Genomic DNA, 72089 nt, shown 5'->3' on the forward strand with positions numbered 1-72089 from the left:
CCTGGGCTGGTGCTGCACATCACACATGAAATGAGTTGATAGAGCTGTACTTGGCTGTACCACATGTAACTAAGCTGTATGACTTACATTCATGTGATGTATGACTAAACAAGCGAGTGATTCCTGCCCTTTTTCTTGCACACAGTGCAGTGCATCACAGGAATGTAGCTTGTTGCGCTAAACACCATGAGATTTTAATGCAAATCGTCCCTTGTTGCCGTTCACCCTGTTGGTGTTACTGGCCCTCAACTGTGGCATTGTCTTGTCCTTCCACTCCTTCCACCGACTGTGCTGGGATGACTGATGCTACCTGCTCCTGCAATGGGTCCAGCTCTTCCTAGTCCTCTGGTCCTCCTCTGGTCCGCATAGCGGTCCTCTGGTTATTAGTCAGTTTCTCTTTAGTCCTACCCTTATAATCATGCCAGTGCTTCTTACACTTTGGGACCGTCCTTTTAGTTTGCCCCATACTGTTTATTGTCTCCACTATGGACTGCCAAATGGCATCTTTCTTTCCTAATGGCAATTTTGAGGTGACAAAGAGATGATGTTCATGCTTTGTCACCTCTGTTACTAGTATTTCATTATCCTTCTCACTGAAATTATTATTCCTCTTCCCCTGGAGTTCTCTATGGACATCCTTGCTGGAGTTGGGGTTGTTTGGAATGTTGCCCAGACTGCTGATGCCCCCGATGCTTGCTCCATCTCTGCCTTTTAAGGTGTAAGAAATATTTACTTTTCCAATGCATCACTTTTTAAGAGATTGTTGATGCATGATGCACTCCATTGTGACGCAAAGGTGATCTGTGGCACGTAAACATTGCTTTATGAACCGTAAAGCAGCTTACCATCACTTTAACTACACATTCATCACTTTTCTCTACGGTATCTGTTCCATAGATTGATGCATCATTTTTTTCTTACGCACCTTGGGAACTTACAACATGGTGCGCTGTACCATAAATATAGAGCATCAATGGCATTTGAAAATGTTGTATCGAAGCTCAACTTTTTCTGATGCAATGCTATCTTGACTCAGCAATGCATCAGTTCTCATTATTAAGCACCACCGTTTACATAATTATTGTTTCATTAAACATTTTAGTTATCATAAAAAAGTTAATTTACAATATTTTAAATTAATTATAATGGCTTTCACTTCCCACCCTATTCCCCTAAAAAGCCAACAACCAACTACTACATATTAAATTCCTAGTTCAATTTTAAAAAACTATGGGGCATAGTAAAGAATCCCTAGCACCATTTCAACACCACATTAGCATCATTGTTTTACACTAATGTGGCGTTAGAAGGCCAAAAACGCCCTTTGTAACCATTTGCGCTACATTATTTCTGCGCCAAGCATATGTATGTAAAGGGGGCTATCCTCCATTAGGGGGGTTCAAAAACATGTCCTTGCACCATTTTTTCTGCACTTTTAACTCCTGCTCAGAGCAGGTGACTAAAGGAGGCTTCCATTGCTTACAATCGGCCTCTGGGTGCTATGCAAGATTAGCGTCAGTATTTTTTATGCTAATCATGCAAAGCGCAGGACTAACCTAAAAAATTCTGCCTCTAGTCCCCTGACTACCGCCATGGTGCGCAGTACTTTAAATATGGCGCACACATGGTGGCGCTGGGGGGGGCGCTAAGTGGCGGAAGAAAAGTGCAGCACCCCTTTTCTTAAATATACCCTTATATTTTAAACAATTAACAATTACACTACAAATACTAGCACTTAAAATAATGTATTAAATAAAATGCATGAAATTAATCCAAATTGATACTTGTTTCATGGATATCAAATTAAACAATAATAAAAAAAAATATTCTTAACAATATTACATAAGAAAATGTTCTTTCTTTCGATATTCTGTTTTACAATATTTTTATAGCATTAACAATTGTGGAGTTACAACCATTGAAAAGCTTTATTTACTTAAAGGATTTTGATTTGATTAATTCAATGCCCCGAGCCTGGAAATGAGTGGAGAGTGAACATTCCTGGGAAGAAAAATTGAGCCTGATATTGCATACATATCTACAAACGTACACTTAATCTTTGATACATATCCATTGTGGAGTAGGTTGGGGATTTACTCCTGCAAAGGGGATTAGTACATTTCTTTGTAGGGGGAATTGATATTAGAACATGACCAAAATAGTTGGGCGGATAGGAAAATGCATTTCTTCATGAAGAAAAATATTTTTCGTACAGAAGAAAATACAATTAGTATCTACATATCAAAAGACATTTTGTCATGTGTACATTTGCATATACATAAATGAATCCACACGTGAGTAAATGGGAATGTACGAAGTTAGGCAGGAGTACACCTGGAACACTGTAAGTGTTGGTGGTATTACATGCTTAGCCGTAGAAACCTTTGTGAATAGCAATAAATCAGAATTATGCACGTATGCCAGGTCAGATACTTGTGGGTTCAGGTTTTTGGCTTTTTTGTCAATCTGGCCCAGTGTATTGAATGGAAATAATGTATAAAGTATCTGGGTCTTCCTGAAAATCTGACATAGATCTCCCTGGACGATAAATATGCAGCCGTGTTGGAAGGTGTACAGCCCAATAACGACGTTTTCAACCTGAAAAGAATACTTAGGCCCATATTTTACTTTTTTTAGAGCCGCATTTGCCTAATTTTTTGACGCAAAATCGGGGCAAACGTACCAAATACAATTGCATTTTGGAAGTTTGCACTGCTTTTGCGTAAAAAATGACGCAAATGCGGCGCTAAAAAAGTATAAATAAGGGCCTTACTCATTTAGAACATTCAAGACAAAATCACTCCTACGTCACCGTTGATAACGCGTCCAGCCCTTATAAATTATCTGTACCTGGACACGTTGGAGGTCGGTGAATCTTTTAACCGAGTCGGGCTCTCCTCATCCTCAATAGTCGAGTCACTCAGATCAATAATCAATAACTGTTGTAATCGGTAATCAGTACTCAATTAATAGATCAATATAACACATCAGAAATCAATAACAGTTGGTATTTCGGCGCACCATGACTTTTCAGTCATGAATAACCACACCAGTTTAATTAAAAGTTAGTGAATTTATTTCCCTATATTAACAAAGCTAGCACAATGTATATATGTCTCAAAACCAATTGATATATGTAAATGAACATTACTAGCTGTCCATAACGGCGGAAGAAACGCAATCTACGCAAAATCTGAATAATGATACACTCTGTTATAGCAATGCAAATCAGAAATGTGACTAACTGTATTTGACTAATTGCATACATTCGGTCAGCATAACAAGATTTTAATTCTTCATGATACATTGAATGAATACCTCGACTAACCTCTAATTAGCATTGGCATGTGGGACTTCATGCAAAACTAATTAAGTCAACACAAATTTGGAAAACTTCTAGTTAGGATCCTATCAAAATAGCAGTTGGTACCTAAAAGGAAAAACACAATGCATAATACATTTATCCTTTCATATTTACCAAATACAATCAGCATTCAAGAAAAGTCTTCGTCCTTCAGGCACCGGTTGATCAGCATGGGGTAAGTTTCAAAGGGGCAAAGTTAAGGGCAAGCTTCCTTGCAACGGCAAGGAGAATAGGGCAAAGCTACTGCATGGGCAAGACGGGGGCAAATCAAAGTTAAAGTCTCTAGGGTGAGAATTCTTAAAGTCTCTTTCTCTCAGATAGAGAAAAGGGCATCAGGGTGTCGTCCAAAATGGAGTCTGGCATCAGGCTTCAAACTGGCATCGAGGAAAATGGCGGACTTCTCTTTGTCCGGTGGGTTTAAGTAAGAAACATTCCAAATTCTGCAGGGTCTTCCATTGGAGGGTTCATAGGTTGGCTTCAAATTGTCCAATCAAAAATTGTCTTTTACTAGCGCCCATTTATGCATACACTGTCCTTGGAGCCTTGGAACACAAATTGTATCATGGTTTGCCAATTATTTTACTATCTGTACCTTCATTGTCCGCACCTGCAGAGACTGACCTTGTATCAAAGGGGATGTAACCGGCCTAGCACGAAACCTTGGAGATAAGTGTACCAGCCAGTTTCTACTGGAAAAATATAACTTCAAGCAAGAATATATGTTTCATTAGTTCAAGGAAAAAAAAATCACGCAGTTAGAATTTGAAACCAAGCAACTAGGCCAAAGCCTGTACTAAATTTAAGCTAAGCAAAACAGTTTTCAAACAAGAAATCATGGCGTACATTTGCGATTATAACGGATTACTACAATTTTAATACTTCGTGATTAATAAAGCTCGTTTATAATGATGGCGAACTACCCCGAGGGCACAATTTCCCTCGTTCATTATTTCTTTAATTAAAATCACACTTCATTATGTATTGATCACACGGTATACATGAATATATGTCGGACCTTCTTTTCTGCGTCATCACCGTCCAACATTTTTGCAGACAACTCATTTGTGAAACGAGCATCTGATTCTATTGGCATCAGTAAGTCTAGCACGACTCACTCACTTACAGAACAAACGTGTGGAACGATCGCTTGCTTTTCTTGGCATCAGTCTACCAAGAGTGAAAGGTTGGCAGCGTAGACACTTTTAGAAGGTCTACTGTTCCAGAACAGGTAGAGCTTTCTCTCACTCGCTCTTTTAACATCAACAGTTATTGATTATTGACTGGTTGGGGTGGGATTCTGTTTCCATTTCACGCACTCTATATCAAGTGTGTTCCGGATGTGGATTAAAGCAAATAACATACGCTACGCAAATAGGTGTTTTCTTCCTGGTCTTCAGAAAAAAACAAGGCAATATTTGGGCATGTTCTTTGGGAGGATTTTTCAGTGCAGTTCTATTCTCTTGTATTAATAAAACTCACAGTCATATTCTCAAAAATGTCGGACATAATTGCCTCATACAGATGTCTGATTTGGGTCTATGTTAACATATTCATATTCTAAGCTGTGTACCCCATTTCTGAGATTCATAATCAAGTGGTGCCTGCAGTCTGCTGACAGCATGGGCTGGATTGCAAAACATATGGCTGTTTTTGTGGCCAGGAACCATCGCAAAAATGCTTTTACAAATGTTCAAAACACAAATTGCGATTCAGTAACACATTACCTAATCACAATTTGTGTTTGCGATTCGGTTTCTGGAAGGGTTGTGTTTAGAGTGCCCCTTCAAACACTGAACCTGAATGGGATGTATGATTGTTTTGTGAACAAATTATGGTTGCAAAACATTCATATTTAATTGACTCCTTGAAGGAGGCTGTATACATTTGCAAGTGGAAAGGAGCCCCCAAGAGACCGAGGGAAACTCTGGGTGGTAGGAAATTTGTGCCAGCCTAGTGATCCCAGACAGAAATGTGAGTAAAATGTGATTTTTTTAGCTAAATTTGAGGTGTGCAGGGGATTCTGGCTAAGAAAACGTTGAAGTATCCAAGCAAATCACACCTCCCTGGACTCCCCCGGTTGTCTAGATTTCTGAAATGTCTGGGTTTGGTATGTTTCCCTAGATGGTCACCAAGCCCGGGGGCAAAACCACAGATTACCCCCTTGCAAAACCAAGTCATTTTGCAATAGATGATTTTGAGGTGTCCATAATATGTTTTGGGCCCTTCCCTGCTGTGGGCACTCTGCCTACCCATAAAAGTGAGGTAGCATTTTTTAAAGGAGACATAGGGGAACGCTGGGTAGTAGGAAGTTTGTGCCCCGCCCAGTGATCCCACAACTTTCCCACACAGAAATGTGCAGGATCAATGTGTTATTTTCAATAAATCAACCATTTACAAGTACTTTTGAGTAAGTAAACCTTGTGGGATCCACACAAAACACACCACATATTATTACCTTAGTGACCAGTTTAAAAAAAGATGTGATGGCAAGAAGGTGCTCACTACAGAGAGAGTATGCATGGACTGTAAAAAGCAAAAAAAAACACTAACATTTTATTGACCACCCACCCACTAGTCAATCACAGGCATACTGGTTTTATTTGGCATGAGGGTAAGTAAATGGTTAATAAAACAAAAACTTTATTCATCAATGACCTTAGAAAAGAAAACCTGCAAATGTAATTGATAATAATTTCAACAAAAGATCAAAGAACCACTGAATTACAGCTTGTGAGTTGTAAAGCCACATCAAGGCACCAACTGCTTTACAGTCCGTTCACACTCCTTTTATGCGTCAGACACAGAAAAACATTCACACTTCCGGCTGTGGGCCCAACACAATACACCACCAGCCAAGCGCCAGTCCATGTGCACTGCCAGCCAAGCGCCAGTCCACACGTACCACCAGCCAAGCTCCAGCCACATGCTTGCCAGCCAAGTGCCAGCCGAAATGCACTACCAGCCAAGCACAAGTGGTGTTTTCCTGACTCTGATGGTGCCCTGGGTACTGCTAACCAGTCCCAAGGCCTGTGCTCTGTGTAAAATCAACATGCAAATTAGGCTAATTATAATTGGCTAAGTTAACCTACCTATAAGTCCCTAGTATATGGTAGGGCATGTAGGTTTAGGGACCACAGCATAGGTAGTGCACCCATAGGTTCACTGCTGAGGTGCCCAGTGTCATTTTAAAGGCAGGCCTGCCTTGTTGGCTGCTTTTAAATTAAAGTTATGTGCAAATTCGACTTTGGAATTAAAAGTACTTCCAAAGTCTTAAACTACCTTATTTGTACATATAAGTCACCCCTAAGGTGTGCCCTATGTGCCCCTAGGGTTGGGTGCCATGTAACTATAAGCAGGGACCTTATAAAAATAGTTTTATAAGCTCTGGTGAGGTAAAAACAGCCAAATTCGTTTTTCGCTCATTGTAGTAAATGGCCTTCATAGGCTAGAATGGGGAGACTTTATTTTAATTTTTAAAGTCCCCTTAAATGATGGATACCAAGAGTTTGGTATCAAATTCATTGTTATAATGAATCCCACAACTTCAAGTTGTTGGATTTAATATAACTTGTTCTGGTAAAGAGTTTTAAACTTTACCTGAAAAGTTGCCAATTTGAGCCCTGCATTGTTTTTGCTGCTGTGCTCTGATTGGCCAGCCTCTATCAGCCTGGCCAGGCTGCCTTGATGAGGTGTGAAGTGGCAGGCTTCACACAAAGGAATGTGCTTGTGGGAGTGAATCTCCCCTCAGAAGATGGTGAGGGAGGAAGGAGGAGGGCTGCCAAACTGGTCTTCAAAGGCAGAGAAGGACATTTGAAACAACCCAGCAATACCCCCACATCCTGCAACCCCAGACAACTAGGTGCCCCCTTGATTAGATTAGGAAAGGGCAGGAGAGCGGTATGTTTATGATTTTTAGCCACACCAGTGGGTGGGCTCAGCCAGATGTAACCTCCAAAAATCAGATTCAGCCATGATGGATTTTTGAAGAATGTTGACTCCTGGGCTTGATTTTTGCCACACTTCCCAGGAAGTGGTCATCACAGGGGGAAAGACCCTGCACCTGATTGTAGAACCAGGACACCTCTGCTTTTCACCCAGCAGCAAGGATAAAACTGGCAGACCTGCACCCACACCTCAGTCCCCTACCACATCCAACAAGGAAGAACTACAGAAGAAGAAGGACTGCCCTGCTGGACCCCTGGCCTGCACCTGGAACCTGCACTCAGAAGGACTGCACCAGCTGCACACCTGGGCTTCACCACAAGAAGGACTTTGCCTGGCTTCAACTGGTTCAAGGAGGTACTCTCTGTTTGCTACAGGTGAAAAATTGCTAACCAGAGTCCCCTGCACCAACTCCTGAAGAAAGCGACCAGCTGACCACTGTCCAGTGGCCAAAAAGGAGTTTGCACCAGGTGCATTCTGGGAGTTGTAGTCCGCACCATCTCAGAACTTCTGGACCCTTGGGGTGAGCTGTGGACCTCAAAAGAACCTTAAAAGGACATCTGGGAGAAGCCCCAGAAGTTTGGAGAACTTTGGAGAACTTTTGAAAAAAAGCTCCATAGCGGGACCGACCCGCTGCGGCAACTCTAGCCGGCTTGCCTCAACCGCGACCCGGCCTGATTTGCTGATTCGTCCCGGTAAAGAAAATCTCAGAAAAAGAGACTAAGGGCCATATTTATACTCTGTTTGCGCCGGATTTGCGTAGTTTTTTTTTACGCAAATTCAACGCAAAATGAACTCCATATTTATACTTTGGCGTTAGACGCATCTAGCGCCAAAGTTCATGGAGTTTGCGTCATTTTTTTGCGTGGACACCTTCCTTGCGTTAATGATATGCAAGGTAGACGTTCCCGTCTAAAAAATTACTCCGAGGCATGTGCGCCGTATTTATACTCCCGGGCAAAACTGACGCCCGGGAGTGGGCGGGTCAAAAAAAATGACATCCAGCCGCTTTTGCGTCATTTTTTAGCACCTGGTCAGGGCAGGCGTTAAGGGACCTGTGGGCTCGGAAGGAGCCCAGAGGTGCCCTCCCATGCCCCCAGGGACACCCCCTGCCACCCTTGCCCACCCCAGGAGGACGCCCAAGGATGGACGGACCCACCCCTGGGACATTAAGGTAAGTGCTGGTAAGTATTTCTCTTTTTTTTGTGTGGCATAGGGGGGCCTGATTTGTGCCCCCCTAAATGCCACTATGCCCAATGACCATGCCCAGGCATGGCCATTGGGCAAGGGGGCATGACTCCTGTCTTTGCTAAGACAGGAGTCATTTCAATGGGGGTTGGGAGTAAAAAAAAATGGCGCAAATCGGGTTGAGGCGAAAATTTTGCCTCAGCTTGACTTGCCCCATTCTTTGACGCCCAAACTCCATTTTCCCCTACGCTGGCGCTGCCTGGTGTAAGTCATTTTTTTTCACGCACACCAGGCAGCTCCGCTGGCTAACACCGGCTAACGTCATTGAATAAATACGGCGCCCGCATGGCGCTTCAGAATGGCGTTAGCCGGCGTAAACTTTTTTGACGCACAACTGCGTTGGCGCAGTTGTGCGTCTAAAAGTATAAATATGGCCCTAAGTCCGAAGGTAAAAAGTTGGCCGGGACCTCCCAGCCAGCGTATCCGAGGAGGGCTCCAGGGACATAGGATCAAGATCCAGGTTTACCCCGGTCGAAGGATTTTCACCTCGAAAAAGCGACTAAGTCCGAAGGTAAAAATCTCCACTGAGGATTTCCGCGACTCGTATCCGGAGAAGGGCTCCAGGAGGTCGGATTGGACTGGCAGGTTCGCCCCGCTGAAGAAAATCTTCGAAAAAGAGACTAAGGCGGTCAGGAGACCGCGGATGCCATTCTGGCTTTCCTGCTGGGCCGGCGGGCGACCGCCAAAAGGGCGCCCGCCGGCCCAGCGGGAAAGCCCCTGCAACATAGAAGCAGGCTCCGAATGGAGCCGGCGGTGTTGCAGGGGTGCGACGGGTGCAGTAGCAAAGCAGACAGTGAAAATCTTCATGGGGCCCTGTTATGGGGCCCCTGCACTGCCCATGCCAGTGGCCAGTGGCATGGGCAGTGCAGGGGCCCCCAGGGGCCCCACGACACCCGTTCCCGCCATCCTGTTCCTGGCGGTAAGAACCGCCAGAAACAGGGTGGCGGGAAGGGGGTCGGAATCCCCATGGCGGCGCTGTAAGCAGCGCCGCCATGGAGGATTCCCTGGGCCAGGGGAAAACCGCAGGGAAACCGCTGGTTCCCCTTTTCTGACCGCGGCTGTACCGCCGCGGTCAGAATGGCCCTGGAAGCACCGCCAGCCTGTTGACGGTGCTTCCGTGGTCCCCGGCCCTGGCGGTCATGGACCGCCAGGGTCGGAATGACCCCCTAAGTGTGAAGGTAAACTTTTAACCAAGGCGTCCTGCGGCCCGTAGCCGAGCAGGGCTCCATCGCGGTCGGCCTTAAACTTTGACTTTGCCCCGGTCGAGGTGCAACCAGATGACCCGATTGGCGCTTTTTGTTTCTAGGCGCTAAAAAAACAATAATTCTTTAAAAATTCAGATCTCCGGTTCCCCTTATCCGAATTTATTCATTTTTGTGTCATTTTAAAGTTAAAAATATATTCTATTTTAATAAATTGATTCTGGATTTTTAAACTGTTTCCTGTGTTTTATTTAATTACTGTTTTGTGATATTTGACTGCTTTACACTCTGTCTCCTAAGTTAAGCCTTGACACTCGTTGCCAAGCTACCAAGGGTTGAGCTGGGTTTAATTTACTGAGACCTAACTGGACCTAAGTGGAGGTTAGTGGCCTATTGCTAAGTGTAGGTACCTACCTGCCCTTACCAATAACCCACTTTCCAACACACCGCCACCAGCCAAGCATAGGTCCACACGCACCCCCAGCCAAATGCCAGTCCACACGCACCTCCAGCCAAGATCCAGTACGCACCCGCAGCTAATCACATGCACTGCCAGCCAATGCCAGTACGCACACACCGTCAGCCGAAATCCTATTCACACACACACACAGAAATTTTCCCTGGTCCCTATTAGTTTTCTACCTCCCTTTGGAACAGATGGGTGTAAAAATATGTGCCCACTGCCGGGGGGCAGAAAACAGCCAAGTTATTGCTACAATAAAGAGGAGCAAACCTTGCCTCTCCCTGACATGTAAATAGAAATCTCCCTGGTATCTAGTGGCTATCTGCTCCTCTTGGGGCAGGTGGGACTAAAAATATGGCCGATCTGTGCCCAAGGGGGGCAGAAACTGTGTGGCCAAATAATAGGCAAGCGACCCTTGTCAAAGGGGCGCTCCCCTTATTGCACAAACAATTATCCCAGGTGTCTCCGTTGGGGACAGATTTGGAGGCAGATCAGCACCTCTTCGCTCCACTCAACAAGCACTAGCCACCATACCTTGCATAGTAAATACCTAAGCCGGTGGAAGATCCTTTGCCTTCCTCGAAGCAAAGAGCTGGAACCCCCTGCCCTGCACCTCAGGCAATCACCATTGCTGCATCAGTTCAGGATTGACCTTAAAACCTTGCTCTTCAACTGAAGCCCAGGGGACAAACACCCTCAGCGCCTTGAGACCCTTATGGATGAGTATCAGCGCTTTATAAATATTAATTTGATTTGATTTGATTTGGAAAACGTGGCTAATATTCTCCCAAAATATTGTACAAAAAGGGGGGGGACCATTGCCTAAGGGGCTGCTTGCCCAAATGCCAAATTACAATATCCTTGGGTCTAGTGCATTTCTGCCCCCCTTGGGATCAGATCAGCATTAAAACATGGCCGATCTGAATGCCCCCCCAAAAAGTGGGAGCGCCATTTCATAAGGGGCCGCTCCCCCACATGCCAAATTAGAATATATACCTGGTGTCTAGTGGGTTTCTGCCCCCTTTGGGTGCAGATCAGCCTGAAAATATGGCTGATCTGCCCTCAAGTGGGGCAGAAATGGCCTAAACATGTTGCCCCCAAATGGAGTAACCCTTGCCCAAGGGCCTGCCCCCAAACTCCAAAATCACCTTTATAAAATAAATTCCCGGTGTGTAGTGGTTTCTGCCTCCCCTTGGGGGCAGATCGGCATACACAAATAGACGTTCTGCCCCTAAAGGGGGCAAAACAGGCAAGATAATGCACCCAAAACGTGGAGTAACCCTTCTCCAAGGGGTTGCTCCCCAAAAAATCAACTCTGTGGTGTCCAGTGGGCATTTATGCTGCAGGACCACAGTGCGATTGTGCAGCAGGATTGCTCAAAGAGACATCGGAAGAAAGGAAAAACCTGTTTCTTTTCCCCCAATGCCTCTTTGTCTAAAATAAAATCCCTTCTAGAGAGAAACTCACCTAGTTTCTCTTTGCCACGGTGAAAGCTATTTGCTACCAGCGCAGGGGGGGGTAACCTCTAATGACTGCAGCGTGCATGTGCGCTGATGTCATTAGATACCATGGGGGTGGTCGCGGTGGCAGGAGAAGCTCTTCTGGGGAGGTGTGGATGGATGGCCCAAGGGGGAATGCTAGTGCTCCCCACGTGGGTCAGTCCCTTGACATAATGGTTCCATCTTTGCACAGCATCGCTGCAGACGAGGACAGAATCATTACGTCCAGAGCATAGAGGGGGTTAAGGTACATATGGAAACACCCTCAATCACAATCCAACTTTAAATCCTATCTATCAGGTGGGATTTAATGAAGGACAGTGTAAGGTTGTAAAGTAGGCTGACTCACACCTTTGTGTACTGTCTAAACATTTTCAAGCTTTGTGAAATGTAAAGTTTGTCAAGTTCTTTAAAATAATAATAGGCTGGCTTCAATTCAGATCCCTCCCTTCCACACTTCTTACCTCAGGTGGCCGATGTTCAGCCTCCTCACTCAAAAATGTTTGGCTAGATGATGTCCTACCTGTGACATACTGCATCAGATAATCATCACACCTGGAAGGCCCAAAAGGATAAACCTTAATCATGATAATTTAGGAAAATTCATCTACTTCATAATGTGCAAAGTTTATTAATTCTGACTAAATTTATAAGTGAAGTTTTAACTTAACTCCCCATTGTTTTAAAATAATTTTACAGAGAGCTTGGAGCACATCTATCAAGAACGTTTTGGGAAATTATTGGTGAACAGTGGGTTTTAAACATGTTAGGGATGCAACACTTGAGAAAACTAAATAGAATTTAAATATCATTTTATAGGAGAAGTTGGGAAGGTTCCACACTGAATTTTACTATGAGGTTGTGAACGAAGATGGATATTTCAATTACATTTCATCAAAAGCTTCAGTCAAAACTGCTAGGAATTGTCATACTGCCTTCATAGTTACAGCCAGGTTGTAGGGAGAACTCGTACACAAGGAGGCCTTCACTAGACATCGATCAGCAAGACAGGTAGGAATGGTAAAGGATAGGCGATTGTGTGGGCCCTGGATGAGACCATTAAAAACCTGTGGCCTGACTGAGGGCACTTGATCCATCTCCAGTTAGAGGAGCTGTTGACAGGCAGGCAGGAGGGCTTCCTCTAAGGCTCTGATTGGTGTTTTCATGGTTTGCATCTAGGATCCTGCTCTGCAATAACATCTCCTTTTGATGCTGTTTGCATGGTACCTCCCATTTGGATTCTACAGTCAACCAATTGGAGAATTATGGACACTCAATATGGCACCCTATAAGTGGCAAGCATTGCCTAGACGAGCATACACTTTTCTGAGTGGTGAATGTAAAAAACATAGAAACCTACCATGTGTACTAGAAATGAAAAATACTTGCAGAGGGATTGTTCAGCATTGCTACTGGTGCAGACAAAAGTCAAGTTTTATGTTAGGAAACAGTTAAGAGACTGCCATATTTAAATGTACATACACTACAATGCCAAATCACTTTCGTAATAGAACTTGGACTTCTCAGTAAGTAGTTTGTACTTTCCAGTGGTTATACAAGACAATGTAGACCATTGCTGATATGCGTTAAAAGAGAAGACATCAACACTTCTCACCAAGAGTACATAGTAGCAAGTCGGTGCCATTGTTAAGCAATTTGTAAAAAGCAATATGAATCACATAACAATATTTAGACTGTATCTGGATTTAAAGACAGCTATGCAAGGTGATTTTTTAATCTTACACTAAGATCTCTTTTAGAAAATAACATACAAAATTGAGCTTTGAAATCACATTGGGCCAGGTGCATTGGGCAAAATATGATAAGCTATAAATTCATCTTAAAATCTCCACTTACCATTTCACTATGTGTGCCTAGCTCTAGTTTCACTCCTTTAGGCTCTGTCTTACATTTTCTTTTCTCTCCCAGTCTCCTAATATCTGCCTTGCTTCTTCTTTCTCACAATTGTCACCACTAGCCCTTTCTGTTTTCTGCTGCATCTATCTTCACATTCCTGTCTCTCATGCTCTCTTGATTTTTATATGTACTCTCTTTATCTTAATCTCCACTTTCCTAGAACCTTTTCTCTCTGTCTCCCCTTTTGCCTTTTTGCACTTTTCAATATGTTTTGTTCTCTCTCAAGCCCTCCTCTCTAAAGAGCATGCATGGCAACTGAACCTTTTTCTTAACTGTGCATCGCCATTAGCAGCACAAGCCACCTATCTTTGACCACTGTGCTTTTTCTTGTTCCCCAGTCCAGAAGACTACTATCCTGGGGGACTCCTGGAACTGGGGAAGGACCCTACAATCATGGCAAAAAGATGTTAGTGCAACATGGCCATAAGATCCCCACAGCTTGTTGCCAATTCTTGTTTGACAAGACACCAGGCTGCATGGATTTGGTGGATTTTAACAGTTTTAGGGCAGACAACAACCCGTTGACATCTACTACACTAGTTTCACATTGTGGTGGACTTCAACTGGTCACCCTCAGTACTGGAAAAGAAAATGTTTCTGGTAAAACCACCAGAAATATTTTCTAATCCAAAATCAAAGTCGGCATGTGAGGAAATGCTTCCCATCAGTTTGATTTTTTGTTTTACTGTATTGCGCAACACGCTATGTGCACTGATGTTACATATCAGAACAAAAGTGGAAACAGGATGCGCTTGTGGCAACTGCGGGCCTCTACAAGCATCCTACACACAGTGTTCCTACACTTCTCTTGATACCAAAAGTGCATTCAGTGTGAGACTGATCTATTGCTTGAAAAGAAAAGGCTACCTAAGCCCCCAAGACACAAGGAAATATAAAGATAATAACTTGAAATTTGACCAGTTCAGCAATGTCGATAGCTGCAGTATTTAGGCCTGAGCTCAGTCAATGCCCAGGGAAAAACTGCCAGACCTAGGCATTTTTAACAACAAAGTACCCCAGGTAGTCTGGGGTGGTGAAGCTTGCGTGGATCCCAATACTCTTTCTTACATAGAATGCCTTGCAAAAAATACATTTTGGCTAAATCACAGATGTTCCTCATATTTCTGTAAGGGAAAATGCTGAAATTTGTTAGGATCCATAAAACTCATACCACCCAGTGTTCCCACACTTCGCCTAATAAAAATGTTACCCCAAATAGTCATCAAATATTATGCATTTATCAGACATTATTTACATAGGGTCTCATAACAGCAATTATTTGCTCTGAGCATAAATTAGACAAAGATAAAGCAGAAATTCAAAGGAGTCAAAAAAGCAGATTCATACGACACATATCTTAAATTACAATATTACAAAAATCAGAAAATGCTTCATCTTCTGAGAATATTTCAAGAGGGATCAAATATAAAACAAATGCTTTGAGTCTCAGATGCTCTGATTATGATTTTCACAATACTTTGTTCAAGTTGATGAACCCTCAGTGTTTTGACTTTGACAGGTTTATCTAGACAGTAAACCATTGTTGAAAGATACTCTGCTATTGCAGTCCTTTGTAAGATGGTAGGCTATATTGGGTCATTTCAGATTCACACTACTGCTAGTTAGGTATTTGCAGCCATATGCTGCAGGCACATTAACCTAACATACTATCTGGCTCTTACAACAAGATAACAATCTGTAGAGCAGATACATTATCTCACCAGGCTATATTTCACAACAGACCAGTGTAGACTGGAGCGATGTCAGTCAAATTTAAGTTGTGCCTAACTTGTGATAACTCTGCCCCTGCAAAATAGGCTAATCATAGCACCATGCCATATTGGAATCTGGAGTTTCCTAATGGAAAATTGCATCTGAATTACTAGTATGTTTAGGTAGTGACAACTACTTTTATTATCAGGTATAGGAAAGGTCAAGAAAGTTGTTGGCTTAGGAAACACATGACAATTGCTTCACACAACAAATTCATGTTTGACGTACCATATCATAAAAGTGAAAAGGGAGTTCAGCTAATGCTCATTGAATTCTTGGCCTTTCAGCTATGACAGCAAATTAGCATTGTCACGACATTTCAAACCAGCTCCTTACACAGAACACTGTGGTGTCCCACAGGGGTCCATCATATTCCCTTATCATTCAACATTTGCCTGACACCCTTACCTAACCTGACTAAATCATCCAACCTCACCTGCTACAACTATGTAGATGACACCCAAGTCATTTAAAAAAATGTATGGTCTGGGAGACATCTACAATTTAAAACTTGACGACTGCTTTCAGCCATAAACACATGGATGATGAATAACCATCTAAAGCTGAATACTGTGAAGACAGAACTTATGACGTGCTGACAATGACAAAAATACATGCCTTCCATCATACTGCCTAAAGAACATGAAGCCCCTTCCACAATACCAAGTCAAAAACCTTGGGGTAACCATGGATTCAGACCTATATTTAATATCACATGATAACAACTATATAACGAAAACACTATAGGCCAGATGTACGACCTTTTGTTTTGCGACTCGCAATTTTCAATCTGTTTGCGAATCACAAATTGCGAGTTGCTAAACAAAATGCACCCCCCACTAGTTGCAGTTCCCAAATGGGTCGCAAGGGACCTGCCTCATGAATATTTTTGAGGCAGGTCGCAATTTGCAATCCATTTGGGAATGGCCTCACTCGCAGGAATGGTGGCCTGCTGGGGTCAGCAGACCACCATGTCTTTGATTGCTTTTCAATAAAGCTTTTTATAAAGGCAGCCCAATTTCCTTAAAGTAAAACAGAATGCATTTCAAAAATAAAAATGTTGTTTCATTATTTCAGAGTAGGCAGTGGTTTCGCTACCATCCACAAAGGAGGAGTCACATGGCGATCCCTTCCTGTTTGGGAAATTAGTGTTTACTGAAATTGTTTTGCAGCCTCATTTACAGTCACAATAATCATACAACCCCCTGCAAGTTTCAATTAGGTAAGGATGCACTTGGGATGCCCCATCCTAATTGCGCGTCGCAATCCCTATTTTGTAATTCAGTAACTGGATACCGACTCACAAAATAGGGATGGTAAATTGCACATGGCCATTTTAATTGTGATTTTCGCCTTTTGTGACTGCAAAATTGCGTCATACATCTGGTTCTATGTTGCAACTCCCCATAAGTTGAATACCAACATAAAGTGCAAGCCATCCTCACACTTGTAATCTCCAAGCTTGACAATGACAACAACCTATACCTTAGCATGCCTGCATTTATCATATGCAAAATCAACTCATCCATAATGCTGCTGCAAGAAGGCTTCTTGGCCTTTACCGAAGAGAACACATGGCTCCAGTCTTGCAATCACTCCACTTGCTACCTGTAGTAAAAGGGCAATGTTCATGGCAATTCCATTCTTCACAGAGCCTCTGAGGAAGACTGTGGCTCAGAACTATACACTAGGGGCGAATTTTGTAAGAATTTGCATTTGGTTGCATCACTTTTGTAGCACAGACCCGATGCAAAATCATTTTTTGGTATTCACTAAGCCATGCAAGGCAGTGCATATCACTCCCTTGTGTTACCTTCCTCTGGGAAGGCTTTTATGGGAGAAGCTTGGGGGTTCCCATGCATCCACCCATTGATTTTGACACATTCCCCGATTTACTTAATGCTAGTAAACTTGGGAAAGTGCCAAATTTTATGTCTTTCCCACTGAGGAATAATGAGGAGAGATCTTTATTTCGTCTTAGTACTTCCTCGTTCTGTGTGTGCTGCATTCTGTAGCACACATAGTAAAATGATTTTGCCTCCAAGGATTGTTTTTATGCAAGAAGGTGCAACTTCCTGCACAAAAACAATCTTACCCACAACACAGGCACCCTTCTACCATGGTGCTAGGCAGCACACAGTGTGCTAGTGCTAGGAGACAGCAGAAATCTGCCATATCTTTGCAAATATGGCACATTTCTGCTGTCTGCTTTGCATTGCATTTCGTGAAATGTAAGTAAATCTTCCTCAACATTTCTGATTGGACAACCCAGTGAGGTAACCAGCTAAGCAGTATATAATCATAAGAAATACCACAAAAGGACCAGCAGAGCTTTTCAAAGCTAACAACATACTGAAAAACTATCTATTCAGTGTCTGTTCCTCCCTCAGCTCATCATCCATCACACTACTATGCACTGCATCTTATAAAACAATAACCTTACCTTGGTGGTCATCACTCATGACATGGAAACTTACATTGGGTCATTAAAGAAAGCCAACACCATCCCAATCACACACCACCCAATATGGTGTAACTTGTTGCCCAGGCACGTAAGCGCTTCAGTTTCACACATAGGGGTAATAAGCGCTATACAAATGCTGCAATGCAATAGTATTAGTGCATCACCAAGGGTTGTTTTGAGCCTATTAAAGATTTGTTTACATCATACTTCTGAGATATAAAACAAAATGTGCTTCAGGTGTGCTTTATAACAGCAGGTATCTGTTAAAATATTTGTACAGTTCATTTTTAGGTATTTTGGAAAGTAGAAACATATTGAAATTCTACAGTTTTTCTTTTCACACTACATATATACAAGACCACAGGAATTATACAATCCTGGGGCTGCAGCGTTTTCCACATAATTATTGATGTGCCGCATTTTTCATATAATCCATCATCGGCTTCGTATTCTGCAGAATTAATCAAAAAGCACTTTTTTTTTGTAACTCAAACAGGTCAAAAGCTACTAAAAATACTGCAACACATGATGCTGTGCAGTGATAGCTGCTTTGCAAAGGTTGACTGGTCACCTTTCAGCTGCTTACAGCTGTATTTCAGCATGGAGGTGGTACTAATGAAGTGAAACCTTTGCCCAGACAGTGCTAACATGTAAAAATTGCAAAATATTGAAATGATACTATTACATATTGTTCCTCATTAAGCTGCGTCATTTGTGTTCTTTTGTCACATAATTCGGTCAGCATTGTTGACTTTAATTTAGGCCTCCCCTGCACATAATTCCAGTGGCCCTGCCACCCCAGAGAGATGGTCACCCAGTTCACTTTGCAAAATCCTCCCACTTTCCAGTCAAGGAAAGAAAAGTCAACACCATCTCCATCAAGAGAATAAGTAGGAATTTGTCATATGATTAAGCCTAACATGTAACCTGTCTTGGAAGATGCACCTACTGTTAGACTTGGCATCCTTGCCATGGTCTTCCCTAATGTTTTGCCGCTGTTCCCCAGGCTGTTGATATGTGCTGGACTCTGTTTGTGCTGTTTTTGATACTCTGGGCACTTTACCACTGCTATCCAGTGCTAAAGTACAAGTGTTCCTATGTAAAATGTATGTGTAATTGGCTTTCTATGATTGGCATATTTGATTTACTGGTAGGTCCCTAGTACAGTGCAATAGAGGTGCCCAGAGCCTGTAAATCAAATGCTACTAGTGGGCCTGCAGCACTGGTTGTGCCACCCACATGGGTAGCCCTGTAAACATGGCTCAGACCGGCCACTGCAGTGTCTGTGTGTGCAGTTTTAAACTGCCAATTCAACTTGGCTAGTTTAACCACTTGCCAGGCCTAACCTATTCATACATGTAAGGCACCCCTAAGGTATGCCTTAGGTAACCCCATGGGCACGGTGCAGTGTATGTGTTTTCTATGTCCTAACAAAGAAACACTGCCAAATTTATGTGCAATGCCTGTCTCTCTCATAGGTAAACACAGGTTCTGCCTTTAAATATTATAAAAGCGTAGAGTCCCTTTGGGAGCATAAAGAAATATGAAGTTTAGGGTTTCTGAACTCACCATTTAAAAATACATCTTTTGGTAAAGGTTGTTTTTAGATTGTGCATTTGAAAATGCCACTTTTAGAAAGTAGGCATTTTCTTGCTTAAACCATTCAGTGACTTTGCCTGTTTGTGGATTCCCTGTCTGGGTCACTTTGACAGTTGGACTGTTTGCACATCTCCTCTAGACAGTGACACAAAGGGAGCTGGGGTGTAGCCTGCACATCCTGATGAGCCATCTGTGCTGGGAGGAAGGGGAGGAGTGCTCACTCAGACCTGAAAGGGCTGTGCCTGCCCTCACACAATGCAGTCTCCAACCCCGTGGTGTGTGTCTGGGGCATGGCCTGCACAAGGCAGGATCTTACAAACAAGAGAGACTTCCCTTTCAAGGTTGCCTACTTCAAAGGCAGAAAGGGGTATAAATACTGAAAATAAAACCCCTGAGAATTAGATCACTTCTGGAATCAAAAGGAACCGCTGCCAAGGAGAAAAGATGAAGGACTGAGGAGAAGTGCTGCCCCTGCCTGTGACTCTGCTTTGTTGGGCTATCCTGCAGTTGCTGCTTCTGCCTGTGAAAGGGGACAAAGACTGGACTTTGTTGTGCATTCCTGCTTGAGAAGAATTTCCAAGGGCTTGAATAGAACTTGCTTCCTGTTGTTGAAGTCGCAGGGCCATCAAAGACTTCCTCTGCCACCACCTGGACTCTCTACCAAGACTCCTGCCCTGCCAAGTGGTGTCCTATCCAGTCCCTGGGCCCTTGAAAGGTAAAGTTGGCAGACAAGAACTGAAAATCCACGCACAGAACGCTGTGCGGGGAAATTCTTGACGCACGTTCCGCAAAATGACAGAGAAACAACGCACACCGGCTTCACAGCTGAAATTGATGTTCCACCTGCATTGCGGCTGGGAGATTGACGCATCGCGGCTGAAGAAATGATGCAAAACACTCGCTTGCGGAGGCTGATAATGACACAAACCCCATGCAGTGTGGTTTTCTGATACCGTGTGACCAGATTTTCCACACATCATCCATGGGCATCTGATTCAACTGAACTCTGCACGGATCCGAGGTGCCCCGCCCAATAATTGACACATCGCTCTGTTGTGAGGGAGAAAAATGATGCATCACCGACCCGACCGTAGACGTAAACGACGTGCTGCCTCACTTGTGAGTAAGGAATCAACACATCACTGACTTTTCCGACGCACGCTTGCTCATGCTGCTTTATTTTTTATGCTAATCAGGTACTTTGTGTAACAACATCATTCTTACTGTTTTCTAAAGATTAAGGCCCTCATTATGACAATGGCCGTGAGTGATAAAGTGAGGGTTATACTGCCAACAGGCAGGCAGCAATTACCGCCAAATTATTGGCGGTGATGACTTCCATACATAGGCAATGTACCACACCAACCACCAGGGCGTTAACACCACTCACCACGGCGGTAGCCATCAACAGCCAGACGAAAGACAAAGTACCGCCCACCATATCATGACCCAAGAAACCACCACGATTTCCAGGGCAGTACCAATGCCATCAAAAGCCTGGCGGAAACACAACACAGAAGACCAAAGACTCACCATCGGAGAGACAGGGAAGAACAACGCCGCCATGGAACCAGAACTGCAAGTCTTTCTGATGCTCATCTACGCCATGCTCCACCTGGAACACCAACACTGACGAACACGACAACAGTGAGTATAGCCACCTAGCACACAAGGGAGGGAGTGAGGAAAACATGAGTGACACACACACGCATGACACATACCCAACACACACACCATACACACAACCAGCTTCAGAAGAAAAACATTGGCACATGACACAAGGCATAATAATGCAAAGACAACAAGAATGCAGTAGTGAGAATGCATTGATTGTGAACAGCTATGACAAGAACCAATTGTTCAAAAACAGACATGTACAAATGTACACAAAAGGCCAATGCCCAGTCCAAAGTACTAAGGGCCCACATGGCCACAGGACACAGTCCAAGACCCAACTCAAATCCTGACTTCATCTGGATAGAACTCTGCATGAGCATCAGTTTGCAAGTGGATAGGCACCTCAGGGGCATGGGGGATGGGGGGGCACCTCAGCGGAATACAGGAACAAGCCCACTAGTTCTGGAATTGGCTCCATGCCCATTTTTCTGTGCTGGGGAGTGCAAGGCCACAGTCTCTCTGGTGGGTGACTTTCCCACTGGTTCTGGATGGGGGCTCCATGCTCATTTCTCTGTGCTGGGGAGTGCAAGGTCACAGTCTCTCAGGTGGGGAACATTCCCACTGCTTCTGGAGGGGGCCCTTTTTACAGCAGTTCCTGGAGGGTGGCCTATATGGCTTCCGCTGGTGGTGAGGGCTGCACTGTGTCATCTGGAGGTGAGGGCTGCCCTGTGTCAGCAGTTGAAGGTGCCTCCTGTGCAGGCTCTGCTGGAGGTGAGGGCTGCACTGTCTCAGCAGGTGAAGATGCCTTCAGGGCAGCCTCTTCAGGAGGAGTAGGCTGCATTTCCTCAGCTGGTGGTGAGGGCCACGTGACCACTGGTGGTGGTGGTCTCACACTGACAGCCTCTGCTGGAGTCGAGGGCTTCTTCCCCTTTATGGCATGAGGTACAGAATCCTTACCCTTCCTGGCAGGGATTGAGATTGAGGGCTTCTTCCTCTTCATGGAAGGTTGTACCTGTTCCTTAGCCTTCCGGGAAGGAGTCGAGGGCTTCTTCCCCTTCAAAGCAGGAGGTGCAGGCTCCTTCCCCTTCATGGCAGGAGGTGTGGGATCCTTAACCTTCCTGGCTAGTGGAGTGGGATCCTTCACTGACATGCCACCATGACTAGGCAGTGCCACCACTGTCCACGTGGACTGTTTGGCTGAGGTGCTGGGCTGGGTCATTGGGACCTTTCTCTTACGGGCAGGATGGGGGGAAGGAAGTCAAGTTGGGCAAGGAAAAGCTTCTTAGGGACGGTGGGGTGGGATGAGGGAGGAGGGATGGGAGTGGAGGTTGAGGGAGTGGTTGTTAGAGGTGTATGTCTGCTGGACTTGGGTGCAGGTGCATGGGCAGTGTGCTGATGTGAGGCAGGGCCTGAGGTGCCTGGGGTGAAGAGGATGCCCACCCTCCTGGGTGAGTGGGCACGGGCAACTCGTTGAGGGGCTACTGGTAGGGCGGTGTGTACCTGCAGCTGGGGTGGTCACAGATATGTCCGGCACCTCCAGGAAGCTTCCATTGGAGGAGGTATCTGAGTCTGTGTTGTCGCCACCTGTCTCTGCCATGGTGCTCCCTTCGCCTTCCGTCCCACTGGTTCCCTCTGTGGACTCTGCCTCAAGGGTCCTGTGGGATGCAGCTCCCTCTGTTGCTTGTGCCCCTGCTTCTCCACCAGATGATGCTAATGCACACATAAACAGGATGACAGAAGAAAAAAGGGGGGGGGGGAGAAAGGAAACACTGGGTTAATTACTGTATCAAAACCACAGTTGGCATACACAGCTGCGTCACACACAGGGATCAGGATTGAGCACTATGCATTGCACTGCCAGTGATTTGGCTAGATGCCATAGTAAGGTGAAGGCCACACGCCGCGAACTGCACCCCTCCTGGTACCCACAAAGCCCTGATTGATATGGAATGTTAACAAGCTAGGTTACCTGGGTTTGCCATACACCCATTAGCCATGAGCTGGATCACCCACCACCGGGATCCGATGCCACCTACCAATTATTGTTGTAATGCCCACTGTACTCACCCCCTTGTGGCTGCTGTGATGCCCTCAAGTGCAGGCCACCAGCATTATGTAGGCCATCAGGGGGGTCAGGTTCCGACGGGCACCACTTCCACGTTGGGAGGCCATCCCCAGCTGGGCCTCCGCTGTCTTCCATGCCCAGCATCTCAGGTCCTCCCACCTTTTCCGACAGTGGGTGCTCCGCCTGCCATAGACCCCATGGTCTGCATGTCCTTGGTGATGGCACGCCATAATCCTTTCTTTTGATGGGCACTGACCTGCAGAGGTAATACAGACAGGAGGACACCATTACACATATAATCCGGCCTGTCACACATATGGCCCACCAGTCCCGTTTCCAAATCCATTGGCACACACATTGCCCGGCGCACACCATGTACACCACCACAAGACATCCCCCGATGACACGATGCTTGCACACACATCTCCATGTATCCTTCCCACATGTATCGTGTCTATGGTGTACTCACCTGTTGGTCTGGAGGCCCATACAGCAGTACTGGGGTCGAACCCCATCCACCAATCGCTCCAACTCCTCCGCAGTGAAGGCAGGGGCCCTTTCCCCGGTCACATGGGCCATGGTATGTTTCAGACACAGGTCACAGCAGCACACGCATTATAGGTGTTCTCCTGTTGAAGGTCAGGAAACAAGTGAGGAATCAGATAGAAAATGGCGGTCACGTCCGTGGTGGTGTACACCGTCACAGCCAGCGCGGATCCCCCCCATGGCCACTGTAATCCATAGAGCCCCATATTATCCAATGAGGAATTGCACAGCGGTGCAAGACCGCCTTTTGCCACAATGCCCAACGTTGGTGGAGTTACCTCACTTCCACCTGTCACTACATACAGGACAGGTGGTCACCATTTCATGGTGACGGACAATGATCATATCAACCTTAACTGCATCCCTGCCTAGATTAGCACATACCTCGCCATTCCCACTGTCCCATTATAAATGCACTATGTACACTGAGGTTGTGGTTCCATTGTTCAAATTGTGACAGCCTACTCACTCTTGTGTCCCTAAGATACCTACCGCTGCGGATGAATAGGAGGAGGAGACAAACCCCTGTGTACAGACCCCTTGTGGACTTGGCTACACTGGAGGACAGGCAAATTATATCAATCAATCAATCAATCAATGCATTAGTAGAGCGCGCTACTCCCCCGTGAGGGTCTCAAGGAGCTTGAGGAGGGGGGAGCTGCTACTGCTTGAACAGCCAGATCTTGAGGAGTCTCCTGAAGGTCAGTAGGTCCTTGGTCTGCCGTAGTTGGATGGGGAGGGTGTTCCAGGTCTTGGCCACGAGGTAAGATCTGCCTCCGGTTGTTGACCTGTGGATGCGTGGGATGGTGGCAAGGGCGAGGTCGGCGGAGCGGAGCTGACGGTTAGGGGTGTAAAAAGTGAGACGATCGTTGAGGTATGCTGGTCCGGAGTTGTGGAGTGCTTTGTGTGCGTGGGTTAGGAGTTTGAATGTGATCCTTTTGTTGACGGGAAGCCAGTGTCAGGTGGGCTGTGATGTGACTGTGGCGGGGGATGTTGAGGATGAGGCGTGCAGAGGCGTTCGGTATAAGTTGCAGTCTTTTCTGGAGAGCTGCCATGGTTCCTGCGTAGAGAGCATTGACGTAGTCCAGTCTGCTGCTGATGAGGGCCTGGGTAACTGTCCTTCTGGTTTTGGTAGGGATCCACCTGTAGATTTTGCAGAGCATGCAGAAGGTGTTGAAGCAGGAGGATGAGACACCATTGACTTGTTGGGTCATGGAGAGCGATGAGTCAAGGATGAAACCCAGGTTGCAGGCGTTGTTGGTAGGCATTGGTGCGGCTCCCAGTGTGTGGGTGGCCACCAGGAGGCGTTCCAAGCGGAGGGGGTGGGGCCAAGGATGAGGACCTCTGTCTTATCTGAGTTTAGTTTTAGTCAACTGTTCTTCATCCAGTTGGCGACAGCCTTCACACCCTCGTGGGGGTTGGTTTTGGCTGTGGCGGGGTCCTTGGTGAGGGAGAGGATCAGCTGGATGTCGTCAGCATAAGAGATGATGTTGTGAGATCAAACGATTTTGGCGAGCGGTGCCATGTAGACGTTGAAGAGTGTCGGGCTGAGGGTGGAGCCCTGTGGTACGCCGCAGATGGTCTTGGTGGCTTCAGATAGGAATGGAGGGAGGCGGACTCTGTGTTCTGTTGGAGAGGAAGGAGGTGATCCAGTCCAGGCCCTTGTCGTGGATCCCTGCATCGTGGAGGCATGTGAGCAGGGTGTGGTGGCAGACGGTGTTAAAAGCGGCCGAGGGGTCCAGGAGGATGAGGGCGGCAGTTTCCCTTTGTCCAGGAGGGTCCGGATGTCATCGGTGGCAGCAATGAGGACTGTCTTGGTGCTGTGATTGCTGCGAAAGCCGGATTGGGATGGGTCCAGAGTGTTGTTTGCCTCCAGGTGGTGGGACAGTTGCCTGTTGACGATCTTCTTGAGGACCTTTGCCGGGAACGGAAGCAGGGAGATGGGCCAGTAGTTTTTGAGGTACTTAGGGTCAGCCTGGGGTTTCTTGAGTAAGGCGTTGACCTCGGCGTGCTTCCAGCTTTCCGGGAAGGTGGCTGTCTCGAAGGATCTATTGATGATCATATGGAGTTGGGGGTCAATGATAGATCTCGCTCTGTTGTAGATGTAGTGCGGGCAAGGGTCAGATGGAGAGCCGGAATAATTGGTGTTCATTACTTTGATGGTGTCAGCGTCGTTGACATGTGTCCAGGAGAGCAGGAGGTTGGTGTGGTTGGGGGGCGATGAATCGAAGGTGTTGGTGGCTGCTGGTGGGGTCTTGTTGTTGAAGCTGTTGTGGATGTCTGTGATGTTGCGGTGAAAGAAGGTGGCCAGAAGGTGGCCAGTCCTATAGACTGGACAGGGCCACAATCACAGAGCTGTGTGCCCAATTGGGCCTTACCTGAAATCTGCTATCTGTCATCCGACTGGGATCCCCCTTCTTGTGCAAGTGCTATCAGTGCTCCCTTTCCTGGCAACTGGTTCTTTCCAAGTGACGGTGGGCTTGGCAGCTGGAAGGTTACAGCCAATGTTCTCAATCGTGCTGGCAAGAGGTTTGTCTGCCCTAGTGAAACACATGTGTTGCTATATAGCTTTCCCCCAGATGAAGATCTGGCCACTGTGAAGGCAGGATTCTATGCAATGGGACATATCCCCAATATTGTTGGGTCGATTGATGGGACACATATTGCTTTAGTCCCCCACTGCCAGAATGAACAAGTGTTCAGGAAACAGAAGAGTTTCCACTCACTGAGTGCGTAAATGGCATGCCTGGCAGACAAGTACATCTCCATCGTCACTGCTAAGTATCCTGGGTCGGTGCATGACGCCTTTGTCCTGAGGAATAGCAGCATCCCAAATAAGATGGCCCAACTACAGAGGCACAGGGTGTGTCTAAAAGCCCAGCCATAGTCCCCACCCACTGTATGTTAGTGTATGCCTTCAGGTGTCATCCCCATAGCATTGTGCGAGGCTAAATGTTGTCCCTCAATACTTGCAGGTTACTCTGGCTACCTAAACCTATTGTGGCTGCTGACCCTGTGAGGAATGCCAGGACAGGGGCTGAGGAACGTTATAATGAGGCCCATGGGCAAAGCAGAAGGATCATCGAGAGGACCTTAGGGCTCCTGAAGGCCAGGTTCTGGTACCTCCATTTGACAGGTGTACCTGTGCTACTCACCCAGGAAGGTCTGCCAGATAGTAGTGGCATGCTGCATGTTGCACAACCTGGCATCAGATGGCATGTACCTTTTCTGCAGGAGGAGGAGACTGAAAATGCCCCTGTGGTAGCAGTGGACCCTCAGGACAGTGAGGATGAGGAGCCAGAGGATGTGGATGAGGACAACCGAACATCAGTCATACGATAATACTTCCAATGACACACAGGTGAGACAGTGCAACTGACCATTCCTCTGACTATTGATGTTTTCTGTGTGGCTGTAGCATGATGGCATTAACTTCCATTGCATCTCAACTTACTGTCACCTATGGCTTGTCGTTTTACAGATGTTGGTGAGATAACAACTGTGTACTGATGTGATGACCACAGACAGCTACATGTCATTATTTCTATGCTCTCACAGTGTTCAGATCATTTGCACTAGATGTGACTGTTTCCATAAATGCACATTTTGAACACATAAAATACTAGTAGTCAAGCTGTGTTCAAGGATCTTTATTGTGGTGCTATGAAATTGAGGGGGAAAGTGCAACGGAATGGGATGATGATGGAGGAAAGTCCAGGGTATTGTTCCAGTCTGTTTGCAGCACAGGTCCAGTGTTCAAGGGGCCATAGGAAGGGGAGCAAAGGCAGTTCAAAGTGGACAAGGTGACAGTGTGGGACACAAGGGGCATAATCAGGAGAGTCTCATTTCCTAACAGTGGTCTTGGCATGTGTCTCTGGCTTGTGTCTGGGTCACAGGGAACGTTTGCGGGGTGGTTCACCTTCTGCAGGGGAGGGGTGCTGGTGGTCTGTGGGACCTATGGCAGGGCCTCCTGCCCACTAGCTGCAGCGGAAGTGGAGGGCTGGTCAATGGACTGGCTAGTGGTAGAGGCCCACTAGTGTGCTCGTGCTTTCCTCATGATGTTGGTCATGTCTGCCAGCGCCCCTGCTATGGAGATCAAGGTGGTGTTGATGGCTTTCAAGTCCTCCCTGATCCAATGATACTGTTCCTCCTGGAGCTGCCTGTTCTCCTGCACATTGTTAAGGATCTGGCCCATCGTGTCCTGGGAATGTTGGTAGGCTCCCGGGATCTCGGTGAGTGCCTCCTGGAGAGTCGGCTCCCTGAGCCTGCCCTCCCCCGGTGCACAGCGGTACTCCCAGTGTCCGTGTTGCCCTGTGCCTCTGTCCCCTGAACGGTGTGCCTACTGCCACTGACCCCAGGTCCCTGATTGTCTTGGGGGCGAGGTGTAGACTGGGGTCCCTGTACAAGTGGGCACACTGCTGATTGACGTGTCCTGGGGACAGAGGTGTGGGTACACTGGGTGGGTGCTGTGGTGTTGGATACTGATGGGGAGGCTCTGTGGTAGACTGTGAGTGGGCTGGGGTGACCGACTGTCCAGTGGTCCCTGATGGGCCCGGTTGTTGGTCCAGATCCAGAAGTCCAAAGTTACTGTCATCACTGGGGGCATCTTCTGTTGGGAGACGGGATTGGGCACCTGTGGGAATGTAAGTGATGTATTATGCTTCATGTCTGTGACATATTGTACATCCCTGGCTTCCCCTCTATTGTTGCTGTTGCCCTGCCAACTTTGTTTGTGTATGGTGATATATTGTGGGATTGTTAGTTTCCATATGCTGTGCATGCTTTATTGATTGGTGTCCATGCAGGGCTTTGAGGGCTGTCCATGCATTGGTATGGCATGCAGGATTTGCATTGGGGTTAGTCATATGTGTAGGTTTAGTGTCTGGGATTGAGTGGAGTGATGGAAGTGAGGGTGAGGGAGTGTGATGACATGCAGGTATGGGAGTGATAAGTAGTAAATATTGACCTACCATTATCCAGTCCTCCAGCTACTCCATGTAGTCCCTCGGGATTCAATAATGCCAAGACTTGCACCTCCCATGCTGTGAGCTGTGAGGGAGGAGGTGGGGGTCCACCTCCAGCCCTCTGTATGGTGAGCTGGTGCCTTGCTGCCCTGGAACACACCTTCCCCCACCTCTTCCTGATGTCGTCCCTTGTTCTTGGATGCTGTCCCACGGCGTTCACCCTGTCTACAATTCTCCACCATAGCTCCATCTTCCTGGCAATGGATATTTGCTGTACCTGTGCTCCAAACAGGTGTGGCTCTACCCTGACAATTTCCTCCACCATGACCCTTAACTCCTCATCAGTGAAACGGGGGTGCCTTAGTGGGCACATGGGTGTTGTGTGGTGTGTGTTGGTGAGAATGTGGTTAGTAATGTGGTGGGGTGTGTGATGTGGGGTGCGTGATTGATGCATGGGTGAATGTGGTGTGTGTGTCTAGTTGTCTCTGTGCTGTTCATGTCAATCTCCTGGCAGTAGTTGTTGTTCGTAAAGGGTTGTGGGCAATGTGGGTGGGTAGGTGTGGTGTGTATATGAGTGTCAGGTGTGTGTTTTTAGTATTGGCCAATGTAGTGTTGTTTTGTATGTAGGTGTCCATTCTGAGCGTTGTGGTGTGTACTTCCAGTGGTTTACTGCCATTGAATGTCTGCCGTGGTGATTCGTGGTTCATGATTTAGTGGGTGTTGTTTTGTTGGTGTAACGTATGGGTGTTGATACAGCCACTTTAGCACTGAGCTTTGGGCTGACGGATTTGTGTATGTGGCTGTATTCTGTCGGATTGATGTGTGTGTGTCATAATATGGGGAACGGATATTTGTCACCACAGTGGTATGTTGGTGGCCGTAAGCAGGATTTACGGCCAATGTCATAATGAGGGCCTAAGACCCTTATTCTTTTGAAAATTCATATCTTGACTTGTGTATGTTGAATTTTTGTCTTTTTGGTCTTGTTTGATTTAGATAAATATTACCTATTTTTCTGAACTGGTGTGTCCATTTTGTAGTGTTTTCGAATTGTTACTGTGTGTGTTGGTACAAATACTTTACACATTGTTTCTGAAAGTTAAGCCTGCCTGCTCATGCCAAGCTACCAAAGGTATGAGTGGGGGTTTACTGAGTGTGATTCTTCTTTACCTTGACTAGAGTGAGGGTCCTTGCTTGCACAGGGGATAACCTGACTGCCAACCAAAGACCCCATTTCTAACACCTACATAACAGGATAAAAATAAAAGTTAAAGTCATTTTTATTGCTAATTCATCTTTGGAACTCCAACAACTCTATAATGTGCCATTTGCCTCACAACTTGGGGGGAGACAAAGATTATTATAGGCTGGCCCAGCCCTCAAATTCCACCCCCATAGCTACTGCCCTGACCTGAGCTACTTCAGGGCCAGCAACGTGAACCCTGCGGTTGCACATGGTACCTGTCTGAGTCCAGGAGGGAAGCCGTCACCTGACTTCTCAAGGTACCTTGTCAAACACCTTGGGCCCTGACCTGGTAGCGCCTTGCACCCTTGTATGTGATTTTTACCTCCAGGAAGTGGGTGTATTTAAAAAGACCAAAAGGCAGGTTTTTACTTAGATTGCTATATTGTACTGCTCTTCATGCCTTAATGAAAAGCAGTGGTGTATGAAGATCTGTGAGCAGCAACAACTGTTAGAAATAAATATGATGTTAAATATGATGTACTGAGTTTTAAAATTCAAATCATTACTGATCTAAGCAATCAAAAGCAAACCCACTAGACCTTTGAAATAAGGAAATATTTTCAATGCATCACTCCTATAAACACATATGTGAGCGACAAGTATACTTGAACAATAGTGGGTATTGGTAAATTATGTTTCTGCTTGAGGGGGTTGTGTAAAAGATATCAGCTGTTCTCGACTGCACTCATTAAATGCACAATGCCCCTTACACATGATTGTTTTAAATATTTAAGAGATGTATCCTAGTTTTTTAAACAGAGGTCTAAGGCTAGATTGGGAACCAAACATCGTGAGGTGACCAGGTACATTTGGCACTTTTGGCAAGGCATAAATCATCAGTGTATTTTTATCTGAAATTTAGGGATAGGGAAATTCCTCTTCACAAATCAAGTAATAAGAGTTTCTTCAGTGCTGTCTTTATTGAGGGTGTCAATCTTCCTACAGGGATCTACAGGTAGCTGTATGTGATGCTCTCTATTCCCCGGTTGTCTCTGCCTTATAATCTATATCTATTGTCCACTTTTTAATAAGTATGTTCTCAAGTGAAGCAAGATGCCAGGATCCATTACCATGAATCTTCATAAAATGATGCTTTTCTGGACACTCCTAACCAAACTTCAGAACTGTTCAAAGCTTTTTCATTTATTTATTTATTTTATTTTGACACATTTCTATAGCGCAGACTCAATCCTGTAGAACATCAGAACACTTTACAGGCTGGGAACGGACAAGATAAAAGATAAATAGAAAGGTAGAGTCACTGTGCAGGAAAATGTACACAAATTCAAAGGACAACATTGATACCAAATGAGCTAAAATAGCATAAGCATGGATGTTGGAGAACCAGTTTGTATGCAGTGAAGACATGTGGGTTGAGGACTTATGCAGTCATAACGTCTGGAGAGGTGTACAGTAAGTTTTCAATAGTTAGAGGTGGGACGGTACCTGCGACTCTACTGCTCTTTAGTTAGTTATCATAAGAGTCTTAATTTTTCAAAATATTTGTCCAGCAGGTCTTTTTCAGCTCTTATTTAAAGATTGAGAAGGTTTTGGCCTGCTTGGTTAGTTCTTCAAAAATGTGTTTATTTTCCCCATTCTCTTACAGCCTTGTTAAGTACCTGTTCGAGCCATAATGTAGGTAAGGAACATGATGCTCCCACACAGAACAGTCCATGGCCGTGCCCAAAAATTACCCATGCAAAAGTAATTTACATGTGATATTCTCCAAGGATAACCCACAAATACCAGGCGATGCACCATTCTGTAACCACATTCTAAATGTCTACCACTGAAGCCAAATCTAATTCTTTCCTGATTTGCATAATGTGGATTGCCTCCCCTAGGACATTGGAAGCATGCTAACATAAGAAAAATCTACCAAAATACTTTTGAGCATATATACTGACCACACAGCACAGCACGGCAAGGTATGTTGGTGTGCTGTGCTGCGTGGATGGGAGTAGGGGGATCATCACCCTATTTACCAATATATGGAGCTGTTTAGCTCTATCCTAAGAGGAATATTCCTCTTTCTATGTGTGCTGCAGAATTAAGTGTACATAGAAAGAGGAAGTAACAAGGGGAAAATAAGATAATTCTCCTCATTAGGCCTCTGTCGTAGGTGCATACGTTTAGTGCAAACCTAGGTTTACAAGCCTTTGGAAATCTAGGTTTGTGTGAAAATATATGGGTGGATACATAGAAACGACCATGATTCACACATGTAACATCTTCCAGACAGAAACACAAAGTAATTCAGGGCAGTGGTGTTAGACCTTACATGCCTTAGGGTGGTCACCCCTAACTTTTTGCCTGCCTCCCTCCACTTTTTGGACTCTGTTTTTGTTGGCTTTTAGACTCTGCGCACTTTACCACTGCTAACCAGTGCTAAAGTGCATATGCTCTCTCCCTTTAAACATGGTAACTTTGGATCATGCCCAATTGGACTATTTAATATACTTATAAGTCCCTAGTGATGGGCACTGTATGTACCTACGGCCTGTATCAATCAATCAATCAATCAATATATTTGTAAAGCGCACTACGTACCCGTTAGGGTTTCAAGGCGCTGAGGGGGGGGGGGGGTGCGCTGCTACTGGTCGAAGAGCTAGGTCTTGAGGAGTATTCTGAAGATGAGTAGGTCCTGGGTTAGTCGCAGGTTGGTTGGGAGAGTGTTCCATGTCTTGGCGGCGAGGTAGGAGAAGGATCTGCCTCCGGATGTCTATCGGTGGATGCGGGGGGCGGTGGCGAGTGCGAGGTCTGCGGAGCGGAGCTGTCGGGTGGGAGTGTAGAAGTTGAGTCTGTTGTTGAGGTAAGCAGGTCCAGTGTTGTGGAGTGCTTTGTTTGCGTGGGTGAGGAGCTTGAATGTGATCTTCTTGTCAACGGGGAGCCAGTGGAGTTTTCTCAGGTGGGGGGTGATGTGGTTGCGGCGAGGTACGTTGAGGATCAGTCGGGTGAATGCATTTTGGATGCGTTGGAGGCGCCGTAGGTGTTTTGTCGGGATGCCTGTGTATAGTGCGTTGCCGTAGTCTAGCCTGCTGCTGACGAGGGCCTGTGCTGCTGTTTTTCTTGTGTCTGTTGGGATCCACTTGTAGATCCTGCGGAGCATGCAGAGAGTGTTGTAGCAGGAGGAGGAAACTACGTTGACCTGTTTTGACATGGAGAGGGAGGAGTCGAGGATGAAGCCCAGATTGCGTGCGTGGTCGGTCGGTGTTGGTGGGGTTCCTAGAGATGTTGGCCACCAGGAGTCGTCCCAGGCGGAGGGGTTGGGTCCGAGGATGGGGACCTCCGTCTTGTCCGAGTTCAGTTTCAGGCGGCAGTTTCTCATCCAATCGGCAACGGCCTGCATTCCCTCGTGGAGGTTGGACTTGGCGGTGGGCAGGTCCTTGGTGAGGGAGAGGATGAGCTGGGTGTCGTCGGCGTAGGAGATGATGTTGAGGTTGTGTCGGCGGGCTACTTGGGCGAGGGGTGCCATGTAGATGTTGAATAAAGTTTGGCTGAGCGATGAGCCCTGGGGTAACCCGCAGATGATTTTGGTGGCTTTTGAGCGGAAGTGGGGGAGGCGCACTCTCTGGGTTCTGTCGGAGAGGAAGGATGTAGTCCACTTGAGGGCTTTCTCTTGTATTCCGGCTTCGAGGAGGCGGGTTCTCAGAGTGTGATGGCATACCGTGTCGAAGGCGGCTGATAGGTCCAGGAGGATGAGGGCTGATGTTTTGCCGTTGTCCATTTGGCGTCTGATGTCGTCTGTGGCGGCGAGGAGCGCGGTCTCGGTGCTGTGATTTTGTCGGAAGCCAGATTGGGAGGGGTCCAGGATGTCGTTGTTTTCGAGGTGGCGAGTCAGTTGTGCGTTGACGATTTTCTCGATGACCTTCGCAGGGAACGGGAGTAGGGAGATGGGTCGGAAGTTCTTAAGGTCCTGGGGGTCTGCTTTGGGTTTCTTAAGGAGGGGGTTGATTTTGGCGTGTTTCCAGCTTTCAGGGAATGTAGCTGTTTCGAAGGAGATGTTGATGACCTTCCGTAGTTGGGGAGCGATGGCTGCGTCTGCTTTGTTGTACACAAGGTGAGGACATGGGTCTGACGGTGATCCGGAGTGGATGGAGTTCATGATTTTGCGTGTCTCTGTGTGGCTGACGCGGGTCCAGGTGGTTAGGCGATTGGCGCGGGTGGTGTTAGCGGGGGTGGTGTCTGGCGTGGTGGGAGCGGGGGTGGTGTTGAAGCTGTCGTGGATGTCAGTAATCTTTTGGGGGAAGAAGGTGGCCAGAGAGTCGCAGAGCTCTTGTGAGGGTGGAATGTCGTTGGCGCTGGGGTTGGAGAGTTCCTTCACGATGTTGAAGAGCTCTTTGCTGTCGTGTGCGTTGTTATCTAGGCGGTCTTTGAAGGAGGATCTTTTGGCTAGTCTGATTAGTTGGTGGTGTTTGCGGGTGGCGTCTTTGTGTGCCGTGAGGCTGTCAGGTGTGTGTTCGGCGAGCCATTTATTTTTAAGTTTCCGGTAGATACGCTTGGAGGTCTGGCGCTCTTCGGTGAACCAGGTGGCTTTCTTGGTGGCTTGGTTGTGGGTGGTCTTCTTGAGTGGTACGAGGGAGTTGGCGCAGTCGTTGATCCACTGTCTGAGGTTGTGGACGGCGGTGTCTGGGTCGGCGGGGTCGTTAGGCGGCTTCTGGGCAAGGGCGCTGGTCAGCTGGTCTTGGGTGACTTTGCTCCAGTGGCGGCGGGGTGGCTGACCTGTTTCTGTAAGGTGAAGTGAATGCAGTGGTGGTCAGTCCATTGTAGTTTGGTGGTGTGGTTGAAGGTGATGTGGGTGCTTGTGGAGAAGATGGGGTCAAGCGTGTGGCTGGCTGCGTGGGTGGGTGTGGTGACGAGTTGTCTGAGGCCGAGGTTGGCGAGGTTGGCGATCAGGGTGGTGGAGTTGACGTCGTTGTTGTTCTCGAGGTGGAAGTTAAGGTCCCCGAGGAGGATGTAGTCTGTAGAGGCGAGTGCGTGGGTGCTGACGAGGTCAGAGATGGAGTCGCTGAAGGGTGCCCGTGGTCCGGGGGGTCTGTAGACGAGTGTTCCTCAGAGGGTGGTGTTGGGGTCGGTGTGTATTTGGAAGTGCAGATGTTCGGCGGTCTTGAGGGTGTCGTTCGTGTGGGTGAGGACCTTGAGGGTGGCTTTGTGGGCGATGGCTATTCCTCCTCCGATTCCGTTTGTGCTATCCCTGCGGGGGATTTTGCAGCCCTCTGGGATGGCTATGGCGATGTCTGGTGCCGAGGAGTCGTTCCACCAGGTTTCGGTTAGGAAGGCCACGTCCGGGGCTGAGGTGTCGAGTATTGCCCAGAGCTCGAAGGCGTGCTTGCGTGCGGAGCGGGTGTTTAGGAGTATGCAGTGGAGGTGGTTGGTTCTGGTTGTTGGAGATTTGGTGGTTCTGTCGCAGGTGAATCTGCAGTCGTGGCAGGTGAAGGGACTGTGGCTATTTCTTGGTGAGGACTGGAAGCATGCTGTGGAGCGGCCAGGGTTGAGTGCTATGAGGTTGCTGGCAGTGTAGTGGTGTCTGGGAGTGCGGGGGTTTCGAGGACCAGGGGGGGTGGCGCTGGGTGCGGTCCAGGCGCAGACGGGCTTGCCTCTGGCGCGCCCGCTGCGCTGGCGCGCAGAGACCGCCTTTAAGAAGGGGAGGAGGGAGGGAGGAGCAGCTGGGAGGCGGGAGTCGTGGACGAATGGGGGCTCGAGGGGGGCGGGGCCGCAGGGACGCAGCGGCTGGAAAAGGAGATGGCTCAGGGGAGCCGAGGCGCTGGGGGGGGGGCAGGGGGTCAACCCGGGGTGGCGAGCACAAGAGCTAAAACTAGACAAGAACACGGAGTGAAACACGGAGTAAAACAGGGAGCTAAGCACTAGACAAAAACACGGAGTGACACCCGGAGTAAGACGGAGAGCTAAGCACTAGACAAAAACACGGAGTGACACACGGAGTAAAACAGAGAGCTAAACACTAGACAAAGACACGGAGTGACACACGGAGTAAGACAGAGAGCTAAACACTAGACAAAGACACGGAGTGAAACAGAGAGCTAAACACTAGATAAAAACACGGTGTAAAACACGGAGTAAAACAGAGAGCTAAACACTAGACAAAAACACGGAGTAAAACAGAGAGCTGAAAAACTTGACAAAAACACGAGAAAACACGGAGTGAACAGACAAAACAGACTCGTGAACACACACAGCTATAACAAGACGGCACTTACCACTAGGCACCAGGGATGGCCAGCAGGGAGCAGCGAGGGCCGGGGGGGGAGGACACGGGGATAGCTGGGTGTCGCTGTTCGTGCGGGGAGCGATCCAGTGGCCACAGAGTTCAAAGGTCACTCTCCGCGTCGTGCAGCGACCGCCATTAAGAAGGGGAGGAGGGAGGGAGGAGCAGCTGGGAGGCGGGAGGCGTGGACGAATGGGGGCTCGAGGGGGGCGGGGCCGCAGGGATGCAGCGGCGGGAAAAGGAGACGGCTCGGGGGAGCCGAGGCGCTGGGGGGGCAGGGAGTCAACACGGGCGGCGAGCACAAAAACTAAAACTAGACAAGAACACGGAGTAAAACACGGAGTAAAGCATTAAACATTAAATGCTACTAGTGGGCCTGCAGCACTGGTTGTGCCACCCACTCAAGTAGCCTCTTACCTTGTCCCAGGCCTGCCATGGCAAGGTCTGTGTGTGCAGTTTCACTGCCACTTCGACTTGGCATTTAAAAGTACTTGCCGAGCCTAAAGCTGCCCTTTTTCTACACATAAGTCACCTCTAATGTGTGCCCTAGGTAACACCTAGAGCAGGGTGCTGTGTGGGTAAGAGGCAGGACATGTACCTGTGTAGTTTACATGTCCTGGTAGTGTAAAACTCCTAAATCCGTTTTGACACTACTGTGAGGCCTGCTCCCTTCATAGGCTAACATTGGTGCTGCCTTCATACATTGGTGAAGTGGCAGCTGCTGATCTGAAGGGAGTAGGAAGGTCATATTTAGTATGGCCAGAATGGTAATACAAAATCCTGCTGACTGGTGAAGTTGGATTTAATATTACTATTTTAGAAATCCCACTTTTAGAAAGTGAGCATTTCTCTGCACTTAAATCTTTCTGTGCCTTACAATCCACGTCTGGCTAGGTTTAGTTGACAGCTCCTTGTGCATTCACTCAGACACACCCCAAACACAGGGTACTCAGCCTCACTTGCATACATCTGCATTTTGAATGGGTCTTCCTGGGCTGGGAGGGTGGAGGGCCTGCTCTGACACAAAGGACTGCCACACCCCCTACTGGGACCCTGGCAGACAGGATTGAACTGAAAGGGGACCTGGTGCACTTCTAAACCACTCATTGAAGTCTCCCCCGCTTCAAAGGCACATTTGGGTATAAAACAGGGCCTCTGCCCTACCACTTCAGACACTTGCTGGAGAAGAAACCTGAACCAGAACCTGCATCCTGCCAAGAAGAACTGCCTGTCTGCTCAAAGGACTCACCTGTCTGCTTTCTACAAAGGACTGCTGCCTTGCTGTTGGCCTGCTGCCTTGCTGAACTCTTGTCTGGCTGCCAAAGTGCTCTCCAAGGGCTTGGATAGAGCTTGCCTCCTGTTCCCTGAAGTCTCAGGACCAAAAAGACTTCTCTTTTTCATTTGGACTCCTCGTGCGCCGAAAAATTCTACGCACAGCCTGCTCCGCGGTGAGAAAATCGCTGCACGCCGACGCTGCCCGACGCGACGCCTACGGGCGACCGGAACTTCGACGCACGGCCTCCCATGGACAACGCCGCCTGGATTCCAGAGAGGAAATCGACGCAACTCCTGCCGTGAGAAAGAAAATTCCACGCACAGCCCCCCGGAACGACGCGCAGCAGGATAACAAGCCGAGGAATACACGCTTAGACCCTGGGACATCTGGTAATCCTGTGAACCATAGAAGGAGTCAGCCCGCGTGCCGGAAAACGACGCACGTCTTCCCCGAGTGAAAAATAATGATGCGAGTCCATGTGTGAAGGGGCGAAACCGACACACACACCATTTTTCTTCCCGCAGAACGACGCACGTCTCCCCACGTGAAAAATAAGGACGCAAGTCCGTGTGTGAGGGGTGAAACCGACACACACACCATTTTTCCATGCATCTCCTCCTTTGCGGCCCTCTGCGTAGATTTTCCACTCCAAACCAGGTACTTTGTGCTTGAAAGAGACTTTGTTTGCTTTTTAAAGACTTAAGACACTTTGGGGGTCATTTTGACCTCGGCGGACGGCGGAGGCCGTCCGCCAAGGTACCGCCGCTGAATGACCGCACCGCGGTCAAAAGACCGCGGCGGCCATTCAGACATTTCCTCTGGGCCGGCGGGCGCTCTCCAAAAGAGCGCCCGCCGGCCCAGAGGAAATGCCCCTGCAACGAGGACGCCGGCTCAGAATTGAGCTGGCGTAGTTGCAGGGGTGCGACGGGTGCAGTTGCACCCGTTGCGTATTTCAGTGTCTGCTTAGCAGACACTGAAATACTTTGCGGGGCCCTCTTACGGGGGCCCCTGCAGTGCCCATGCCATGGGCATGGGCACTGCAGGGGCCCACAGGGGCCCCGCGGCACCCCCTACCGCCATCCTGTTCCTGGCGGGAGACCCGCCAGGAACAGGATGGCGGTAGGGGGTGTCAGAATCCCCATGGCTGCGGAGCGCACTCCGCAGCCATGGAGGATTCACAAGGGCAGTGGTAAACCGGCGGGAGACCGCCGGTTTACCCTTTCTGGCCGCGGCTGAACCGCCACGGTCAGAATGCCCTCGGGAGAACCGCCAGCCTGTTGGCGGTGCTCCCGTGGTCGGTGACCCTGGCGGTCACCGGCCGCCAGGGTCAGAATGACCCCCTTTATATCACTTTTCAGTGATATTCCTACAAATTCTTATTGCATCTTTTATTGTGTTGATCTACAAATATCCAGATAAATATTCTATATTTTTCTAAACACTGTGTGGTGTATTTTTGTGGTGCTATATGGTGTTATTGTATGATTTATTGCCCAAATACTTTACGCATTGCCTTCTAAGTTACGCCTGACTGCTCGTGCCAAGCTACCAGAGGGTGGGCACAGGATAATTTGGATTGTGTGTGACTTACCCTGACTAGAGTGAGGGTTCTTGCTTGGACAGAGGGTAACCTGACTGCCAACCAAAAACCCAATTTCTAACAAGTGGTATATACTGCTTTGTGTTACTTTGTATTTACTAAACCACACAAAGCCATACAAATCCACTTTGTGTGGCTTAGTAAATGCCAAAATGGATTTTGTGTATGAGTTGGGCCACAAAAGCGATGCAACAACAGCCCAAACTCTTAGTAACTCTGAGCCAAACATTTTCTTCACTGTCACCAAATATTTGTTTTGTATGAATGTCAAACATTTACCAAACTGTCAAGGTTTCACTTTTGTGAACATTTTGTAGCACTGGACAAAGAATTAAATAAATAAAAATGACAACATTGCATATAATCATAACCTAGTGAGACATCTTAAGGCCTAATGCTGCTTGTCGATCTGGATTGGTGAATAGAGACAGATTCTCATGAAAATCAATGCATGTTTTTACTTATAAATCATGTCCTGCCTACCTACAGAGATAAGCTTTTTTAGGGAAGGAAAAGTCATTTCAGATGTCAATAGCTCTCTCAGCAATATTGGTGATAAAAATCCAGAGATCACGGGTACAGATTCATTGTCACAGCTCTAGATCAATAAAACAATGACTTTTGTTGGCCTGTATTTTACGTTTTTCTCTCCCCAGCTAAGGATGCAATATGATTGAGCTGATAAGTGATGCTTTATGAGACTAGATTCGTGAAAGGTTTGCAAATATGTGCAGTATCTTCAGCATTAACTCACTTGAAACAACCAATTTCCTTTATAAACAGACACATATACGGATGGAGCGGCAGAGATGATAGATACTATTGATGAGATTATTGCGGTTCGGTGTAAGAGTATTGTGCCCTACTGTTAAAATGCTGGGGCTATCTCGCAAGCTTTCGCTGTGGTATCAGAAAATAGAAAACTCAAGTGGTAGCATGGCTGGATACAGGTTGAAGACCAGAGAGTTCACACACCGCTAATCATATGCATTTACAAAATCATTCAGGCCTGTGAGAAAATGCTTATTTTGCGCGGTCAACCCCATTTTTTGCTAAATTTTATTGCTATTTTCTTCACAAGTTGCACCCTGTGGCACTGCTGTCCATTGATCAAACCTCTAAAATGTACAAATAGTCTAATCCCTGAATGGCATATTTAACTCGCCTGCATTGCCATAGTATATGGTGCAGAAACTACAACCATTGCTTGGAAAGTGACATTTCACCTGTTTTGCACTTATTGTGATATCTACTTGTGTGACAAGTGAAAACATAGATCCATGCCTGACTTGTGTCACCTGACAGCGGCACAGAGACTCCAGCTCCACGGACTTGCAAAAATCACCCTTTGTCAGGTTGGAAAACCTGAATTTTAAACACCTCCTGCAGTCCACAAGGCAGGGTGAATAATATACAAGAGTGTAACACGTGACACTAGAAATGGCCTGTTTGCCCAGTGACTTGGCCCAAAATGACATTGTCACTATCAGGCTGTAACTGGCACATACCAAAAGTCAAAATATACATTATACACTTTATAACTTTTGACCTTTGCTAGCTGCAGACTTCATTCAAAAATGAATTTTTATAGTTAATAAAATATAATCTAAAGTGTAAGACATTGTTTATGACATATATGAGAAATCTAACCTTTTTAAAGTTACCTTTACCTTGCATGAAACTGTTGGAGGCTAATTTGCTTAGCTTTCAGCCACTGCCCGGTCCATACTTAGCAGAATGCAGCACACATAGAACGAGGAAAAACAGGGATAAATGAAGATATTTCTCTTCATTGCATCATTCTTTTGCCACCCCCAGGGTGGCATAGGAATCTGATGCAATCCCAGCCGCTTCCATGCTTTGTTAGTTATGAAAGGGGTCCATATTTACAAGGCCATGAAAAGTCGTGCAAGGTGGCTTTGCGTGGCCAACTAAATATGGGCTGGCAAACTGTGCCACTGGAGCATCAAAACATAACGCTTCGGTGGCACAGTATGCCGCTAGGACCTTGTAAATGAGGCCTTTTGTTCTTTGTACTAATCCCATTTTAGAAGCCAGGAATGTTTTTTGACTTATAAAATGGGTTTCTAAATAGATACCTATTTAGTAACTGGACGGAGCATGATGTAGGTGCCCCTTCCAAATACTGGAATGGTATTCGATGTATCAATGTTTTGCGACCAAAATCCAGTAGTGAAAAACTGAAATTTTACTGAGGATGCAATGCATTCACAAACAGTAAAGGGTCATCTTAGAACCCCGTCCCCTTTGTGAATTAAAAATAAGATTCATGAAGATTAGGCAGTGGACCAAGGTACCACTGCTAACTCCTAAATAAAGTATAAAAACACCTTTTTCTTGACACAGCCATTTTTCCCTTAAGGCAAACTGGCAGCATTAAACAAAAAACCAAAGGAGCATATTTATGGAAAAGTGGTGCATCATTCATGAGGCACCACTTTTCTAGCACCCCATTTCATATCCCTAACGACACCGTGTGTGCTCTGTATTTAGAATACAACACTGTTGGACCTGGCCATTTTGGCAGGTTTCATCCCCTGACGTTTTGCCTCCTTCCTCCCATTTTTTCTGACAGTTTTTTGGGGCTTTTGAACTCTGGGTGTTTTACAACTGCTAATCAGTGCTAAAGTGCATATGGTCTCTGTATTAAATGGTATTGTTGATTGGCTTTCCATGATTGGCATATTTGATTTACTGGTAAGTCCCTACTACAGTGCACTAGAGGTGCCAGGGCCTGTAAATCAAATGCTACTAGTGGGCCTTAAGCACTGGTTGTGCCATCCACATGAGTATCCCTGTAATCATGTCCCAGACCTGCCACTGCAGTGCCTGTGTGTGAAGTTTTAAACTGCCAATTCGACTTGGCAAGGGTACCCACTTGCCAGGCCTAAACCTTCCCTTTTCTTACATGTAAGACACTCCTAGGGTAGGCCCTAGGTAGCCTCATTGGCAGGGTGCACTGTATGTTAAAGGGAGGACATATATTAATGTGTTTTATATGTGCTGACAGTGAAATACTGCCAAATTCGTTTTTCACTGTTGCAAGACCCATCTCTCTCAAAGATTAACATGGGGGGTACCTTTAAAAATGATTAAAGCATAGATTCCCTTTGGGAGCAGATAGACAATTGGAGTTTGGGGTCTCTGAACTCACAATTTAGAAATACATCTTTCAGTACAGTTGGTTTTGAGATTGTGTGGTTGAAAATGCCACTTTTAGAAAGTGGGATTTTTCTTGCTTAAACCATTCTGTGCCTATGCCTGTTTGGGAATTCCCTGTCTGAGTTAGTTTGACAGTTGTGCTGTTTGCACCTCTCTCTTGAAAGTGACACAAAGGGAGCTGGGGTGTAGCCTGCATATCCTGAGGAGCCATCTGTGCTAGGAGGGTGGGTAGGAGTGGTCACTTACACCTGAAAGGGCTGTGCCTGACCTCATACAATGCAGTCTCTAACCCCCTGGTGTGTGTCTGGGGCCTGGCCTGGGCAAGGCAGGATTTCACAAACAAGAGAGACTTTCCTTTGAAGTAGGCCTACTTCAAAGGGCAAAATGGGTAAAGAAGAGTACCCAAACCCCTGAAAAATTAGATATCTTCTGGACATCAAGAGGAACCTCTGCCTGGAGAAGAGCTGAAGAGCTGGGGAGAAGTGCTGCCCTGCCTGTGACTGTGCTTTGTGGAGCTATCCTGCAGTTGCTGCTTCGGCAAGTGCAAGGGGACAAGGACTGGACTTTGTTGGCATTCCTGTTTGTGAAGAAATCTCCAAGGGCTTGAAACTGAGCTTTCCTCCTGTTTTTGAAGTCTCAGGGCCATCAACGACTTTCCCTGCCAGCACCTGGACTCTCTGCTGAGACTCCTGCCTTGCCAAGTGGTGCCCTATGCAGTTCCTGGGGCCTTGGAAGGTGAAGCTGGCAGACCAAGACTGAAAATCCATGGACAGACCGCCGTGCAGGGAAAATTTCGATGCAGCCTTCTGAGAGGCGGCTGAGAAACGATGCGCCACCGGCTTTGAGGCTGAAATCGACACTCCATCTGCAGCGCGGCTGGAAGATCGACACACGCAGCTGGAGAAACGACGCGCAACACCCGCTGATGGAGGCTGATAACGTTGCAACCCACACAGCGCGGTTTTCCTGATACCGTGCGGCCGGATTTGCGTCACAACATCACTGGGTGCAGAAAAACAACGCACCGCTCTCCTGCAGAGAGAAGAAACGACGCACGCCAATGCGACCGGAGAAGTAGAAACGACACACAGTCTCACTTGCGGGTGAGAAATTGACACATTGCTAGCCTTTCTCAATGCACACTTGCCCGTGCATGTCATTTTGACACTACTCAGGTACTTTTCAAAGCTAACAGTGTTTTTACTGCTTTCTCAAGGATTTAAGACTCTTTTTGCTTTTTAATTTATATCTTGACTTGTTCATGGTGGATTTTTGACATTCTGGTCTTTTTTTGTTTAGATAAATATGACCTATTTTTCTAAACCTGTGTCGTGCCATTTTGTAGTGTTTTCGCTGACTTACTGTGTGTGTTGGTACAAATACTTTACACCTAGACTCTGAAGTTAAGCCTGCCTGCTTGTGCCAAGCTACCAAGGGGGTGAGCAGGGGTTAACTGACAGTGATTCTCCTTTACCCTAACTAGAGTGAGGGTCCTTGCTTGGACAGGAGGGTAACCTGACTGCCAACCAAAGACCCCATTTCTAACAGGCACACTATAGCGGTGTTGTACACATTAGCATCATAATTTATGGAGCCAATGTGGCGCTTTGCTGGATTAGTACCATAAATATGGTGCTATTGATGGTGAAGTTCAGGGAAGCCCATTGTTTTCAATGGGAACATCATTTTAACACCTGCCTTAGGCAGTTGTTAATAATGACACTAAAAATGAGGCAGTGAAATCTAGTAAAATTTCACTGCAACATTTTTCTGGGCCTCCCTACATGGGAACTCCCCACTTGCATACATTATGCCTGGCGCAGGCAAAATGTGGCACAAGGGTTTACAAAGTGGTGCAGTGCTTGCATTGCGCCACTTTGTAAGTCTGGCACGTGGGAAATACCACCTTAGTGCCACATTTGCGTAAACAAATGATGTAAATGTGGCGCAAGGTGGCACTATAAATATGTCCCAAAATGCTTTATTTTGAGGCTATCACAGACTGGAGGTCTGCTGGCTGCAGCAGGCCTCCATTCTTGTGATGGCCTTTAATATTAATGACTCATAACTTTCAATCTACCTCATTAATATGCATGAGGTAAATTAGATTACCACAGGCTACGATTCCGAGTTTTAAGAAATTACTTATTTGCCTAGGCATATTACAATAGGCATTTTGCAACTACTAAACCGTACATTTGCCCCAAAGCTCTTTCAAATCTGCAATTCAGAAAAGTGCTGTACACTGACTAGCAAAGATGCACACAAAGCAGAAGTTCAAGGAGCCTTGCTTGCATTGACATGAACCAGGCATGCTGTCAAATTCCATATTTCCAATAGTCCTGCTCCGCTACAATGGCATGGTGGCTGGATAGTGACAGCGCGGCATCCGTTCCCAAGCAGCACTTGACAGCTCTTTTGTTTCTGCACCCTTTGCATCTCTGAATGCACATTCCAAAATGCTCGTTACATACATTTATGCCAGTACAGATGGAATTTTACACGAGTAAATAATGACTATAAGAGAAAAGCAACATTTTACTCTTATTAGAATCTACGTTTTGAAATAGAATATATGTACCAGCGGACGAAAATGTTTGCTGGAAAAAATGAAAACATGGACTAGTAGGATTTCAGTCTGCTGTTTTTAGAATAAATGCATTATACTAGAAAGTATGTTCAAAACACATGATTTCAATTAAGGAAACACAAGTTAAAATATACATAATCAACAACGGATATTGGAACACGGGGCTGTTAGATTTTATGATTCAAAACTTTTAAATCCACTATAAGGAGCTGAATTATTATTATGAGACTGGTTATATTTCTTCTCCATGCAGCATAAACAAACGTTTTATGGTCTTAGGTTTGTAATCTTTAACAGAAAGACCTCCGAGTCCCATTCTTGTTTTTAATGTCCGTGTTTTAGGAAGGCTTTTCGATGAGCAGTAATAATTCCCATTAGCGCCCATGGTCTACCTCTTCCCCATGAAACTATCTGGAAGCAACCAGTTGGATTATCAGAAGTTACTTTATTTATTCTTACTTGGAAAAAAGGTTCTGACTGACAAGCCTTTTTAGAACTAGCCACAGACAGCTTTACTTGTTTGCCAAGACCTCATGTCACTGCTTTATGCCCCACACGACACATACAGATGCGGGCTCTGGGTCAGCCCTCTACAACCATTGGCTTGTTAGGGTGATCCCCCTCAAGCAAGCACTGATTTACCGATTTGTCCATTACGTTTTAGATAAAGCCACTGCATGTTGTGTATGTATTCATTTCTAAAAGTAGTGCTTATTCAGAGCAGACCACAGCAGCTATTCTTTGTGTCCGAGGCGTCTAAGGTAAAACTCCAAATTTCAGATCACTGACTGAATATCGGAACCGAATATCGTGTCAAAAATATCGAGAACCAAGATATCGAGAAGGCAATTGGAAATGGGTAAGTATAAATTTACTACTCAGAACTCCACATCTGCGTACTTTGAAGATATTTCAATTGTCAAGTTAGTTATAAATGGAGTTATATGTAGTAAAACTGTGCTTGCCTTTAGAAACTTACCTTCACAATATGCTTGACAATATTCTCAATATTCTTGACACAATGTTTTGTCCCATAACATTTTTGGTTCTGATATTGTCTAAACATCCAAATTTCATGAAGACAAATCAAATGTAAAAAAATAAGTGTTTGGCTCTGCACTAAGCAAGAGCTCGTAAAGTAGGTTGACATTTTCACCCACAAATTAACTCATTGGGTTTTGCTGGCTTCAAGAGAATCTTTTACTGAGGCTTGATGTGGTTATACAGTAATTACAAAACTTAAATATAATGTGTGCTATTTTCATCAGTTCCCAGTCTCATTACACCTAGTCCACAAACTGGCTTCTCAACTGTTGTCATATCTGGTGTACTTGGTGGGAATGCAGGACATGGAAAATAGTACAGCGCAGGTGAGCTAGGTATGGCATTGATTGCTGTGGCCTATAGTGAATTGTTTTGCCCATTATAGAACAGATTTGAATCACTTTTCAGAAGCAAACATACTTTACAGCGCTATGCATCCCTGATCCACGCTTCCTATCCTTGGACATCCCATTGTTCAGGATTGCAAAATTAACCAGTTGCATGTTTGTGAATTTGTTGCCTGGGACAAAATATCTGGGCCTTTTTTGCACTCATGATCCCCTGTGTCTATAAGCACAAAGATCTTTAATTGTGTGTCTGCAGTGGACACCAAAAACGGGTGTCTCATAATTGCCATAGCTGCATTACATATTGCTCGTTTAATGAGTGTGCCAGGACCAAATATGCTCATTTAGTGTCTCTGAGCCTTTCAGAAGACTTGAAAAAGGCATTTGGTCACTCTGTAACTTTGTATTTTTAATCTTGATTCCTAATCAGTCCAGAAATGTGAGGTCTGCATAAAACTTTAGAGTGTAGCTTTTAAAATGGTGGACTGTATGACCCAGCTGCCTATAAGCCCCAGATGTAGAAAAAATATGTTGTGAGCAGAGCTTGCTGGTTTTGGAACTAAGGAACCAGTTTTTAGCTCCAGCTTTGGCTCAGCATCCTGTGATAGTAGGCAAATCACTTAGGGCTAGATGTACTAATGGGGTTTACCCATTCTGTGTCTATGGGAAAATGTGTTCGTACATATGGCCCTCAATTTCCCTGTGTGTAAAAAAGCCAAAAAAGTGAATCAATCCTTGTGTAATGTAACTATTGATCATATAAAGCGCTCCAATGCCGTTGGGTTGGGTTTGCACTACATAAAACTATAAAAATACATAAATATCCCTCCATCTAAGGCCTTACACCCTTTACCAAGCATTACCTTCCAGCCCTCCAAGATGACCTAAAACAGTAATGGATAATCACGATTGCATAGAAGGATATAACATCAAACAGAAGGAGACAGAAGTGTTTTGAGTCCGTTCACTCTTCTGCCAAATGTTCAAAATCAACCAATGACAAGAGAATTCACGGGTTGTCTAATGTCCTGATGGCTCAAACCAACCTTATCAAAGAAGCAGTGTTTAATTGTTGCCTGTGGGGACCATCAACACTGATACTTGTTTTTCCTCAGAAGAAATACCCAGAGAGCAAGAGAGAAAAAAAAACACAACTGGAAAAGAAGGAGGAGGAGAAAGACGTAATTCAACATCGCCAAGAGAGAAAGAAGGGACCAACAGGTGAGAAATAAAGGGGCAGGCAGTGTCTGGCAGTGGATTAAAGAGTCCTAAGGTGGATTCAGGACTATGCAGCCTCAGTATTCAGGGTGCTGGCCGTCCTTCTGAGCAGTTCTTTGGTCGGGGTCACTCTTTATTTTACAAATAAGCACTGCAGAAAGGGAATCCTTCTAAATTATAATAAAAAGGACTCCCACCCACTAGAATCGACTAGATAAATTAATTTTGTCATTGTTATTGCATACCAAACACAGACAGTCACGCATGGCAAACTTACAGATCCATAGGGTTCATTGGCTCTTCCTTTTTTTCTGTGGTTGGGGAGTCAATCTGTTCAATAGTGTAAAATCTCTCACCATTAATGAGCATTGCAAACTCTATAAAGAAGCAGGGAGTGTGTACATTGTTTCCAGAGCAGACAATCAAGCAGGCAGCATTGACAATCACAAGTCTGTAGTGAAAACCGTGAATGTGAACCTCCATTGTTTGTCCTATAATTAGGCAGACCAACTGTGCATAAGTATGGTGAGTGAGCCTGTGTTGTTCCTCAGTTTAAGGCGTTATACTCCCCAAACGGAGTTCAGAAGTGGATGGACCCTGTAGCCACACACTAGAAAGATGATCAGAGTTTAAGTAACAGGCATCCAATGGGCCAGTACTATGGATTTCGGGTAAGAGAGTGCCCCTCCTACGCTTGTAATAATTAAAACAGACTTACTTCCTTAAGATATCAAGGTATCAAGTTGGACTTCAGTACCTACTGCATCTTTCAAACCACTGCCTGTTGTCATAGCCGCAGGCAGCCAGGCAACAAAGTTGCTTGTTAAGCCTTGTTAAGCCCTACCACTATGCATGGGGCCGCGCCTAACAGTGACACCCATAATGGCATGTGATCATGTACTCAGCATACTATTTTTTCTAGCCACATCACTGTGTAGAGAAATAAATGCAATGTTGAGAGTAATGTGTGTGAAAAGTAGGACACACAAAACATTTTTTGTATGAACAATAAAAGTAGTAGAATTTTGTCAATGGTAGACCATAAGTGTGAGAGACCGCTGTTCTTTTCTTGTAAGAATATAGAATAGTTTTATGCCCCCCCTTAAGAAATGGATGAGAAACATTATAGTGGCAGGTAAAAATGCTCCGCATTATGGGGGAAATAGAAAGAAAACATCTGAAGGGGGTAGATGGAGGATTACTATATTTTAAGGAAAAGTAAATATGGGCCTATAAATGGATTGGCTGGGCTCAGTAGAGTCGTCCTGAAAAAATACTAAACTTGAGGTATGCTGTTCATCCTCAAACGAATACCAACCAGGTCATATCATCATTCAGTCCTCTGAAATGTGGAACCAGGTGATAGATCCACTGTTCTCTCTCAAACAGAACCTTCTCAATCCTCCTGGGTGTTTTGACTAAAATAACCCACTTAAGGCCTTTCATAAAGTGTCACTGGGCGATGTAGGGGGCACTCATCTTTGTGGTGTTCTTCGTGCATCTTACAATTCTACAGGATTTGTTGATCCTAATATGAATCTTCGTACATGTCATATTGATATACCTTAAATCACACGGACATGTGATCATGTAGACTGTATGATGGTGAGGTACAGTTGGTATGTTTCCTCAGGACCCTAAGTGTTTCTAAAGCCAGATCAATGGTTAAAAGGCATACACCACAGGTACCACAAGGATAGTGTCCTAGCACTTGGGGTAGAGCCTAAATCAGTGTTATAGTGGTGGCTTCCCTCTGGGTGATGCAAGATCTGAAATGGACCAAATGATCCCTCAAATTTGAGCCTATCCCATGGCCAAATCTGGGTTTTTCAAAGTACAATTTCCCTGTGTTGAGAACTTGCCAGTTTTTATTGATTATTTTATACACATGGTTAGAGACTTTACAGTATGTCATCACACATGTCAGGCTGTGCTTTACTTTTCCTTTGGGGGAGGGGTCTCCAGTAATCACTCTCTATTTTGATTCCTGGCTTGTTTGATAAATTTCACTATGATGGATTTTAGGTAGCCCCTGTTCTTCAAATTTCTACATAGAACTCCAACCAGTTTCTATTGTGCTGCGTCAGTTTCTTCTCAGTCACAAAAACTGACCATATGGTAGGTTCTCCCTGAGTGGTTGAGGGTGAAACCTGTCTAGTAGGGTGTTTCTATCTGTAGGTTTTTCCATACGTTTTAGTTCCCAAACCTCCTTATTCTGGGATGATGTTAGTATCAAGGAAAGGACATTTTTTACAAATTCATTGTTTGTGTAAATTCTGGTGTAAATTCTGGTCACAGGTGTTTGGCAAGACAGGAAAAGACTGATTGAAATCTTGCCTCCCTTCTACATCATTAAGTAATTGTTGATGCACCAGTTCCACATTATAATATGTGCCTCCAACCAGAGAAAAAAGGAGGGCCAAGGAACACTATCAATGTGTAAGTTTGGAATGCATGACTTTATGTGTTTGTCCTGCACACTATAATACTCACATCATAGGTTTCACGAGCAAAGTTGGCAACTAAGGGTAATTCCCCTGGCCACATCTATGGATCTGATGGTGTAGGTATTAAAGAAGGCCATGAAACGGCTTGGGGTGAACGAAGATGGCTGAAACACGTAGACCTTAAGTTTTTGACAGAGGGGATCACTAACTGTCTCTACCAGCATGTTTTGTGTTTCTAATCTTGTCCAGGGATACTGAACTACAATAAGTTGCATATGATGGGACTCGAGAAAATCTTAGTGTCTAGCACAAATCCCACTACCAAGAACAACCCAAATAAGAGCACCTTTCTTCTGAAGGTTGAAGCCACCCAGACTCATCAGTTGTCTGAGTGAGGTGTTAATGATGAAGCATGCCACTAGTCAATTCTAGTGGAAAGAGTCATTTTAACAGTTTAAAAGGATTCCCTTCCCAGTAGGGTTAGGTTGAGACATCTCAATGTTAGCAGTTGATTCGCTTGACATTGATTAATTCCTAACTATGAATGGCTCTTATAATGTCTCCTAAAATTCTGATATATGAGGGCATAGCACATATTGAAAATATGAGTTATTGGTATTTTTTATATCACTTGATAAATATTAGGTCTGATAGAATCTGTATCCCCTTGCTAAATTTTGGCAAGTCAAACTTGCAAACAATTCTAGGGAAATATGCCTGGATAAAATAGAGATGTGCACGCTTTATTGCACAAGCACCTCAATCAGCATTTTTGGCCTCATTTTCAAGGACATTTTGTTAGATGGTAATGAGTAGTGCACATGATAAAATTCAAACACGCTGTTAAATGTTATCAAGTGGCATAATCATCCATCAGGACACTAGAGCACTAATAATGAGGATTTCGTTTAGAGCCACAACCAACATTTATTTAACAAAGGGGTGGTCCTCTTCTTATCAATAGTTCTTCAAATTCATTAGAACTAAACCAGCAAGAAGGCAGAAAACACCACTAAACTCATAATTTATGCCAGAGAGTGAGTTTGGAACTGGAGAGATTAGAGACGTCATTCTGCTGGACATCTGAGATTGCTTTTGTACATGATAGATAGTTTACTCATAGTTAGTCTTTCCTTTTTCAGTTTCTATTTCTTGTGAATTCTGATAAGGATTTTTTTCAGTGTTTACAATTCTTATCAAAACTCATAAACATCTGCTGTTATCAGTGTTTGCGCTGTAAAAAAAAATCAAAGAGACAGTTTTTCTAGTGATTATACAAAAATTTGCTTTATATCCACCATTTGCGCTTTCATTCTTCCTTCCTTTTTTGTTGCTTGTTACCTTCCCCTTTCTACCCTTTTCTTGTATTTTCAATTTTATGTAACTTTTCATTTTTCTCACCTCCCTGTTGTCTCCTCTCTCCGCAATTTGACTCCTCTTCCCAGCAGACTGAACTCATACCCTGTTAAGGAAGCCCATGCCTACAGATATAAATGCACCTCATTATGATTTGATAGTAGTAGACAATTGTTAATAGAGTTTATGTAATTCTCCACCTTGGTGCCCTTTTCTTCAGTGTAGTGGCACAGACCAGCTCAAAGTAGTGAGTGGGTAGTTCTGTGCTCCAACATTTCAAGCTAGTGTTACTTTCTTTGTCTCAAGATACCATAAATAAATGGAATCATATATTTCTTCCTGTGCCTGCATACAGCATGCTAGGAAACTATTAATATTGTTGTTATTGTTCTTATTATTATTATTATTATTAATAATAATATTCATACTGTTGGCTTCTGGGAGTGATCTGCGTATTTTGTATTAAAAAAACAGTTGAAGTAATAAAAAAACGTCATTACCTGCAGGAAGCATTTGGTCAATGGCCAATGTTGATCACATTGTTAATGCTAGACCTGACATGATTAGCTGGTATTCCCTCGAAGGTTCTGCATTCACAACTTCTGTTTTGTTGAATTTGTTTCTATTGGCTTTAGGATTCTGTGCCCCTTACACTGTTAACCAGTGCTAAAGTGTTTATGCTGTCTCTTATTCAAACATGGTAAGAATGGACAATACCTGCACATTATAAGTCCCTAGTAAATGGAACTACATATACCCTGGGCCTGTAAATTGCATGCTACTAGTGAGCCTGCAGCACTCATTGCACCATCCACTAAAGTATCACCTTAAAACATGTTCCATCCTAACCACTGTTGTACAGTTTTAAACTGTCATTTCGACCTGACAAAACAAACCTTTTGCCAGACCATCATCATCCTATGCCAAAACCCCTACAACATCTGTACATTTTCTTCTGCAGTAAAATTGCAAACACCTACAGCAACTTTGTACATCAACCTGACCCCAGTGAACATACTGCCAGCTTACCTATCACAAACTAAGAAGGCCACCTGACAGAATGAACAACCGTCACCAGAGCGGACACAGCACCAGTTATTCTGACCATCCACTAAGGGAACTGAACTGATCCATTCCCAACCACATCTACAACCTGGAAACATCTCTAATCAGGATTGTCCTCACCCACACCTTTAACACTTCCTTCACATCTACTTCATTGCCATATGATTTGAAAAATGCAGAAGTCAATGCCCATCTCAAGAAACCATCAGCAGATTTGAACCAATAGAGCAACGTCCAAATCATCACCCTGCTTCCCTACACAGCAAAAGTGATTGAGAAGTCCATTAACAAGCAACTCTCAACTTGCCTCAAGACTCAACAGTGGTTGGTCTACACCCAGGTAGAATTCAGAAAGAATCCCAACTCTAAAACACCCCTCATCACGGCAACCAATACCATCCGGACCATCCTAGACTGAGGTGTAACAGCGGCCCTCATCCTGCTTAAAATTCGCTGCTGCTTTCGATACTGTCTCCTACAGCACTCTCATCCGAATACTCCATGAGTTTGGCATCCAAGGAGCTGCACTCAAATAGACCTGTTCCTTCCTAATGGGAAGAACCCAAAAAGGAAGACTGACACCCTTCACTTCAGAGAGCAAGAATCTGAACTGTGGAGTTCTACATGGATCAGCCCACAGTCTCTCCCTTTTCAATGTCTAAATGACACAACATTCCAACATCATCTGATCCTAAAACATCACCATTCTCTCCTATGTCAATGACATGCAATTCATCCTCTCACTGGCGGACAAGTCAACCACTACCAGAACCAACTTCACCAATTACATGACAATGGTAGCAGAGTGGATGAGGATCAACTGTTTGAAATTCAAGTCCAACAAGGCAGAAATCTGGACCTTTGGAAATAAGACCTCCCCATAGGACGGTACCTGGTGGCGATTAGAGCTAGGTCCAACAGAAATGCCCACTGATCATGCAAAAATTCTGGGGATCATCCTAGACAACAAGCTCAACATGAAAGCACAAATTAATGCAGGGAGCATCTCCTGCTCCACATCCTACCCATGCAATTAAAGATCTTCACGTGGCTGCCACAGAACACCAGAAGGACAGTCATGAAAGCACTCAACACAAGCGGGCTCGACCACGGCAATGCACCCTATGCTGGAATCCCCAAGCAGCACCTACACAGACACCTGACCATCCAGAACCTTACTGAAAGACTCATATTCTACCTCCCATGCCACACCCACAATTCACATCACCTCAAGGAACTTTACTGGATCCCCATTAACAAGCTCTGCCAATTCAAAGTTCTCTTGCACACATACAAAGCCTTACAAAACACAGGACCAGCACACACTTCCATCAGCCTGCCATACACTAATGTTCTGCCTCACAATCATACACACACCCTGCATTGAGAAAAGCAGAGATTGAGGCCATTAACTCTCCTAAATTGCATCCCAAGTATGGAATGACCTTCCTCAACACATCAGATCCTCCTCCTCACTTTTTAAGCCCTGAAAAGACCTGGCTTTTGAATAGCTCTAAGGAGATTCCATGCTTACACACCTGCTAAAGCACCTGGATACCCTCACGGGTAATTTGTGTACCATACAAATTGCCATAACATAATATAAAATATCATAACCAGGGCCATAGTACGTAAACTGTTCTGTGTTTATGAACATATGAACATGCTTTTCAAGTGATATGACAATCAACCACATGTGTACATACATGCATAGACTACTTTTGTCCTTGTTCTACAAACATGGTTCAAGTATATAATCACGGAAAGATGTGCATTGACATTACAAAGCAAGACCTATTGATTTTGCCAATGCTTGTTAGTTGTTAGAGTTGCTTGGAGTTCTGCAGTCAAGGAATGCAACCAATTACCATCATCCTGCTGTGGCATTCAACCCACCAGAATTATTGTGCAACAATGCAATGCTTGTAAGTTATTGTAGAAATCAATATTTGTGCACAGCAGAATAAAAGCTCAGTGTGTACCTGCATTCATCCATTAGGAATGTGCCAGCACTTGATGTCTATCAGATTTCTCTACCTTTTATCCAATGAACCACATCTTTAGTGACAGCATGTAGGGAGGCACAAGGATGCATCGATTCATTCTCTGGGAGCAACAAACGGTAAAACTCCCTACTCCATGCCCATCCCTTTTTGCAAGCCACACTGTCCACTACCTTTATTTACACACTGGCTGATTTCTGTAGGTAGGGGGTAGAAAAAAGGGGTATTTCTGCCATAAATTTACCCCCACTCTCGGACAGTCTGAAGGCAGGCTGAATTATGGAGACAGTACTAAGGCAGAGAAAACCTAGAGTGATTTTCCCATGCTAGAAATGTCTTTCTATTTTATCCCTGAATAATAGACACAGACACTGTAATTAAACAGCAAAGAGAACTACATTATGTAGCAAGATTGATTGAATTCCCTAACAATTAACGACTTTGTCTAGCATGGAAGCAGAGGGGAGTCATTTTTATTAACACTTTCCTTTTGAGTGATGTCCTTGCTTTTGCTGAATTGTGATGCTGCTGAGGAGAGAAGATCGGATTGGATGATGTATGAGTCCTGCAGAGATGGCATCCTTCAAAGAAAGAAACTAATAACAGAAAATAATCTCTGTCAACTTTCAACACAGAGAACAACTACCTCAAGGGACATGGCTCAGCTTAGACATTGTACTGAGTATGCACAGGATATTAGCCAGCGTTCAGTACATTCAATTTAAAATTCAGAAGACTCACTACAAAATAATTGCTTGACACTGAGAGACATATCAGTGGCAGTGGTGACCTGAAGATCACAGGATAATCAGAACTAGAATGGTAACATTATCATGGGATGCATCAGATCAAATTTTACACTGTCACTGTCTGAGAGTAGTGAAGATCTGAAGAATGCAAACTCCAGTCTGAAGACTTTTACCCATTGTCTTTTGAAGGGAAGGCATCTGAGGGTCAGTACTGCTGATCCACTGATGTCTTTATTGAGTAAACTGAACATTTGACTAATAGTTGGTAAACGTCAGCAGAAATCACTGGTGAATGAGTAATGAATGTTCAAATTGATTTTTACTCATAGCCGCTCAAAGTTATTGGCATTTTTCACCATGCTTGAAAACGAAGTATCCATCCTGTTGATTGCGACTCCAATTTGAGGGCTTTGTTGGTAGTCCATGTCTTGGGAAGATAATGACTGTGGGTTATCAAATAAATAAAAATGATCAGATGATTTTCGTTCGGTGTTCAACCTTTTTTCAATTTTCTTTTTAGCTCCCTTTCCAGCTCTTGACTACAGACAGTTTAAGCTGTCTAGCGAGAGATAATGTTGTCACACAGCACATAACCTACACATATTCTTATGCACATGTATATATAGAAAAAAGGGGCTTCTGTACAGCACTTTCAGTCTTTGGATACTGGTTGAGGGGGTTTAGGGATCTGCTTTAAACATTATATATGGGTGTAGCATTAGTTCCTTTGCAGTTGCCGATATGAAGTAATTTAAAAGGCTATTCAGAGGGATGGTGGACAATCATTTGATTGGGGGTGGAAAGCAGGGGGACCAGAGGAGGCTCACGACTAGTGGTTACTGATTTCGGCTCTGATCTACGGAATGATTGATGGTTTATTGGGGGTTCTTGCGGGTCTTTTCAGCTACTTGGGATGGTTTTCACTACGGTTTACTGTTCTTTGGCTTCCGTTGAGTTTTGGGTGACTAATGTAGTTTGTGAAGGGGTAGAGATGTTGGAGATGAGGGTGACTTGAGGGGTGGTGCTATTGTTTGTTCATAGATGGAAAGTGACATTGTTATTTTGTCTTTGCTGGATACCCCCCACACCAATGTAGGGAGGAACGCAACCTGCTTTAGGTGGCAGCTTCAGGGTTTATGTATTCTGTAGTTCTTTTACAGAATGGGAGCAGCTGAGCTATTGTACTTGGATAGACCTGCCCTGCATGATGTACGATGGGTTGCACATTTTGGCCCAGATTTACAAGAAAGTGGTGCGTCGGTCCTGATGTGCCACTTTTTGCTTCGCCCCTGCTCCACCTAACAACACCATGGTTGTGCTGTATTTACAATACGGCGCACCATGGTGGTTGTTTCCCCTATAGCATCATAATTCCTCACGCTATTGTGGTGCTTTGCAGCATTAGCATTAAAAATTATGACACTAGTGCTGCAAAGCACTAGGGAGGCCTATAGGTTACTATGGGTCCGTCACTTTAGCATCTGCCATGTGCAGGCATTAAAAATGATGGAAACAATGATGCAGTGAAATCTTGTAGATTACACTGTGCCATTTTTATGGGTCTCCTAACGGGGGAATACCCCCCTTGCATATGTTATGCCTGATGCATGGCGCTGGGAAATGGCCTCCTTAACGATACATTAGCGTAAAAAACAATGACTCTAGTGTGGCGCAAGGAGGCGCAAGGGCCTTGTAAATCTGGCCCTTTGTGTTCAGAAAGCTCAATAAAGATAGATTGCAAAAAAAGTCAAATTGCACACCGATTACAGTTGATTTCTTTTGTAAAGTTGTTCTGAGATATAATATATATAGATATATATAGATATATATTCTTTTTTTTTTTTTTGATGAACAGGTTCCCATGGTTTGCTAATCCCTGCCCATCCCGGTCCATATTCCCATTTTTTAAATTATTTTTCTGCTGGAGGGCCTCGCAGCTGCTAAGTGCTCCTGAACAACATGTTTTTTTCTTTGCACTCCTGCACACTTTTTTCACCATCCTAAAATCGCCTTTGACTGTATAGTAAAGGTAAAATTCAAAAATGCCAAAGATAAGAAGAATGTCAAGATGCACTCAAAGAAATCTAAACCAATCATACATTTCTCTGATCAATCCTGCTGACTGCCATTTATCCTGTGGAGTAAGGGCCTAATTTATAAGGCCCGTGGTGCAGGACGGCGCAGCAAGTGCTGATCTGCACCGCCCTGCATCACCCGAAAAGGCCAGAAATGCACTGTATATACAAGATACAGTACATTTCTGCCCTCTACCCCTGCACTGGCGCACAAATTGCTGTAATGTGTCAACATATGCACCCTTGCATCATGCTGCAAGGGTGCCTGCGCTGTGGGGTTGATTGTTTTTGTGCAGGAAGAGATACCATCCTGCACAGAAACAATCACAAGAGGTGTTTTCCTCTTTCTATGTGTGCTGCAGAATGCAGCACACATAGAAAGAGTTAAAAACGGGGAGAAATAAAGATATTTCTCCCCGTTGCATCACTCTAATGCCACCCCTTAGGTGGCGTAGGAATCTGACGCATTCTCAGGATTGTAAATCAGAAATACACCACATTCCTTTGGGTTCCATGGGTGTTGCTTGGGAATACCCTAAGCAGCACCCATGTAACACCCCTTTCACGTAGTGTCATACATGAAAGGGGCCCATATTTACAAGGCCATGAAAAGCCATGCAAAGTGGCTTTGCAACACCTTTTAAATGTGGGCTAGAATACTGAACCACTGGAGCAGCAACAAAAATGATGTCCGGTGGCGCAGTGTGCCGCTAGGGCCTCATAAATTACTCTGACGCATTAGCCCCAATGCATTAGATTTCTTGTGCTAATAATGTCACGGATGTGCTGTATCTGCAAAGCAGAGCTCCATGGTGCAGGTTTTCACAGATGCATCAGAAAGTCGGACGCATCTGTTGGTGCTAAACTCACGCATTGCTGGACTAGCATAAAATATATGATGCTAGTCCAGCAATGCAAGGAGACCTCAAAAGAGAAAAGCCCTGCATCAATTGTACGCCTGTTTTGAGCAGGTGATAACATTTTGATGCAGTAAAATTTTTTATATTTCACTGCGTCAGTTCTGCATGGCTTATCCCATGGGAACACCTACCCTCCATACATCATACCTAGTGCAGGTATAATGTGATGCAAGGGTCTACAAACAGACGCATTAGGCACAGTGCGTCTATTTGTAAATCTAGAGTAGTGTAAAGCAGTTAGTGCCACCACTGCATCAAAAAAAAAAAAAAAAAAACAGTGGTGGAAAGGCCTTGTAAATGTGGCCCAAGTGTGCATTTGTACATTGCACAGCCTTTTTTTATTTTTTCTCTTTTTTCCAACATTGGGAAATTGTATTTAACTATGAGAGAAATTGCTTATTCATTATTTAGTGTATGTACCATTGCACATCTAATATTTTATCTCAGAATGAAGCAAAACAAACGGAAGTATGATTTTGTCAAATTTTCCTTTCAAAAGGTAAATGAAGAAAATTATATCTGATTTTACCTTTACTGATTTGGGAATTAATTTTTGTTTCTACATGCATCCCGGTTACAACTTGACTCAGAATAGAGCCAGAAATGTGCAAATAGAGTTTATAATACAATGAAGAGGTTTTTCACCTCTGTTTCAAGTGTCCCTACCTTGAAACGCCATTGTTACTGCCAGGCTAACCCTACTTCTCCTGCAAATCTGCCTCACAGATTTTAGTGATAGCAAATTCAATATCCTGGGATAAATGTCTAGATGCTGATTTTGTGATGCAGAGCTTCCAGTTTCACCTGCAAATGCATTTTTGTACATCTAATTTAAACGAGGTTATAAAATGATGTTAATCGGGCCTTACTCATTCATACACAACCAAAAGGTGGCATTAACATGCTATAATTTTCTTGCAAATCCTCGATGCTATGAGAACATCCTCAAACACCTGCTTAGTTACGATTACACTCTTTTAGATGGAACAGCAGACGACGTTCTGAGAATATCTCTTTCTCTTTTTATATAAATAAATTGTAACCATGTTACCTTCTAGCCAGTATATAACGAGGCACAAATGCAGCCACAATTCCATTTGTGTAGTTGGATTAGAGATTGCCTTGCAATGTTCTGAAGTTTCTTACCGAAATTGAGATTCATGAGCTCCCTTTTCAGCGATATGAAGAAAAATAGCATTTTGAACTGTAAGAGGCTAGTGAAGTTGACAACTGTATTTGGTTGCTCACGGGGAGCCTGGAGTAGTGTGCGTGAATTATGGAAGAGCTGCAGCGCGCGAGCCTGATCATAACTAGAGGCTCAGAACAAATGTCTTTATGGAAAGCTGTGGATACTGGAATAATGGGAACAGAGCTCTGCAGGGGGATTTGTCAATGCAAATTACTACAGATGCTGCACTGAGCGCCGAATAAAGGGCATTGTTGGGGGTTTTGGTTGGCTAGGGTTTGCACCTAATCCAGGCAGAACCCACCACACTAGTCAGTAAGTCTAGTCTAGTCGCGTAAGTTACACACCAAAGATAACTTGTGCTCACTCCTGTGTAGCTTGGCACAGATCAGTTAGGCTTATCTCCAGAGTGGATGTGTAAAGCATTTGCGCAGCACACTCACACCAGTAACCCAAAAAATATATCACAAAAGAGACTCCACATAATGTTATACGAAAATATAAAAAATTGTATACATAAACCATACACCAAGACATCATAAAACAGTGACTAACTTGCCAACTAGGCAATTGTCAAACATCACAATGAGTGGTAGATGAGAAAGACATATGTTGCAACCATCATAAAACAACACTCTGCAGTCCCTGAAATAATACTTATTATCCTGTCAGTGCAAGAATAAAGACAAGATATCTCATCACATCAAGGCCCAAAATACAGTAGTTAGATTGCAGAACATATAAGAGTTTCCAAAGCATCACTACATACCCCTTAGTATGACAATCTCACCCGAAAGCTGTATGGGCACAGCTCTCCTGTGCTTCTATTAGTATTATGTGGTAACTTAGATTCCCAACACCTGCACTGCCACTACACAGTATACAGTACTTGTTTTTAAATACATCCCTACATCGTTCCCGGGGTCCTCTCCAGAGGTTTCACCTCGGGAATGCAGCACAAATGCCCCCAAAGTATGTGCAAACACAGGGTGGAGGTGGAGGTAGAGGGGGAGGGGGAACATCCACGGCTAAACTCAGCAGGGAGACCCCCCACTCACCAAGGCTGGGTCCAAGGTTGGGTCGGTGTAGAGCTGCAGTGGGGGAGGTGATGTGCCAACTTGCGAGGTCTGATCCTGATTCCCGACTGTGAGGGAACAGCAGAGAATCCCTTCAGGGTCATTTGCAGCAGGGCTGGCTTTGGGGGTGTGCAACCAGTCCAGCTGCACAAGGCGCTGACCTGGAGGGGAGCGCAGACCTCAGGGGTGGGGGTGCTGCATTTTACACTAACTTACTTTTTAAAAGCACCCGAAGCAGAGTGCAATGTGCATCCAGTTGTCAGGCAATAATTAAAATGTCTTAAGATAACTCTTGTGAGTACTGTTCCTGATAGAGAAACTCAAGTTTTGTCCAGTGGTAGTTTTGAACCACCATAAAGTAGCACAGAGGGTTAATATGCCTACTGCAAGAACAGATCTGTATTTTATGAGGATAGCTGAGTGGATTAGTAAAGCCACCCTTAACCAGCGCTATGCAACAAATAAAATCTATGTGAGACAGGCAATGTAGAGTTGAGGGGCTGCTTTGCCTGCTGACAGTGCAGTAATCTGAGGAGGAGATCATGGGGGGGGTGCCAAAAAAGATTGTTGCACAGGGCACCACAAGGGCTAATGCCGGACCCGGTTGGTGGTGCACTTGGTTGTCCAGCAGTGCTCTGACGGGGGCAGTCCACGATCAGGTGCACAATGTGGGGTTGAACCTTGGAACTCTGCTACAGGTGTGCTGCTGTCCTTGGAGGCCAAACAATCCAAAGCACATCACACAGGCAATTGTACAGTGATGAGCCCAGAAAGTATGGGAACACAAAATGAGGCAGAGCTGAGTTTGTGGTCATAAAGTGGTCACCACACATTGACTGTAAGGAAACAGCAGAACCCTCTGCAGATGGCAATTCTAGTGAATATGGGGTGCGTCAACATATGCTGGTACCAGGGAAGCTAGGAGTAAGACACATCACTCCCAATGTGCTGGGGCTCCTGGGAGGCATTTGAGTGGCACAAAGAAGTAGACAGGCCAGCACAATGAAGCAAGTAAGCTCTATGGCATTTCCTGAGTGCACCCAAAGCCAGGGAGCAGCTGGCAGCAGGTCAGTAAGCAGAAAAACAATCCAGGTAATGCTTTATGCCACCCAGTAGCAGGTAGCAGGGTAACCACAGAAGAGTGGTCCAGATGAGTCCTTTGTGCAGTCCAGCAGTTCCCCAGGCAGGGGTTCAGTCCCAGTTCCAAAAGTCCTTTAACACATGTGGTCAGAGCTCTTGTAGTTAGACCCTGGTGCCCTGCTTCTAGGAGTTTCCAGCAAGGTTGGACTAGTTCCAGAAGTTTTCCCCCTTCCCTACTCTGGCTTCAGACATCAGTAGGGGGGTAAAAGAGCCCTTTGTGTGATGGCAGGACACAGCCTATATAAGTGTAAAGTGTGAACCCCCTCTGCCTCTCCCAACATAGCCCTCCCCGATTGATTGCTGGCTGGAGAGTGTGTGCAAAGTGGATTGGAGTCAGGCTGCAATGTACTAGAGTTATAAACACAGAGAAATGTCATCTTTCTAAAAGTGGCATTTCTAAAATAGTAATGCAAAATACACCTACACCTGGAAGCAGAATTTCTCACTACCATTCCAAACATACCAAACATTCCCACGCTACTACTTACAGATCAGAAATGAATCCTTATACATATGTAAAAGAATTCCCAATTCAAACATATGAAAGAAGCAGCCCTCACAGTAGTGAAAAACTAAATAGGCTGTTTGCCACCACCAGGATATGTAACACATACAACTATGGGCCTCATTCTAAGTCTGGCGGGCGGCGGAGGCCGCCCGCCAGACTTCCCCCCTCCAGAATACCGCACCGCGGTCGGAAGACCGCTGCGGCTATTCTGGGTTTTACACTGGGCTGACCGCCAAAAGGCCGCCCGCCAGTCCAGTGTAAAACTCCCTTCCCACGAGGACGCCGGCTCAGAATTGAGCCGGCGGAGTGGGGAGGTGCGACGGGTGCAGTTGCACCCGTCGCGAATTTCACTGTCTGCAATGCAGACAGTGAAATTCCTTGTGGGGCCCTCTTACGGGGGCCCCTGCAGTGCCCATGCCATTGGCATGGGCACTGCAGGGGCCCCCAGGGGCCCCACGACAACCCATACCGCCATCCTGTTCCTGGCGGGAGAACCGCCAGGAACAGGATGGCGGTATGGGCTGTCAGAATCCCCATGGCGGCGCAGCAAGCTGCGCCGCCATGGAGGATTCTAATGGGCAGCGGAAAACCGGCGGGAGACCGCCGGTTTTCCACTTCTGACCGCGGCAACACCGCCGCGGTCAGAATGCCCTGCGGGGCACCGCCAGCCTGTTGGCGGTGCTCCCGCCGACCCTGGCCCCGGCGGTTCCTTACCGCCGGGGTCAGAATCAGGCCCTATATGTCCTACCTTTTACATACATAGCACCCTGCCCATAGGACTATCTAGGGCATACCTTAGGGGTGACTTAGGTGTAGTAAAAAAGGAGTTTAGGCCTTGGCAAGTAGTTTAACTTGCCAAGTCAATGTGGCAGTAAGCTGTGCACTCAGCCTAGGCAGTGGCAGGCCTGACATAAGTTTGGAAGGTTACTTCTACTTCTGTGGGTGGTGCAATCAGTGCTGCAGGCCCACTAGTTGCATTTAATTTATTCTGGGTATAAGGTATATCACTATACAAGGGACTTACTGGTAAATTAAATAGGCCTAACATGTGTAAGCCAATTCTACGAAGTTTTAGGGGAGTGAGCACATGCACTTTAGCACTGTTTAGCTGTGGTAAAGTGCTCAGATTCCTAAAGCCAACAAAAAGAGGGTCAGAAAAGTTGAAGACAAAAGGCAAAAAGTTTGGGGAAACCCTGCAGAAAGGGCCATTTTCAACACAACCCCCGTCCAGTCTAAAGCCAGGGTAGACCAATCAATACCTTGATGGGCTTCCCTGCTTGAGGCAATAGAACGTGGACAATGGCTCACAACTGCAGGGGCAACACTTATCTGTTCTGCGCCACCATGTATCCAGTTGGATCCCTCTGTCTAAGCTCCCAGAACCCACTTTCTTTACTCCGCTTTGCACCAGCTCAGGGTTGGTACCCTGAGATTGGCTCTCCATCCCAGGGTTGGTAACCTCAGGCTGGACAGGAGCCAGTGATGAGACTTTCTTCCCCTGCCCTTCCTTCAGGGGTTCCATAGCCTCCTTTTGGGAGTGCTTTGTCAGCCATCCTGCTGAACTCTCTCACCAGTTCAGGGGCTTGTATTACATTTACAAAATTCCAAACACAAATCAGTGGACATTAATTATGGTATAACAGTATATCACATTATAGTAAAACATTTTATTTTCACTTTTTTCTGTTCTCATCTTTTTTTAATGTGTACAACGCAAATGTTGCTTTTTATAAAGAATCATCATTGAACAGTGGGGAAACCGTTGTATAGATTGTAGAGAAGAAAAAAAACTTCACAGTATATCACCACAAAAAAGTGACACTATGCATTGCACTCATTACTAACACTTAATCAGTTGTTTCACGTACAATTTTTAAGCTAATCTCCACACGTGTCCTAAAAGTAATGATCTTATTAATATAACTGATACTATAATACTAGTTCATATAAAGGAGATTTCTATTTTGGAGACCTTTTTGAAGATATCACCCTTGGTAGGCCAAATGATGTCTAAAACGCAGATGACTCGTGTAGATGAAATTGCATACATTACTTTTTCCCCAGGAATGGTACTTAGAAATTTGGTTGAAGAAACAAGAGGTGACAATTTTGTAGTTCAAAGGGCAGTTTTTGTATCGATTTAGGGTTGCTGTGATTGTATTGTGTCCATCCAGTTTCACTCTTTACTTAGACAGTGTAGTATCCAGATGTTATAATAGCTCCTTCATGGAAGGTAAAAAGATTCTTCAATTTTGGAGAACTTTTTTAAAGACATCCCCCTTGATAGGCCAATTTATGTCTAAAATACTGGTGATTAAAACAGGAGAAACTTCATACATTGCTTTTATTCCAGAAATACTCTTTACAATTTTGGTTGAAGAAACAAAAGGTAGCAATTATCTAGTTTGAAAAGGAATTTTTGTTTGAATATAAGGTTGCTGTCATTTCATTCGGTCCATCCGGTTTCACTCTTTAAATAGATAGTGTAGTGTCAAAATGTTATATTAACTCCTTCATGAAAGATCATAGCTATAGTAGTAGAAAGGTTTCTGAAAAGTTTTATTTTTCCAGCTTTGAAATTTGTAATTTCGTTGACCACTTTAGATCCTTCTGCTCTGCATCGTTTTAATATTAGATTAAATAATTTTCAAGTTCTTTGTGGATGGAACTTAGACATAACATCTGATCTACAATTTGAGCAAGTCACATTTTGGTTTGCATTTTTAATCAATCTGTCAAAAGCCACAGTTTTGCAATCTGGCAGTGTTAAGTATAGAAATCGCTCAGAAATTGGAGTAGCAGTTGTAAAAGAGCAATCTTCAAAGTCACAGGTTCCATTTGTAACTCAGTCCAAATAATGAATCAATATTTACAATATTACAGAATGTATTAGAGTCCTATCACTGAGTAAATGTTGGAGCAAATGATACAGTGCAGAACACAATCTCTTATCTGCTTTTTGTTGAATTCCATTGACAAGATGTGTTAAATGAAAGAGCACATCCAGAACAACTTTTGCATAGTAGATGATGCCTGAACTTTTTTACAACTGGTTATCTACAATATCTCTCTCAATTTCCACTTATTTTTCTTAACACCATCTAGATTGTCCTTGTTTGTTTTCTTTCCTTGAGCATCCATTGACTCTTCTCTTTTATTGGCTTCTGTTTCAGACAGAATATCAATTTCTCAAAAGTAGGGTATTGACCTAAATGAAGACTGTATAAACTTCTTCACCAAGTGTACTCTCTTATACAGCTTGCATCAGCACCTACGTTCCTATCATCAAATAAAGCCAAAAACAAACCAGACAATGTTCTAATGTAAGATAATGCTCATATGTCATTCTTTCTTTAAATACTGTACTTCCACTATTAATTAAAGCTAAATCTTCACTTAAACCTTGGAATTTATGGATAGTTCTGGCATAGGCTAGCAAGAGTGGCTACTGTTGCCGCCGGACATATAAGTCCTTTACAAGCTAATAATATACAATACGTAAGACAATCTGCTTCATGCTATCAATCTGATCAGATTTTAAAGACAAATAATTGACCTCATCTCTATTTGAAAAAATAATTAAATCAAGAACTTTAATCATTGCACAATTTACTAACCCTTCCTCAACGTTTAAATAATGCCACAGAATTACTCAACAGTTTTTGCACATGCGTATACAATTTTCTGATCCAGCAGTCCTGGATACAGACTTCCCCAAAGAATCCAGTTTTGCTTGCAGTTTGTCTGTTGGCATTATTTTTACTCTCTGATGTTCCATTTTATCTATAGCTATAATTTCCAAAATATCTTCTTTCTCCAGTTTCAGTAATTGTTCCTTGAAGTTGGAGCACTCTTGAAGTATAGGCATTAGGCAGACCATGGATTGGTCTTCTTCAATGGAATTGTACATTAGCTGTGCAGATGTGCTGTTCAATAAAAAATAATTTCTAGAGAGGTCGACTTTCTAAAGCATGTTTTAACTCCTTTGTCAGAACTCCTACTCTAATGTCCTTCAAAATAGTTCCATATTTCACATCAAATGCCTGAAGCATTTTCTTTACTAGTTTCTTGTTTTCAAAGTTTAACCAAATATTTACTTTGCCAACACTTCCCAAAAAATGTTTTGTTTCATTATGGAGACGTGTCGTAAAAACAGACTGTTCTGGGTAAGTTGCAGTAATTCACTGAATACAATTAAATGCTTTCCTCCAAATGGAACGTCATAGTCTGTTTTTAAAATCTGCTGCATTTTTAAGTGTATGAAAGCAAGCAATACGTTTGAAGCCATGCTCATTTCATCGATTATTAAAAATTTCTGTTTCTTAAATACTCTTGATACCTCGTGACAAGCTTCACCAGATCACTTTGGTATTCCAGTTTATAGTAATGATCAACATGTAGCATAAGTAGTTGATGTAAAGTAATTCCTTTAATGTTGTGTGCAGCTGATCCTGTTGGTGCCATTCCTACATATGATAAATTTGAATCTGTAGTCCTATGTAGATAAACATTGAAAACATTTACTGTGCAAGGTTGACCACTGATATATAGTAGTATTGGCTTAAATGAAGGGCATTCACATTGTTTTTTCTCATGCAGAAATCCATGCTCTATTTAATCTTTTACTGCAATAAATATTTCTTTCTGTTTGGCATTCAGTAGTGCTGCTAAGTGTCCTATATCAACACTTTCCCCTCTTGCTTTCTGCATTGCAGTCCTAACCTCATTCATAGCTATGGCTGCCTCAATTTGAATAACTGGTTCTCTAAGAGGATCTTGACTCAGTGGGCTAGAACTTCGACTGCTTTGAAAACTTTCCTGAGCTATCTCAGCAGCAATGGTTCCTTCTTTTTCAATCTCAGTAGTTTGGAAAGACTGAACACTCAATGCTGTCCTTCACAGCACGGAAAGAATCATAGGCCCTCATTATAACATTGGCGGTAAATATCGGTTACCGCCGCGGTGACCGCCGCCAACATACTGCCGCGGAGGTGGACATCTGTCTGTCAGATTATGACACACACACACAAAACCGACAGAAATCAGTCAACCACAAATCCACCAGACCCAACAAACGTGAGAAACTGTCGGAACTACCACCCATACCGTTACGCCAACACAACAAAGTCCTCCAAATAATGACCCACCAACCACCACAGCGGACATTCAATGGTGGTAAACCACTGGCGGTGTGCACTGCCATGGGTGAAATGGCCACCCCAAAACAAAATGAGACAAAGTTCCCCAAAACAAAAAATTCACACCTGACACAGATACTCACCCCACACACCCACCAACAGCACTATAAAACACACACCAACACCACCCACAATCCTTTGCATACACAAAAAGACCACAACAGCTAGCCACGCAACTCACAGAGACAACGGCACACACACACACAGACACCACATGCGCAGTCATCACCACCATTTACACCACCTCAAGCACCAAACCCACCTCACTTGCAGACACCACCACAACATCTATCTACACGTCCTGTTTGACCTCCCCCACCTTTTCTTCCCCCTCCAAAGACACACAAACGCTCCCACTCAGACCCCAAACAGCCATGCGCCTCACACACGCACACTGTCCATGCACCTGCACCCAAGTCCAGCACACCTTCTCCTCCAACAACTTTTCCCTCTACCTAAACTCCCATACCTCTTCCCACAACCTGCCCCACTGGTCCTAAAAAGCTTTTTCTGTCCTGCCTTGACCTCTTTCCTCCCCCACCCCCTTCCTGACAGTAAAAGAAAGGTCTCACCCCCACCCCAGCCCAGTACCTCCACCTCCTGTTTGACTCCTGATTCTCCCCTTGAGACTGCAACTGCCACTAAGGGGCACAAGAGTTGCACTCCGGCCCCACCCCAAGCCCACTCCTCCACCCCCTAAATGGAAGGGTAAAGACCCACTCCCTCCCAAACCCAAGCCCAAGGACCCCCCCCTACCAAGCAACCTCCCTGCCTCTGAGGTGCCTGCCTATTTCCGACATGATGCCCCTGCCCAGTGGAGTCTCATTGTTGTCAGGAGTCGAGTTGGAACCTTGGATGTTGCCTCCTCGCCCTATGTGAACTGTCCAAAGGCTCTGCATATCAATATGTTATTTCCCATGTTTAGACTTTACGCTCATTCTCCAATATCATTACAGTGGTTGGACCAGAGGTATGTGTCCTAGAATCCTTTGCTCCTGGGTTCTGTTGCTGTCGATTTACTCTGCAGATTCTTCTGGATGTGTGGGGTGTGCGTATGGTGTGTGTTGTTTGTGTGTGTGTGTGTGTGTGTCACTCTCCCCTCCTCCCTCCCTTGTGTGCTAGGCGGCTGTACTCACCGTCCTCGTCTTTGTTGGCGTTGGTACTCCTGGACTGCCATTGTGTGGTACAGCATCGGGAACACTTGCAGCTCTGGTTCCATGGTACCCCTGGAGGTGAGTGTCTCCTTGTATATGATGTGTTTCTGCCAGGCTTTTGGTGGCGTTGCTTCTGCCCCAGAAATCCCGGCGGTGTGCTGTGTCATTATATGGTGGGCAGCTCCTTGTCCTCCGCCTGCCTCTAGGTGGCTACCACCATGGACGGTGGTCATACCGCACAGGTGGTGGGTGTGGTACATTGGCTGTCTATAGGAGGGATCACCGGCATGGTCATAATTTGATGGTAATTACCACCAGCCTGCCGACGAAACTACCGCCATCGCTGGCGTGGCGGTCAGCTGACCCCCAATGTCATAATACCCACCATAGTCTCCAAGTAATTCTGATTCAGCATGCCAAGCCATGAACATTTGTAGAAGTGCCAAGTAGAAAAACTCTCTGGAGTTTGGCAACTAAGAGTCTCATTACCAGTTTGGCGGCCTTACAACGATCAAACTCACAGTGAAGATCTGACCACTGCACTCCTGGTGGTCTGACCACCAGATTACAACCCTGGCAGTCAGACCGCCATGGGAGAACTGGCACCACTGAGATCACAGATCCCGACAGGGTGGCTGTGGTCCGAGTCATGATCAGCCATGGCGGTGCTGAGTTACTCGCCATGAAAAGGCTGGCATAAACCCAGTGTTGGGGGCAACAAGGGGGTCCCAGCACTGCCTCTGACCATGTTGTAGGCAGTGCATGGGCCCCCCTGCCCAGCACCCACAGAATGTGCACTTTCTGCTACAGCTCATTCCGAGGGTGCCGGGGGCAATTACATTGGCCTTGGCTTCCTGAAGAGCCGAGGCCAATGCTGTAACACTGTTTCCACTGGGCTGACCAGCCAAAACCTCTTGGTCAGCCCAGTGGAAACATTGTAATTGAGCCAAGGAAAGACCTCCAGATCCATGGTGGTCTCCTCCCCATGGGTCTGGCAAGCCAATGGTCTTCTGCCTACCTCATAATCAGGCTCTTCGTTTTCTGTGGTTAATTAGGTTTTCTTCGGTGTGTCTCACCAAATAATCATCACATCCAACTACGACATATTTCCCTTCTTCTATGTTTTCTGTTATATTGCTTCTATATCTGTAGTGCTGAAGTGCTTCTAGATGTGGACTCCTTCTCAGGTAGTATGTGTCCAACATATTGGATTTCACATTCACACTGTCTCTACTTTCAACATTAAATTCTGCTAGATACTGAATTTCTGGAAAATACTTCAATATGCTTGCAAGGCCTAGTCCTACCCAAAGAGTTCCCCTTGACTTTGAGAACAACTAGCTGAACTCAACTGATCTGAACACTCATTGGTCCCCATGTCTCCCTGGGAAAGCATTTTCAAGCTAAAGCTTTACAATTTCTTGGTAAGATTCTTTTCTACAGAAATCTTCTCCCACATTTCCTTTACCTCTGTCTTCTCTGACTTTATAACATATGATGTGATGTAACAAGCAACAGCTCTGAAGTTGTTTGCAAAAATTGTATATCCATGTTCACATTCCACATTTTCAAAATGACTGGATTATAGTCATAAACATACTTGGATACCTCTGTTCTTCTCAGATTGTATGTGACTTACAGTGAGTTTCATGTCAGTCTATGACAGACAGCAGATAAAAAGCTGTTTACTCTTCCTTGTGAAAGGTCGAGGGAATATAAAATGAAATCTTGTTTAAAATTTAGCTTAACATCAATATTTTTAATGACAGTACTTACCACATTTATGAGTTTGAAACTGCAGACCCTGTTATCTCAGGACTTTTACACCACTGTCTTTTGGGATGACGTATGTTACTTGGGTGGTCATTACGACCCTGGCGGTCAGAGACCGGCAGGGGTAATGTGGCGTCCGTACCGCCAACAGGCTGGTGGTACGGAGGCCCTAATTACGACCGCCGCGGTCGCACCTCCGGGGCCGGCGTTTTCCTGCCGTTTTAGCCCCGGCGGTGATAATCCGCCAGGGTAGTGCTGCCCTGGGGATTATGACACCCCTACCGCCAGCCTGTTTCTGGTGGTTTGCACTGCCAGGAAGAGGCTGGCGGTAAGGGGTGTCCTGGGGCCCCTGGGGGCCCCTGCACTGCCCATGCCACTGGCATGGGCAGTGCAGGGGCCCCCTAACAGGGCCCCGGCCAGCTTTTCACTGGCTGCATAGCAGACAGTGAAAAGCACGATGGGTGCAACTGCACCCGTCGCACGACGCAACACCGCCGGCTCCATTAGGAGCCGGCTCCTATGTTGCGGCCTCATCCCCGCCGGCCCAGCAGGGATGTCGTAATGGGGGCCGCGGGAGTGCGCCAAGGTCGTAATGACCCCCATGCTGTTCTATGAAAGACAGGACAGACTCATCACTGTTTTGGTGCATCTTTTATCCATAACAACATGTGAATATAAAGAGCACCTCTTGCTTGGTACTTTTTGGGCAAAAGAAATCAGTTACTTTATCAAGAGGAGGATGCTTTCTGTTGCAGATGAAAGACATCATGGCTTGAAGCCTCTGGTCACAATATTTGCAAATATTAGCAGGATCCAAGGAGCAAAGTTTTCCACCTATCTTCACTTTAAAGCCTTTAATGTTCAAGTTCATTTCTCGCAAAATTTCAAGCAGGTCATCACACGCATACCCAGTACAACTGAGTGTCAGAAACCAAGTGGGTGCACCTAGGTCTCTCAACATGCATTTCAGCTCATCATGACGATGATACCAATACTCGTTGGTACCACATTGACGTGCCATTAAAATAATCAAGTTGTATTCCACCTTTTCATCCTTTACTTGAACTTTGTCAACAAATTCCCCTGCAGAGAGATTTTGCAGACTAACTCCTGTCTTCAGAATTTGGTTTACTGCATAAAATAGTCCTGACAAGTCACTCTCAAATAATAGATTAAATATATAGGAAATACACTGGCAAAATCTAGGTTCCTCTGAATATAGTCTAGTTGATCTGTACTCAGCTACTGGTGTTTGTTAAGGCCAGTCATCATACCAACCATCTACTCCAGTGGGAAACGGATGTGGAAAGCAGTGAGTTTCTAAACGTTTCTCCCACACACTCATGGGAACTCCTTTTGCTTGTTTCATATGAAAGAGATCAATAGCATCACCAATAACTTCATTAGAATGCAGAGGATGGATGCAGTAGTGGTTAGACATTTCTTCTGATCTGGATCTTTTAAATCTGACCTCTTATTTGTTATATCCTGAAGAACATCAACATTTATATAATAAATATTATTTTGTACCAGGTATAATGATCTTTTTTTTTAAATGTATTAACATCCAATAACTTTTGACTTTTTTTGTTTGTTCTCAGTAGTAACACCATTGACTAGAATAATAAGTGGTTTATCAAAATCTCTCTGCACCCCTATTGTTTCCCCAAATCTCCTCATAGAGTTACAATTCTTTTGTATTTATCATAGTAACTTTTATCAACCTCACATATGCATATACCTTCTAAATTACATTTTTTTTAAAGTTCAAACCAATTCACATACCTGAAAATTGAGGGCTACATTGTCAAGAAATTACGCATATCAGGCACAGTGCCACAGTGCCACAGTGCAGCAGTACATCAAATATTATAATGCTGCAGAATCACAGATCCTAACTCCAAGCTTGTGCCAAATTCACAAAACAGTGCACCATGTCGTTAGGATCTGGGCTTTGTAAAAAAAAAAAAAAAAACATTAGCCTTTGCGTCCCGGCACAAAAAATTATGCTAGTATTGCAAAAGTGACACTAGCCTTGTTTGCGGC

This window comes from Pleurodeles waltl, chromosome 1_1 (assembly GCF_031143425.1).
Source record: "Pleurodeles waltl isolate 20211129_DDA chromosome 1_1, aPleWal1.hap1.20221129, whole genome shotgun sequence".
Taxonomy (NCBI): Eukaryota; Metazoa; Chordata; class Amphibia; order Caudata; family Salamandridae; genus Pleurodeles; species Pleurodeles waltl.